The 72,089-nt window shown below is 34.8% G+C and overlaps 2 protein-coding genes, 2 non-coding genes and 1 pseudogene across 7 annotated transcripts; 1 reads left to right on the forward strand and 4 right to left on the reverse strand.

Moving 5' to 3' along the window:
• Positions 1-3,117: 3,117 nt before the first annotated feature.
• On the reverse strand, positions 3,118-5,756 carry LOC107644048 (uncharacterized). Its single transcript, XM_016347828.3, has 3 exons — positions 4,632-5,756; positions 4,143-4,465; positions 3,118-3,442 (listed from the first exon to the last, which is right to left on the reverse strand). Exons 1-2 carry the CDS (start codon positions 5,395-5,397, stop codon positions 4,239-4,241), a joined length of 993 nt encoding a protein of 330 aa, XP_016203314.1. The 5' UTR covers positions 5,398-5,756; the 3' UTR covers positions 3,118-3,442; positions 4,143-4,238.
• A 24,998-nt stretch (positions 5,757-30,754) lies between these two features.
• LOC107644049 (eukaryotic peptide chain release factor subunit 1-3) lies at positions 30,755-34,870 on the reverse strand. 4 transcript variants are annotated; one of them, XM_016347831.3, is made up of 6 exons: positions 34,602-34,870; positions 32,263-33,725; positions 32,035-32,128; positions 31,870-31,948; positions 31,425-31,500; positions 30,755-31,098 (listed from the first exon to the last, which is right to left on the reverse strand). In XM_016347831.3, exon 2 carries the CDS (start codon positions 33,698-33,700, stop codon positions 32,390-32,392), a length of 1,311 nt encoding a protein of 436 aa, XP_016203317.1. In that variant the 5' UTR covers positions 33,701-33,725; positions 34,602-34,870; the 3' UTR covers positions 30,755-31,098; positions 31,425-31,500; positions 31,870-31,948; positions 32,035-32,128; positions 32,263-32,389. The 4 variants fall into 4 exon arrangements, with proteins under 4 accessions (XP_016203317.1, XP_088344380.1, XP_016203315.1 ...); XM_088488254.1 differs by having other exon boundaries at positions 31,866-31,948; positions 34,602-34,730; XM_016347829.3 differs by lacking the exon at positions 34,602-34,870 and adding an exon at positions 33,834-34,210.
• Positions 34,871-43,663: 8,793 nt separating this feature from the next.
• LOC148565879 (small nucleolar RNA R71) lies at positions 43,664-43,771 on the forward strand. The gene has a single exon (XR_015884252.1). It is a non-coding gene; the product is annotated as a small nucleolar RNA R71 (small nucleolar RNA).
• A 10,592-nt stretch (positions 43,772-54,363) lies between these two features.
• On the reverse strand, positions 54,364-55,957 carry LOC148565880 (uncharacterized; annotated as a pseudogene).
• A 3,171-nt stretch (positions 55,958-59,128) lies between these two features.
• Positions 59,129-59,236, reverse strand: LOC148565881 (small nucleolar RNA R71). The gene has a single exon (XR_015883989.1). It is a non-coding gene; the product is annotated as a small nucleolar RNA R71 (small nucleolar RNA).
• Between the last annotated feature and the right edge of the window lie 12,853 nt (positions 59,237-72,089).

Consider the following 72,089-nt stretch of genomic DNA (forward strand, 5'->3'; position numbering starts at 1 on the left):
CATCTCCATGGCTACCCTTCTAAGTTCTGATTCTCTGAATCTGATTCTTAAATCCCCACATGAAAATCATTGAGAAAAAGATATATTTGTTGAGATAAAAAGTATGAAAAATATTGCTACTAACTAGTTTGTAGAAAATTGACTGGAATCATGACAATTATTTAAACTTTAACGTGTACATTATGCTTGAGGTTGATTTTTTTTATTTTTTATTTTTTATTTTTTATTTTTTTTGGAAGAGGCTGAATACTTTGTTAGGTACTTAGGTGGGAAAATGCTGAGGAGAATTTAAACATATATACAATCCGTGTCCACGACAACTTTTAATTTGATGATGATGTTTGGTTTGTTTTTCATAAATTTAAGGCATACAAATATTTGAGGACTCCAATTGAACGTTCCCCCAACAGTGTCGTTTTTGTATACATACGCTGACATATCTCATTACAAATATAATCGCCACCACAGATGTTGATGAGTGAGAGGGGAAAAATTGGAAAAAAAACAGAAGGCACATAAAAGGAATGAACGGCTATGATTTGAATTGATATTTGTAAGTTATGCTAGTTGTATTTTATGAACAATTATTTTCAATCCAACCAAGAAGGTTGGAGCAAAGACAAAATAAAGTTCAATAATGCTTTAATAGATGCTATAAACATCTCTAAAACTCTCTTGTTTTTCATAGACGCTCAGAAAAGGACTCGACATTATGAATTTGCATTTTGAAATGATGACCAAGGAAAAAATGGAAGGGGCGAGGGGGTGTAGACGGTGTAGTTTAACTTCAAACTGGACAGAGGAAATAAACATAATGGTTGTTTTTTCTTTCTTTCTTTCTTTCTTTTTTTTTTCTTTTGTTTTTGTTTTCAGGGAGGCTTCCTTCTCAGCTTTTTATTCATCAAAATTTTCCATACTTTAGGACATAGAATTCTTCAGGGGTATTCTGTAGTCTGCACCCTTATGACCTTATGTTGAAAAAACTGCCTAGTGCTTACTACTAGCTTAAATAGCCTCTTGTTGAAGGAAGCACTTACTGTTATGTTCCATGCACTGTCTGGTTCCCCCTAGTCAATAGCTTCAGGTCCACAGCTGCTTAATAGATAATAGTGCCACAACAACGTGTACAAGCATTTTATGGTTTGTTTAAATTAGTGGTTTTTAAGAAAAGGACTTGCCTTTTGAAAATGGCAAACATTTGGGGTCTTATGCTTTTGTTATGCTTACCACATTCTTCTTAATCGATTTTTAGACGTAATTATTATACATATAACCATCTATTGTGTAGACAACTTGATTCAATGCATACCCCCAACTTGCTCGTTGTCTTTGCATTTCCAGTCATAGTGATAAGAGAGTAAATTATATAGTTATCTTTAGACATTACACATAACACCTTTTATTTTGTTATTATTATATTGGCATCCCACATAGGAGTATTCAGCATAATAATTTTATTAGAGCGGTGTTTACATAAATATTGTGGGGACATGGTTGGCAATTAACTTCAATCTCTAGAGAGAAAAAATAAAACAAAAAAGACTATACAAATAAAACTTTAGGGAGCAAACTCTTGTGAATAATTAAACAAATTTATACAAAGGATCGGATTAATCTAACTAATACTTCAAATAAGGCATACCTGGAAAGATCTCTCATATAAAAAGCTATTTCCAGGGTAGCAGAATCCACTGATAAAAGTGGGAAGAAAAAGTAAAAAAGAGACGAATTGAATGTTAATATTCAAAATTAATAGTTTCTAATTGAAGTTAAAAAGCAGTTTGCAGAAGTTGGAGGGTCCCCGTGTGTATGGTTTATTATATACGATAAAAATAAAATAACTAGCAGGTTATATTTATATTTCAAGCTGTACAAGGTCCTACTTCTTTATGAGGCTTTGTACTCTCAAACCACTCGAGGTTTGTGACACTACAGAGAACCATATGGGGTTCCTTTGTTTCAATTTTCAGTGGCATGTGTCGGGCAGCCAACTTGCTTTCTGATCTTGGGTACCATCATAATTACTCATGAAGCCTTCAAGCAACAGCAAGAAAGTGCTATCTCAACATTAAAAATACTTGTAAACTTCTAAAACTACATTTAATCTTTTTTTATATTACTTGCAACGGCCCCATATAACAACAAATAACTAAGGTGTAAAACATAATTCCAACAAATAAACATTTTTTATGTTGATCTGTAAATAGTCATCTAAAAGAATAAATATAATTAATATATAAAAATTAAATTCAAATTTTAAATGTATTTAATCTCATGAAAACATAAATAAAACCTAATACTTTTCTTATTTCGAAATTAGAAAGGATGATTCTCAATATTATCTACATTGATCTGTTCTATACTATTCTAAAAGGTGAGATATCCATGTGCATGTGCGTGAATTCCCTTAGGTTTATTGCCTTAATCTCAATTTGGGCCCAAAACTAAATGTTTACCTTTTAAGATATTGACCACATAACCAATCTGTTTAGGCCAAGATCAACACCTTAATTAAAGGTGCCATGCAAAACCATTAATCATCACTCTTAAACTTAACGTTACTTTCAATTTATCCATATTCATGCCCTTAAAACCCATATAGTAAAAAATATAAAAATCAATAAAAGCCTAGGTTCTTTTTAACACGACAGTGTACTTAAAGTTGTCCTAGCCTTTCGGTCAACTTATGATGTTAATTAGATATTGTCAGTGTCCCCATTGCATAATGCATTATCTATGCTAAAATTGCAAATATCATATAGGCAAAGACTAGTATAGTACTCCTCTTCCTCTGAGTTCCTTATATCAATCAACACAAGCAGATACCACCTCCTAGCATGTGCATGGTTCCTTTTTCGTTATTGGAAGGGGATAGGTGATTTAGTTCAATTGGGACCTAATTCACGGTTGTTCCTACTCATATTTCCTTCATTTGTAAATATATATATTTTTTTGTTATTTTAACAAAGACATCATATAAAGATGATATTATGAATCGTTAAATAGTTCAGTGTAAAATCATCTAATTAGTCATCTATTTTTTTATTGTATTATTTAATCTAAGAATGGGGAGAGTAATTTATTTGGAGGAAAAAAAGAGGGCAACTATGCATCACATACTAAAGTAAATTAGCTTGCAAACTAGCTCTGCATGAAATTGCAGCATAAGTACAAATAATCCTCCTCTTAGTGCGTGTTGCCTAGGGTTCAAATTACATAGTTACTACAACCCTTATGTTTATATATATCATAAAATATATATAAAACACTAGACTTATTGAAAGAGAACAACATAGATTAGGGGGAAAAAACTAATAATAATATTATGCCTACTATGTCACAAGAAACTTGACAAGGGAAAAAGTCCACCATGTCCTCTGATACACATGTTTTGGCTTCTTCACACAGTCTCAGCAGCAAAAATATGTACACACATCAAGTCCTGCCAATGAGAAAGAAAAAACGGTCAACACTCAAAACTATAGTGACCGACAAATCGAATGTGAGAGATTAGATGTATAGTGTTTATATTAATAGTATTATTATTATTATTTTCTACACTTCAATCAAGTGCTAGTTAGGTGGAACAGCCTAATCAAAGCTGGATTCATTTAATTGTGTATAGTTGTGGTACCCTTTTTTTTTTTTTATTTCTATGCCAGGTGTTACAAGCCCAATGCTTCATACTTGAATATCCCATAAAAATGCAACAATGAACAAGATAGTCACACTTTTGAAGTCACATAAGTTCATATTTGTGTATAGACTATAGAATAGAGAATCATTTCTGAGGTCATAACTAGTGAAGAAAGAACAGTATTAAAAGTTCAACAAGCACTATCATTTCTGGTTATGTTCAATTTAGATACACAAAGATTCCATATTAAAATAGTGCTATACTTAACTCTGCCACTATCAATTATTCCGAATTATTATAAGTATAAAATCCTCATCTACTACCATAGACCAATCATTTTAAGCTTGTTATGTAAAGGCTGGTTTTATATCTAAACATCACATTGCTGCAGAATACAAATACACATACAACATGGGAATGCAATTAATGAATGTAAGAAAAACATAAAATAAAATAAAACAGCACAAAAGAGTTGAGAATATGAATATCTTATATTTATGTGTACCTTCAAATGGTTAATATACTTCAAGAGACTCTCATTTTGCTAAATAATTATTTTCACTGTGACTGGTGAAAAAGGAAGATGAAGAACAACATCAAGCTAAGCTCGGCCATTGACCATTTTCATGTGACGTTGGTAAGATTCAAGTCTCTGAAGCTTCATCTGATTGTTGAAATTCTTGATGAATGCTTCAGCCCTGAGATTCAACTCCTCAGGGGTCATTGACTTCTCCCTCCTCAACGAAGCTCTGTCGTTGAAAGTCTCAGACTTTCTCAGTTCCTTTTGAGCCCAAGTCACAGGATCATCATCATCACCACCACCATAGCCTATGTTGCATAAATACAAAAACAAATATTGAATATAATACCATAAAAAAGCATCCCGGTGCACAAACATCGTGCATTAACGCAGGATTCGAAGAAGGGCCACACCCGAGTAAGTGATCATTATTTGATGCAGATAGAGTAAGTGATCATCATGAAAGATCAGTACCTTGTCCATTGTTATGTCGTTGAAATGGCTCTGCCTTGGAAATCCTTGCACCACCACTCCATGTGTCACTCTTCTTCAGCTGTGGCTTCATTGTTTTCCCTTGACCCTCCATGATAGCCCTCCATGTTGCTTCTAGTGTATCATCATGATCATCATCGTGATCATGATCATCGCCTTTTTCATCGGATTCCGGCAAGAAATAGTCGTTGGTGCACTTTTCCAATGATGGGCTGGTCAGGATTTTCTCAAAAGACAAACCAAATTCTCTCAACTTATCATAGTCATAATCAGCATCAACAACTTCTACTTCTTTTTCTTTTTCTTCTTCTTCTTGTTGAATAGCCTCTTTCTCTTGTTGATTTGGTGGCTCATTGTTTTGGATTACCGGGTGAGTAGTTGGGTTGGTGGGAGTGTCTGAAACAGTGGTGGTTGCATCTGAATCTGAATCTGCATCAGTTTTCTTGGGTGAAGAAGTAGCAGAAGAGAAGGGTATGGATTGGTGGGAGAAGTTGGAGGAAGCAGCAATGGTGATGATGATGAAGTTGACAATGATGTAAACAAATGGGAGAGTCAACCAGCTTGTTGCAGAGGTCCAAAGGCGAGGGAGAGTTGAGAGAAGAAGATCGAATGTGTATGGGATTATTGCCACTTTCAACAAAAAAAGAAGGGATACAACCCCCATCATCATCAGCACAAGCTTTGCAACCCATAATCCTGCTTCCAATCTCTTTGATTTTATACAAGATGGGTTTTGAAAAAGATCCATCTTTCAAACGCAACTTTGAGAGTTTCTGAAAGGAGGGAATAGGACTAGTAGTGTTTTACAAGAATTATGACAAGATAGAAAAAAAAAAGATCTCTCTGGAAAGAAACTATTTGAATGAGCAACACATGTTTTATGTTTGAAGTTAGCGAGAAATTAAAGTTCCTTGAACATGGAGCAAAAGAGAAGAGAATGAGAAAATTGAGTAGAATGATGATTAGAGGATTCAGAAGATGTGTCGTACCAAGATTATTGAAGGGTATTTGAAAGAGAGAGTTAGAGAACTGTTTCAGGTGCTGTTGTAGTTGGTTGCAGAGGTAACAAAAATTCCATTAGTACTCTGCTGGTTGTGGTTTAGTAGTAGATGTAGAGGACCACAACCTTCAATTTAAATCAAACAAACTCTTACTATCCTTCATGGATTCCCCACCGTCAGATTCTTTTCATTTATCAATGCCAGGATTCCACAATTTCAATTTTTTTTTGTTGATAATGGATCTCTCAATTTTTTTAATAATTAAAACAGTAAATATAATTTTTAATTATTAATTTTATAAACAGAACAAAAAAAAATTAAAAAATTATAAATCATACTTTATTTTCTTAATTATAAAAAAAATAAAGGGAATTCATTTCTTTTCTACTCTTATATTTATTCTTTAAACTATTAATTATTATTATAATTTTCTCATAATACCAACTTTTTCTTCGTTTTTTAATTTTTATATGACGTCGTTGGCGGAGTAGACCACACATATGGGATGCATGTGAGTTTTACTGGGGTGTGATATTAGGCCAACTGATATCGAACGGTGCGACAGAAAGAAGGAAAAACGGACCGTCTAATTTGTAGTTTCTCACCGATTAATATTAGCCAAATTAAAAAACAAGCAACTCGGATCCTCCGAGTTCATTTTCAAAAAAAAAAAAAGTTAATCGGACCCTCCGAATGATTTTCTAACAAAAGAATCGGACAGTCCGATTTCTCTCTGCCATTGTTTATAAATTTCTGTCCCACACCTGTATCTAATACCATTGTATCCCATAACCAAACATAACTCATACACTAGTGGCATGTCGAAAAAAATGAGCCCTTTTTCTTTAACTACTAATTAGTTAATAAAATAATAGATAAACAAAGATTAACTATAGAAATAAAAAGAAATAAACTTAAATTGGTGAAATAATTAGTTAATTGATTTGAATTTTGTCTTGTATATTTAGTAATTTATTGTTCGGTAAATTTATTAAAAAATAAAACATATATTAAGTTTTCTTGTAATGGATTTTATAATCCTTCTAGGAGTAGTTAATACGATGTTTTATAGTTAATGTTTATTTTTATTTATGATATTTTTTAAGGTTCTTTTTATAAATATTTTAAGATAGAAATTAAAAAAATTCAAAGATGCAAATTTATTTGAAAGTCGAGACAAATATAAAAACAGTCCAAAAACATATTTATTTTAATATAAACTTATCTAGTTTTTTATGCGCTAAAAAATTTGAAAATAACAAATACATACATAAAAATACAACCTTTTTTTTTTTTATCTTATTTATATTCCTTACCTCGTTATCTATATATTCTTTGTCTAGAACCAGATACATTCTAATATAATATTACATGATGAGGATGATAGACCCACCAACACTTTTGCTTTTGGGGTTTAATTATTTTGGAAATTCTTTTGAAAAGCTAGCATAAACTAGAAGATAATTGAAATTTGTTTTGAAAAATGAAGCAAAGAATTGGAGGTAAATTAATTTAATTGAAAAGTAAGATCTGAATTGAAGTGGTTGTGCTGCGCGGCGGTGTCCACAATTTGCGGAGGTTGTGATAAGTCATAACGCAAACTTTTGGAAGCACTAAACCAAAGCGCCCAAACTAATTAAATCATAACAATTTCCTGCATTTATCATGTTACAAAGTAACATTAAATATATATATCCAAATTTTTCTCTAGATTCTCATTCTAGACGAAGAGAAAATCATCGTTATATTTTTTCTGATTCATTTTCGTTCTCTCTGCATACAAAAATAGAAAAAAAAATACACTACATTTTTCCGGGTAATATTAGGAAGACAAAAAAACAGCAAAAATTTGCCTTATTTAGCATTCATTAATTGCCGCAACAATTAATGAATACTAAATAAGGCAATTTATGATTGTTTTTTGCTGATTTTTTTTAATTACCAAATATTTCCATATTTTTCCTGGCATAGTTATCAAAAATCGTATAAGTTTTAGTTATGAAAATAATATTAAACACACAAAATAATAAATTTTTGTGTTATGATTTAATTCCAGAAATATAATTTTTTATTTAAATAAAAAAAAAGGCCTATATCTGGTGCCAAATTTTTCTCTAGATTCTCATTCTGGAATTTTCTTTTAGCATGCGTAACGCTATTCGGTAGTGTCATGTATTATTAAAGAACGTGTACAATTCAATATCTACGGATGAAAATAATGTTCACCTAAACTCCCACAAAATCTCATAAAAATTTGCAAGAAATTACCCATTTCAATGTTGTTCAATTCAATTATATCTACTAGCTAGCTAAGCACCATTCACCACATCATCACTGGTTTCTTTTATGATAGTCGACTTTACGTAAAGTTGATAGTTGAAAATTATTAGATAAAAATTTAGTCAAATCAGTCAAATCATTTAACAATTCTCAGTTATTAACTTCATGTGAAGTTAACTGCACCTAAAAATTTCCACCTTTTTTTATTCTATATAATTTATTGTCCTAATTAATTATTTTCTATTTACCACCATTACTGCTTTATCTTTTACTATATATTCCACTAAGGTTGCTTTTCTTCAAATTAATTCAATATAGCACTAGTTATTAGAAAGAAAACAGAGGGCTAAGTCAAGAAAGATCCAAGATGATGAGATGTGAGGCAATGAATAGTCTATTTACAAAGTGAACAGTGCTCCATAATTGGTTCGTTATATAATTGAATTTGGATATATGCACCGTAATGTGGATAAACAAGTTGATACTTGCTTTATAGCTGCTTAATTAATTAATTAAGACTATTTCTAATGACTGTTTGTATAAAGTAGATAAGAAACTTGGACATAATAATTATTAGAATTTTAAAATATTACTGGAGGGATAATAAGAAGTAGAAATGAGAGGAAGAAACATTTTTTTATAGATTTAAAAAATCAAATAGAATTTCGATTTATTTAAGTTAATAAGATCAGAGGAGAGAGTGTGGATCACTGCAACAAGTTTTTTATTATTATTATTATTATTATTATTAACCAAAGGTTGGAAATAAATAAATAAATCTCTATCTCTAAAGTAGTAAGAATCATTACACCCTTTTTTAGATAGATAGTAAAGTTGGATTGATATTTAATTTAAGAATTTATGAAAATTATGTGGTCAACAAAATTACTTATAAACAATAAAAATCTAAAATTAATTATATATGAAAGATTTTGTTACACAGATTATAAAAATACTATTCTGATCTTTAATACATTTATGAAACAAATCAAAATTTTGGTTGTAGTACGTGTTTTTATTACTGTTATATATATTATTATTATTTGAATCAAAACATTGACTAAAGGCTGAAAAATTAAAGAATAAGTAGCATTTTTTATATAATAATAATTCATATGCATTTAGTTAATAACTTAAATTTTATACTAGCTGGAACATTTATAAATGGAGAGTTGAATCCATACTTTATTTACTCTTATTCTTTTAAAGAAATATAAAATTTGTTATACAAATATCATCTAGAATTAAAACAAAAGTAGTTATATAGGAGTGGGAGGGGATGCGGAAGATATAATAAATGGTTGAAACAATAATGATAGTACAATTTTGTATGTTTTGTTTGTTTAGTAAGTAGTAGTATAGGTGGTAGATTAGGCATATATATATATATATATAAACGGAAGAATTTAAAGTGTACCAGAAATAGTATTTCAGTTATTTTAACTGTTGATATGAATTATAAAAAATATATATAATATATATTAATTAAAATCAACAGTTAAAACAATTAGAATATCAATATTCTTGATACACTTAAAATTTTTCCAATACAATAATGATATTGGAATATATAGTAGTGGAGTGGTGAAGTGAAGTGATGGCTGGGCTGGGGTCTGTTGTCTTACCCCGGGGAACCACCATCCATGACGGCATCACCCTATCCCACCGACCCACCCTACAGACAAATATTAGTCGACTAACCGAATTTATTATTTTTATTAATAATTAGTTAATAATATTTAAAAATAAAAATTAAAAATATATTATTAAATTATTAAATTAAAAAAATTTAGTTAATAATTAAAAATATTAATAAAAAAATAAATTCTGTTATTCTTCTAACATTTTTATTTGGTTCATATCCACAACACCACTTTTTTTTCTAGAGCCATACTCATGGTTCATCATCATAACCAAACAAAATCACACTGTTTTTCAAGCAGAGTTACAGTATTCACAAAAATGTTGTAAACTGATCATCAATTGCTCTTTCCAGGTCTTTGATTTGACTCCCTGTCTGCATGTTGGGCCAAGAATCAAATTTTTACTTTTGCTATTAGCAAATGCGGTAACTGGTAAGATTAATTACTTGGTAAAAATTTTAAGGTATGTTACACTGCATCTTCTTAACAAAAAGAATTAGGATTTAGGTTTATAATTATTGAGCTCTCTTTTAAGCATTCTCCTACAAAGCACATACATACATATAGTGTTATGGTATTTAAAAGATTAACATTAATATATTTACTATGACAATTAATATATTATTATGATAATTTAGGGTATGGGTGAATGTAATTGTTATGTGTTGAAGACAGGTTGGACATTATTTGAATATATAAAAGATAAGAGGAACGACTAAAAAGAAAGAGTGTCTCTAATTATTTTGGTTGTAAACTAAGTCATTCGTGGGGCTGAAATAAAATATCTCTAATGATTGGTGAAAAAGGAAAAGGATACAACTTCTCATCAAAAAGTCTTATTATGCTCCCTTCACGGGATTATGTTTTATCGTTAGGTATAATCAATTTCAGCTTTCTTCAATGATTTAACAATGCATTTGAATCTTCCATTCCATTTCCATCCGTATATGACTCCAATGAAAATAAAAAAAGTAAGATTAATTAGGTGCGTCAAAATTAAACGTGCATTGTTCGGTAAAAAATAGTGACTTTAAGAATAAGATATTTTATTTGTCTTTCATTCACGCATTAGCCGAAGTACATAAAGACATGTATATAGTAAAACATTTAGGTATTATTTAAGATATGGGGCGGCATATATCACTATCAAAATGCTAACAATAATTACTATAATATAACATAGTAGATAAGATAATAATGAAATGATGGCTATTATATACTGTAGTTTAAAAGAAAAGAAAAGAAGCTAAGGTCACATTATTTGAATTTATGGTGCTATTTGAGTGATATGAGTTATCCCTAACAGTCGTGCTAGCCTTATTATAAAATCAAGAATAAGGTGTACAAAGGATGAAGTAGCGTGAAAGCTAAACAAGAAACCTATATATCCAAGTTGGAGAATAGAATAGGGAAAATAGGGTATACAATGCTATTAGTTAGCATTATTGTGAGTGCATGCCAATATATTTGAAACATATATATTTTCACCTTCTAATTAAAGGTGGTGACTTGCTTTTATTTCCTCTGAACTCCCTTTTCATATTTACATAAATACTATGTTAAAGGAATTATTCTTACTTGGTCAACTAGACAATTAATAATCTTTATTTCTAGTGACTTGCACAATATATATGTCTATTGTATCATTTCATGACTTTTATGCATGTTTATTTCCAAGTCATCCAGTCCATTTTTAAAAATTAAAAACATTATATATTTTGTAAACGTATGAGGCCTTTTAAAAAAAAAAAACATTAATGTTCAATTTGTCTAAAGAACAAATGATTTACGTTTTTATATTATCAGTTAATTTTGCTACGTGCATGTGCTACAAAATTAGAAAAAACAAATTTATTTCATAGTTTATCTCAAAGAATAGGGATGAAAATAAATTAGGCAGTTAAAAGTTTATAATTTGATTTGTATTTAGTCTGATTTGGTTTATTCTGTTATGAAATAAGTTTAATTCTAAATTATTTAAAAGCTTAAACTTATTAATAGACAAACCTAAGTTTACAAATAAATCTTATAGGTCTGTCAGGCCTATTTGAATTTGTTAAAATATATAATAAATTTTTATAATAAAAATATTAAATATTTTTATATATTCTAAATATTTAATTTTAAATATTTAGATATTTTTGTAAACATTAAATTTGGTATATTACATATAATAAGTAAAGTTTTATTAAAAAATAGTTTTTAAAAATAATATCTTTTTAAAAAATATTTTTGTAAAAAAATTATCAAATCTGTTAATAGACTTTAAACAATGTCAAATTTAATAATAGGTCAAACTTATTACTCAAAACCAAATCTATAATAAGTTGTAAATCACACCTAAGTCAATTAATTACATTACAAGAAGAGGTAAAAGTGAGCCGCACTATTTGACGAAAATTTGTGGCTTGGCTTGTTTTAGATTTGGCTAGTCTCGACTCGTTTTATTAAACAAGCTACATTAGAATATTTTATAAAATTTATTAGTTAAAAAGATCAATTAAAAAAGTCAATCCATAGACTTTAAAAAGCCCTACAAAATTTATCAGACCAATTCATCAAAACATGTTTTTGTAAAAATAAGTTATTTTTAGTTTAGACTTTGCACTTATATTCAAAACAAAAGAAAACTAAAAAGAATCAATAGTTAATATTAATTAAGATTGTAATTCTTTTGTTTAAAAAAAATTTTATAAATTATAAGTATGATTATGATATGTGACTAAGGATTGATATATAATTTTTTTTTTAATTTTATTATTTTTTGAGTTTCAATTCATAAAACAGATTTTTAAATAGGCTCGGGGCTTGTTGTATTTTAAATAGATTGGTCTTGAACCTGAAAAAAAAAATAATATAAGAGGTAACATGCTTAAACTTGGTCCGTCTATTTATAATATAAGACAGATTCGTCAAAGTTAAAGCTCAACTTAGGCTTGGTTTGGTAAAGTTTTTCGAAGATATGTTTGTACTTTTTAATAGCTCAAGCTCCTCATTTTGTGTTTGGTAAATAAAAAAAATCATGTGCTTGTGCTTGCAGCTTTTAAAAGATAGGGATACTTTTAAAAGTACCTAAGATAGAGTTTTTTAAAGTTGACTTGTGCTTTTCAAAATTTAAAAGTTTAATATAACCTCATATGTTAACTAATTTTTAAATTTAATGTTTGCATTTATGTATATTATAGTATTTTTAAATTTTAAAAGCTATTTTACCAAACGCAATTATTATTGCTTGTGTTTATTGAAAGTTATTTTTAATTTGATTTACCAAACATAAATACTACAACTTTTAAAAAGCCATCTTTTAAAAGTTAATTTTTATAAGCTACTTTTAAAAAATAAAAGATTTACCAAACTAAACTTTAGTTTGACCTATTTTCAATCCCTAATTACAAGTCTAATTTGTTAAGGGTGAAATATAATCTAGCCTAATATATTTTTATCTTTTTTTTTTTTCAAAGATAATAGGTTATATTTCATTAATTATTAAAAAATGAAATACAAAGATGTCCAAAAGCAGGACAGCATAATAAAAGGTGGGGATTTCCCAAAAACACTACACTGAAGGTATTCATCCGACGGTGCGTGGTCGAAAAACGAAGAAAAATCTTAAAGAAGAAAAAATGATAAATCCAATTGCATGCAACTAAGAGCTTGCCTCATGGAGATGACGACCTAAACTGGGAGTTCTTTGGATTTCACAGAGCAACTTGACAGAGCTTGCTAGAATGGCAGACGGCATAGAAGTAGAACCTTCAAAAATCAACTGGTTGCGAGCTTTCCAGCAGTTCCAGCAAATGATGGCAAACAATTGAGGATTACGGTCAGCATTCTTCAACGGGTTAAGTATCTCTGTTGATGCAGTCCACCATGTCCAAAAGTCGTTAGAACTCTGAGGGGGAAGACAGTCACGAAGATAACTCTGAGACCATACGTCTTTAATTCTAGAGCAATCGATCAAACAATGAGTGACTGTTTCGGTTGCTTCATGACAGCAGGGGCATATTGGTGATATAGATGGGATGCGGTGATGAATCTGAGCAAGCATCGGAAGTCGGTCATGGAGAACTTTCCAGATAAATAGCTTAATTTTGTGAGGCAAGTTCAACTTCCATAGATCAATCCACGGCTTTTTCTGCTGCATATAATTAGAGCAAAGCTCCAAAGGCGGATGGTAAAATAAATAGCCAATTCTGTAACCTGAAGCTGTATCATATTGCTTGGATTTGTTCAAATCCCATTGCAATTTGTCCCTACCTTGCTGAATTTTAACTGACAAAATCATGTTTGCAACGTCTTGGGAAAATAATTCTTGAATGAGATTCTGATTCCAATTCCTATCTTCAGTAATTAGATCTTTAACTCTTGGAACCAATTCAGAAATAGCCTGTCTATTTGGCATGTCAGAAATCAATAAAGGATACGGAGGAGGCAGCCAAGGATCCTCAAAGGTTCGGATATTCTCACCAGTACCCACATCCCAATTAAGTCCTTTTTTAACAATCTTTCGGCCTTCCAGTATGCTCCTCCATCCCCAAGAAGGTAAGACTCCAATTTCTGCCGTTATAGCATTACCATTGCTAAAGTATTTACCTCTTAGTATTTTGGATAATAAGGAAGTAGGTTGTGTTACAAGTCGCCAAAACTGTTTGCCTAAAAGCGCCAGATTTTGGATTCTGAGATCTTTAAATCTAAGACCTCCTTCTTTTCGTGGGCGAGTCATAGTGTCCCAGCTAATCCAAGCCATCCGCCTTTCAGAACCTTTTTGTCCCCACCAGAACTGAGAAAGTAGAGAGTGAATTTCCGAAATTAAACCATCAGGCAACTTGAAGCAAGACAATGTATAAATAGGAATAGCTTCTCCCACTGCCTTAAGCAATATGTGTCTACCACCTGACGAAAGAAGATTGCGCTTCCACCCTTGGATTCTTTTCCGAATCTTTTCTTTGATCATACTAAAAGAAGCCTTTTCGATTTAGAGACTGTAGAAGGCAAACCAAGGTATTTATCCTGAGCCCCAATATGATTAATATTCATTGAGTTAGCCAGTAGTGTACGAGTGGTGGAGGGAGTGTTGTGGCTAAAGAATGCAGCAGATTTATTAAGATTTACCCTCTGGCCACTGATGCTTTCATAAGAATTCAATAAATGCAGGATATTTGAACATGCTTCAGGATTAGCCTTACAGAATAATATGGAATCATCAGCAAATAGGAGGTGGTTGACCTTGGGACATCGCCTATGTATCTGAAGACCATGAATTAGTCTGTTTTGTTCTGCCTTGTGTAGCAAGAAGGAGAGACCTTCTGCACAGAAAAGAAAAAGATAGGGGGATAGAGGATCTCCTTGTCGAATACCTCTATTTGGTTTGAAGAAACCATAAGGTTGTCCTTCCACAATAACAGAATAAGAAACAGTTGTCACTAATTCTCGAATCCACATGATCCACCGGGAGTGAAAACCAAACTTCTCTAATATAAACCAAAGAAAGTGCCATTCCACCCTATCATATGCCTTACTCATATCTAGTTTTAGCGCCATTTCATTTTCGAGACCCCTTTTTTTGTTCTTCAAGTAATGCATACACTCGTGAGCAATTAGGATATTATCAGAGATTAATCTGCCTTTAATAAAAGCACTTTGCGTAGGGCTAATTAGTCTATTCATCATACCCTGAAGCCTATGTACAAATGCTTTGGAGATAATCTTGTAAAATACTGAAGATAGGCTTATTGGTCTTACCTGAGTCATATCTTTAGCATCAGAAATCTTGGGAATAAGACAGATCTGAGTGTGGTTAAAACCCTTCAAGATTCTGCCCCCAGAAAAGAAGCTCTTAACTGCTCGAAACACATCACCACTAAGTATGTTCCAGAAGCTTTGAAAAAATTTTGCTGTCATACCATCATCTCCTGGAGCACTTTGAGGATGAATGCTAAATGTTGCGCGTTTCACTTCCTCCATAGTCACTGGTCTTTGAAGCCTACGGTTCATGTGAGCTGTAACCTTAGGTTCAAAATCAGTAAACAGAGGTTCAGGGTTCTCATGACAAGTGGAGAAAAAGATGTCCTTGAAATAAGATTCAGCCACAGAAGCAATACCAGCATTTGAAGTAGCCACTTCACCATCACTGCCAGTTAGTTGCCAAATTCTATTCCTTCGGGTTCGATTTCTAAATTTCTGATGGAAGAAAGCTGTATTCTGATCACCAAATTTGAGCCATTTGACTCTAGACTTATCTTTCCAATAAGATTCCTCATTTTGCAATGCTTTTTCAAGTTTGTCCTCTATTTTTGAAATGATGTCGCCTCCATGAATTCCTGCTAAACGAAGTTCCTCTAATTCCGACTGTAGTAAATCAATCTCCACCTTCGAATTAGATCTGTGTTCTTGCTGCCATCTGACAATCTTATGCCGACAACGCTTTATTTTTTGAGCTAGGATATACATGGCTGAACCATCAATCTGTTCATGCCAAACCTCTCTAATAATCTGCCTTATTTCATCATTGGAACACCATCTTTCTTGGAATTTGAATCGGCGTTTAGATATCTCAGTTCTCGGATTAGAGTCTAAGAGAAGAGGGGCGTGATCCGAGCCTGATTCTGACAGTCTAAGAACCGTTGCATTGGGATAGAGTTGCTGCCAATCAACTCCTACCAGGAATCGGTCCAGTCTTTCTTGTATCAACTCATCACCCCTCCGTCTATTTGACTAAGTGAATGGTCTTCCGACCATACCAATATCAATCAGGGAATTATCATCAATAAAACTATTAAAGGTTTCAATAGAAGAAGGAGATTTAGCACCCCCACCTTCTTTCTCCAATTGATTAGAAATGGCATTAAAATCCCCCATTAACACAACCTTACCATCGAACTGTTGGGTGACTGAAGTTAATTCAGCAAATTGAGCCATTCTATGTTGATCATTTGAACTGAGATAAACACCTAGAACACCATAGGGATCATTAGAACCAGCTGTCAGAACTGATGCCGCAATGAAAAATCTACCATGCTGTAAAATCTGAACAGTGCAACCATCCCTCCATGCCATTGCCAAACCCCCTATAATCCATCCGGATCCACAATAAACCATTCCTTGAAACCACAAGATCTTAGTTTTCCTTCAACTTGCCGAGATTAATTTTTTGTTTCACAGATAAAACCAACCTTGGGGGAGTAGGATTTGCAAATTCCTTTAAGATTGTGGATTGTCAGGGGTCTCCCCAAACCCCGACAATTCCACGAGAGCAGTTTCATATTTCTTTGGGTGCCACTTGAAGGCTGGCACCTTCCACCGTCATAGCAATTATATGAGGGTCCTGAGTCTCTGATTTGTTGCCCATGGTGTAGAGAAAATCAGAATTAGTATTCAATGATTCCAAAGAGAAATAAGATATATGGAATGAGTGGATAAGAAAATGGAATGAATTAAAAGAGGAATGAATTGGGAGAGAAAACGAAAATTAGGGAGCTAAGTGGAAAAGAAATTAAGAAAAGAAAGTAGAAGAAGATGGAAAAGGATTTGACAAAGAAAAGACAAAGAAAGGTGTAAGTATGGAGGCGGCGCAGTGAAACCCTAACAGAGCGTCGGGCGCTAGATGAGGAGTACGTACTCCCACTGATTTAATATATTTTTATCTTTATCTATAAAATAAGTAACAAAAAAAATTGTATTCATATTTTGCCCACATTGCCAACGAAATATAAGCAAATAAGTTACATTGAATTTTTTTTTTTTTTGTTTTTTAACAGTTTGATGACATTTTTATTTAAAGTTATTTTTAATAATTTTAAAATATAAATATTAATAAAAATATTTTTATTTGGATTAAAATAAAACATAAAGAATTGTTAAAACTAATAAGAATAAAAATAAAAATTTTGTGTCTTAATTTAAAATTAAAAAAATTGTATTTTACCAACTTATTCATTTAAAACAAAATAATTAACAATTTTTAAAATTTATAAAAATCAATCCTTGATTCATTGGAATCTTAGTTAAAAACGATTATGGATATTTTTTTAAAAAGTAAAATATATTATATAAAAGTTCAAACTTAAATTTTTGAGAGTTAAAATATAAATAATGCAATCAAAATGTTTGTTATATCATTTATTTTTAAAATTAAATAATAATTTAATTAATATAATATTTTAATTATTTTTTAAATCACATGTGATATGAATGTAGTTAGTCTTTATATGTTTTTTTATTATTATTATAAGAATCTGTAACTTCAAATTCTAGAAAATTCCAATGTTTGCTCTTATGCCACATGAAGGGTTACGTTACATTCAATTTTTCAAGATCAAAAGTTTCAGCCGATAATAATTTTTTAAAAAATGTTAATTATTCCTTTTTAAATATATTCAAAATTTGTAAAAATATAATTTTTCCAAAATTTGAATTAAATACAGATTTAAATTTCTATTATTATTAGTTTTGAATTTTTTATTTTGTTTGAAACTAGATTAAAGATATTTTTATTAACCAAATTAAGACAAAACTATAATAGTGTGGGAAAAATGGGTCAAATCAATATATCTAAAACAAGTGGAACTAAATTAAGTAATATTATTTATAGAAACTATAATATATTTGAAAAAAACAACAAAAATGAAAGAAAGGAATAGAATTAACATAAGAAAAGGGAAGTGTTCTTTTTTTTTTTTTTGGGGCATGATATTTAATTAATCTTGATAGTACTAGTAATTTATACCACACTAAACTAGTCTTACCAAGCTAGTGATATACTATTTTCAGAAAGTAAACAATGCCACCTTAATTATTAAAGATGTCATGATAGGGTTTCTAAATTACATAAATTAAAGTATATAGCAGTGTAATCTTTTAGATTCTCTTATTAACCACTACTTTATGGAAACACTACTAATCAACCCTAGATTTGTAAATTCAATTATCTTCTCAAATTTTAATGAGTCTGAGAGAATCCATGTAGACCTCAATCATTGGACCTTGCTGGAAAAAAATCATGCCGCCAATGAATGGGTTTATCTGATCTTTCTAGATGTTCACAAAAAGATAGTCTTGATACACTTCACACTAATCAGAGTGATAATAGTAATATCCTAATGTTTTTCTAATTCTCTTTAAATAACTATGATAAATAAATAATATTATTAGGATGACTTAAAGCAATAAAAAAATGAAAGGATAAATGCTTCTAAATTTGGAAATCTTATAATAACATTTTTTTCCTTTTACTTATTCACGCTAAAAGAAAAATTAATATTTTTTATGGTCATCACTAAGTTAAAAAAATGGTTACTATATTCTTGACAATGAACAATATATTGTGTTAGTAATTATTATTCAAAAATATTTTCGGCAGTCAATAATATTAAAGAAAATTGATTATATTTTTAATTATCAAATATCAACAAAAACATTGTAAAAAGTTTTCCATGATAACTATTGACCGCTCAAAAATTACCCTCAATTTTTTTTTTTTTTTTTTGGATAATTTCTAGGTAGCGATCAAACTTATTTTTAAACAACTTTTTTTCATAATTACTAGAGATCACAGAAAAATGTTAATTTTTTACTTATATTATAGTATAATGAGAGATAGAAATATATTTGAGAGAGTCTATTATTGAAGATTATAAATACTAATTTGTGATATACATGTGAGAAAGTGGAAGAAGCATATGAGAGAGGAAAAAGAAGCATTGCGGAATCGGCAAGGTAAGTTAGTGTATGAGTGTGTAGTGTGTCATGGAATGATGAAGGGAGGGCCACCAATATTTATATATCTTCATCACCAAAGTGCTTAGATTATTATTGTCACCAAAAAGGGTCTTTCATATTTCAATGGGGGCCCTTCATATACTTCACGGGAACAATTTCTTCTATCATCTTAAATACTCTCACCTGTATACATATTAAAAAATATAATTTTATTACTCTTGAATTATTTTAAATTAATTAGCATTGAACATTATCACTTTGGCATTGATGAAAAGTTCATTTGAGAGTAATTGTGTGGATTTAAGCGTGCAGAGAAGTTATTTTATTTAATTTCATATTATATAATATTTATCAAAAGTATTATTCATATATTAATAACTAATTTTAATAGTTTAATTTATTTTTAATATGTATTTATATTTTAATATATATTTTATATAGATGACTAATTTTAATAAATAATTTTAATATATATAACATAATCGAATATTTATATTTATATATTTATTATATTTATATTTATTCATTTATTTCAGTAAAAATTAAAAAACATAAAATAAAAAAATAAATATATTGAAAAAGTAAAAGAAAAGTTATGACTCTTTATGACTTTCAAATTATGAATTTCAAATAGGTTTAATTATTCTGTTGGTCTTTATAGTTTTGCAAAATTTTTAATTAGGTTTTTCTATTTTTTTTTTTTAATTGAGTCCTTGTACCAAATTATTTTTTAATTGGATTTTTATACTTTTTTTTATTTTTATTTAGGTTTCTATACCAATTCTTTTTTTTTTAGTTGGGTCCTTATAAAATTAAGCCAATTACTATTAAGAGGGACTTAATTGAAAAAAAAATTAGTGCAGGGACCTAATTAAAAAGAAAAAAAATACAGAGACCTAATTAAAAATTTCACAAAACTATAAGGACCAACAGAATAATTAAACCATTCAAATATTATTCAAATTTAGTCAGAGTTGGAGAAGACTTCTTATTATTTTTATTATTATTTTTTTCTTTTGAGAATTTTAGATGGATTAATCCTACTGTGGACACATTACTATTTACTAATTTACGTATTTGTTAATTATAACTTCAATTTAAAAATAATAAAGATGTGAATTATTAGTAGTAGATATGATGATTAAAACATAGCTAAAATAGCATGCAATGGATGGTATAAAACAGAAACCTACATAGTGCTATAAAAGTACATACAATAATTTCATATGAGTCATGAAACCATGTATCATATCAGCCCTTACCTTCATGAATATAGTCTCTGCATGCCAAAGTAATTAGGGGACCCCATATCATCTAAAATAGATTTTACTTCTTCTTTGTCCCTATTGGGCCCTCATCATATTCAAAATTCATATTCAACCCCCTCCAATCCTTACCTTGTACACTCGCATGAATAATAAGGAATTAAACAAAACAGATTAAATTTAAAATTCAACTTTATTTACCAACATATACTCAATTAGAATGGTAAATGCCCCTTTTCAGAATAAACATCACCAGAAAGTCATGTTCTTACTATTTGTTATTTATTTAAGGTTTAATTATTGTGTTGATTCCTATAGTTTCGTAAAATTTTCAATTAGGTTCTTGTACTTTTTTTTAATTGGATCTCTGCACCAAATTTTTTTTTAATTAAGTCCCTCTTAATAGTAATTGGCTTAATTTTATAGGGACCCAACTAAAAAAAAAAGAATTGGTATAGGGACCTAAATAAAAAGAAAAAAAAAAGTGTAGGAACCCAATTAAAAAAAATTGGTGCAAAGATTCAATTAAAAGAAAAAAAAGTATAAGGATCTAATTAAAAATTTTGCGAAACTATAAGACCAGCAGAATAATTAAACCTTTATTTAAAAATAAGGAATTATTTACAAAATATTTTCTACATTCAACGCGAATTTTGAACTCTTATTTTCTCTAATAAAAAATAAAATAAATATAAAAAATTAATTTTTAATTAGTCAATATTAATTTATTTTATTTTTATCGATTTTTTTAAATCTCAATTTTTAAAAAAGTTGAGAGTTTAGAATTATGATTTAGAGTTTAAAATTTAAAATAAATAATTTCAAAAAATTAGCTAATATTATTGAAAGAAGTTGGCTTCCTAATTAAACTTAAAAAATAACAATGTGATTCAATGATTTTGCGGATTTAAAATGAAAATAATTATAGAGAACTAATTTATAATTAACCAATATCCGCAAAATCTTTTATTGTAAAATTATTTTTTTTAATTTTTATTTTTTAAAAGATTTATAATTTAAAATTTAAGTTTAAAATTTAAAATAAAAAAATAATTTCAAAAATTTAGTAATAATAGCTAAAAAAATGGCTCTTTAATTGAAATGAAAAGAGAAATTAATGAATAGAAAATGAGAAATAATTAAAATTAAGAAAGGGGCAGAACGCCGCATGGTGGGTATCCACCACTTGGAAGTTGTAGGTCTCTGATGATCTGAGTCACACACAACCCTATAAGCTAATTTAATTGAATTAATTAATAGCCTCTTTTATTTAAAGAATTTGGCATCACCTTCCATTGTCTCCATCCATAGTAGCCTTCAAGATTCAATAGTAGCTCACAACACCGATCAATATAATGCTGCTATAAAGAACAAGCTAAGCTACTACTGCCACCATTTTTCCATTACACTTACAGCTCATAAGCCTCCAAAAGGCAACATTTTGGATTCTTATTGCCAAAGATCATCATCATCTCTTCTGCCTTTTTTTTTAAGAAAAAATAATTATTCTGTGTGCACCAAAAATTAATCACCAAATTAATTTTATATATATTGTGAATGTTTATGTAAATTGTTTTTATATGTTTTTAATATATAATATATATTTTATAAGAATAATAATTTTTTTTATAGGATATGTTATACATAATGATAATATCATTATTTTTTATAGGATATTTTAGAAATGTGTAAAATATTTCTATACTTAAAATAATTCAATATTATTGATCTATTATGAAGAAATACTATTGTGTATTGTTAGGTTTAATTATTTGTTGGTTTTTATAATTTTATTAAGTTTGTAATTAGGTTTTTATATTTTTTAATTGAATTTTATAGTATTTTTAATTTTTGTAATTAGGTCTTTTTTAATAGAAAAAATATTAGAGTTAATTGAATATTTTTTCGTAAATTGAAGGTATCCACAATTAAAAATCTAATTATTAGATCTTTGATCATATATTTTTTAGGAGAAATATTCTGTTAATTTAAATATTTTTATATGAAAAAGATTTAATTATAAAATTAAAATTAGTATAAAAATTTAATTATAAATTTGATAAAATTATAAAATTTAATAGAATAATAATAATAATAATAATAATTATTATTATTATTATTATTATTATTATTATTAAATTAAAGCCAATTGGACATATATTTATATATACAGTCATATTGATGATATTATTATAGTAGGATTCTTTGAGGTGTAGATATTTGAAAGTACAAATATTTTTAGTGATATATCAGTGTATAGATTCATATAAAGGTTCAAATTAACATACATTGGTATTATATGTATCAAAATTAATTTTTTACAAGAATATATTTAATTAGGATCTTGATGTGTAATTAAAGAGTAAGATACAGTAGCTAGGCCTGGTTGTCACCCCAACAAAGATACAATCATAGGAAATAGGATTAGGGTACAACAGTTACAGTTAATAGTTAATTATAACCCGTAGATCAGAACCTTATTTGGTATATAATTGTTAAAACTAGTAGTAGTCTTTTTAGTATGAGATATTTCATCTATCCGTACTTTTAATTGTAGGGTTCCCACGTGAGATGATCTATCATAGATTAATTAGATTTACATCTCATCCATGGCAAGTCATATATAAGAGATTAATTAAATTAACCACATTATGGACATCATCAATAGAAATTAAAGACAAGGACAAATGACCTATAGAGTGGGAAAAAGAGCAAGTATTTTAATTTCTTGAACTTCACACCATTTATAAATGCCAATTGCTTTTTAATTTGCATTCTCCATTTGTCCTAAAGTTTAATGGGTTTTGGCTATATGAACTTCACACTTGCGGTACATATAGTCGGTCCCAAGCCCGAATAAAGAATGAGAGTTGTGTTAGGTCTTCGACAACCAACATAAAAATATAGCCGAACCCCCATGACATGAATCAAAGACATTATTGCGCTAACGCTAGGTCGTTGCCCGGAAGTAACCCACCGTATGGCTCGAGTACGGTGTCAAAGCAAGAGCCGCTGCATCGGTGCCCGGATGTAGTGTTAAATGAGCAAGGGTTCTCGCATTTTCGTGAACGGACGAGGGTAAATAAGCTAGTTCACAAAGTAAAAGGTAAAGGTCGAAGCGACAGAATGTTGAGATTTGGGACATGGAACATAGGCACTCTAACAGGAAAGTCCATGGAGGTGGTGGACACCATGACAAGGAGGAAGATTAACATTATGTGCCTACAAGAAACGAAATGGGTTGGTGCAAAGGCTAGGGAGTTGGATACTTCTGGTTTCAAACTTTGGTATACAGGAAAGATGAAGAATAGGAATGGGGTTGGAATAATTGTGGATAAGCAGTGGAAGAAGGACGTAGTAGATGTCAAGAGGGCGGGAGATCGGATCATCTCTATCAAACTTGTGGTGGAGGAAGGTGCTTTCCATGTGATTAGCGCCTATGCACCGCAAGTGGGTTCGGACGAACAACACAAGATAAGGTTTTGGGAGGATCTAGAGAGTTTGGTTCAAGGCATATCTTTGGGAGATAAGATTTTCTTAGGAGGAGATTTAAATGGCCATGTTGGGAGAGAAGTGACTGGATATGGGAGTATTCACGGAGGCCATAGTTTCGGGGTGATCAATGCCGAGGGTAAAACTATTTTGGACTTTTCCTCAACCTTTGATCTTCTTATCGCAAATACATGTTTTAAAAAGAGAGACGAACATCTTATAACCTATAAGAGTGGCATGACAAGCTCTCAAATCGACTTCTTCTTGTTGAGGAGAGTCGACCAGAAATTTTGCATTAACTGTAAAATTATCCCGGGAGAGAGTTTGACAACACAACATAGGGTGCTCGTCATGGATTTTCGCGTTGAACAAAAGTTGAGGAAAAGACATCATACGAAGAACCCAAGGACGAGGTGGTGGCGGATGAAAGGTGAGGAACAAAGAAGCTTCCTAAGACGGGTAGGAGAAGAGGCAAAGTGGGATGGGAATGGAAGCGCGGAAGAGATGTGGAGGGAGATGGCAGAAGTTATTAGAAGAACAGCAAAAGAAAGTTTTGGTGAATCTAAAGGAATAGGACCAAGAGACAAGGAGTCCTGGTGGTAGAATGCGAGTATACAAGAAAAGATAAAGATAAAAAGGGAATGCTTTAAAGAGTGGTCTTTATGCCGCAATGCAGATAATTGGAAAAAATATAAGGCGACTAAGAAATAGACAAAAGTGGCTGTAAGTGAAGTAAGAACAAGAGCATATGAGGGTCTCTACCAGTCTTTGGGCACGAAAGAAGGAGAAAAATGTATATATAGAATCGCAAAGAGCCGGAAAAGAAGAACGAGAGATTTGGATCAGGTTAAGTGCATAAAGGATAAGGATGGAGAGGTATTGGCTCAAGAGGAGAAGATTAATGAAAGGTGGAAGAGCTACTTCTACGAGTTATTTAATGAGGGACAGAAGACTCTTCCGAGCCTTGGTCGATTATGCACAAGGAAAGAAGATCAAAACTTTGACTACTATCGAAGGATTCGAGACTTCGAGGTAAAAGAGGCTCTAAAGCAGATGAAAAATGGTAGGGCAGTAGGACCTGATAATATCCCAATTGAGGTTTGGAAGGGTCTTGGAGAAAAAGGCATCAACTGGTTAACCATGCTTTTTAATGAGATTTTAAGGTCAAAGAAGATGCCTGATAAGTGGAGAAAGAGCACCTTGGTACCTATTTACAAGAATAAGGGGGATATACAAAGTTGCGAAAACTATAGAGGGATTAAGCTTATGAGTCATACTATGAAGTTATGGGAAAGGGTGATAGAACAGAGGTTGAGAAAAGAAACATAAGTAACAGAGAACCAATTTGGATTTATGCCAGGCAGATCTACCACTGAAGCGATATACCTATTAAGAAGGATGATAGAGAGGTATCGTAGTAATAAAAAGGATCTACATATGGTGTTTATTGATTTGGAAAAAGCATATGATAGGGTACCAAGGGAGGTCTTATGGAAGGTTTTAGAAAAGAGGAGAGTAAGGATCACATATATTCGGGCAATTAAAGACATGTATGATGGGGCCACAACTAGTGTGAAGACTCAAGGTGGTGTGACAGAGGAATTTCCTATTGGTATAGGATTACACCAGGGATCATCCTTAAGTCCATACCTTTTCACATTAGTCTTGGAAGTACTCACAGAGCACATCCAAGAGCTTGTGCCATGGTGCATGCTTTTTCCCGATGATATCGTTCTTATGGGAGAGTCAAGGGAAGACCTAAATAAGAAGTTGGAGTTATGGAGAGAAGCTCTAGAAGTGTATGGTCTGCGCATAAGCCGTAGCAAGACGGAATATATGAAATGTAAGTTCAGTCTGAGAAGGGAAAACTCCAATATAGAGGTGAAGATTGGAGAAAACATCCTACGAAAAGTTAAAAGTTTTAAGTATCTTGGGTGCATCATACAGGATAATGGAGAGATTGAAGAGAATGTAAATCATAGGATCCAAGCAGGTTGGTCAAAATGGCGGAGTGCATCTGATTTTATATGCGACAAAAAAGCGCCTTTAAAACTTAAAGGTAAATTCTATCACACCGCTATAAGACCGGCTATGCTGTATGGTACAGAGTGTTGGGCGGCTAAAGGGGAGCACGAACATAAGCTGAGTGTGGCAGAAATGAAGATGTTGAGATTGATGAGTGGTCATACGCGATTGGATAAAATAAGGAATGAAGATATAAGGGAGAGAGTTGGAGTAGCATCCATTGTGGAAAAGATGGTTGAATCGCGTCTCAGGTGGTTTGGACATGTGAGAAGAAGACCGATAGAACATCTAGTCAGGAGGGTGGATGAGATGGAAGATAGACAAAGAGCGAAAGGCAAAGGAAGACCTAAGAAGACCATCCATGAGGTGGTCAAACAAGATCTACATGTAAACGGTCTCTCTGTAGACATGATACATGACAGAGCACAATGGCGTTGTTTGATTCATGTAGCCGACCCCACTTAGTGGGACAAGGCTTTGTTGTTGTTGTTTTTTTCACAATTCTGTTTGATATAGGATTTTATTCGTATTATTATTATTTAACTTTGTCAATATTATACCTATCCTAATAGTGATATCTATGAGAACTTTTAAAAATATTGAAAGTAAAAAGAAAATAAAATTGTTCTTTTTTAAAAAAAGAAAACTCCTTAAAATTAAATATGACATGACTGTATATATATCACGCACTGAATTGGATTTTGCTTATTTGTTGTGATGTTTAAAGTCTGAAGCAGGGTTTGGACATACATTATTAAAACATATTCTGATACTAAACAAGGGTAACGGAAGAAAATAAATACGTTTTACTATTGCAATTGATTAAAGATCAATCTACATTGTTACTCTTTTTTGTTTGAAAGTGCACATAGTTTAGATCCTAAAATGAATAAACTTATAAAAATGATCAAACAATGGAGTATACACTCATAATTTGATAATTTATACTGCAAATAAGTCTCACCAAACGAATCCAAAAATGATTATCCCATTACTTTATTTATATATTTTCTCAGTGTATAACCACTATATGAAAACACAAGTTATTGTCCCATTGTCACTTATTTCAACCGGTATAATATAATTATCCACTATTCTACTATCCTTACCCTTTTATATATTTTAATCCTTTCATGAGGAATTGGTAGAGAAAATGAAAGAACAATGAGTAAAATATTCCTCCCTCTGACTCTACTAGTAAATGATAATAGTAAAGATGATACACATGAAATGAGAGCAATGAGCAAATGATATATATTATATTTTTATTATTTCAGTTTCTATTTCAGAGTGTGTGTGGCACGCGCCCGTGTTAATAATAATATATATACTTTTTTCGGAGGCTAGACATTTATAATATACAAAACTTATGTTCTTATTCTTTAATTTGTTTATTATATGTTTCATTTTGGCCCTCAATTTTAAAATTAGTAAAATCATCTTTAAAAGGGTTATTATACATTAATACAAATAAAAAAAATCATATTAGTTAAGGATTGTGATACATATAAATAAGATATGCAGATTCTTTTGAAGTAAGTAGTATAAATATCAAATATCTAAAAAGAATAATGCACTTGTTATCATGTAATTTGAGGATTGAATAAAATTAATAGATAGTCACGGATACTAATATTTTTCGTGGGAAAATTTCATTGCTTATTCATTATGATCTAACTTGTCATTATATTGATTGTGAAATGTAATTGTTTCCATAGTTGGACTAATTTACAAATAATAAGCTAAAAATTCATAGAAAAATACTAATCAAGCCCTGTCGTTATAATTGGGTTAAAGCCATAAGACAAAAGCCAATTTTTTCGGAGTTTAAAAGGCAAATAAATCCACTACCACATGCCATCAATAAATAGATACTCAAAGTGGGTAGGAATATGTACATGAGTGGGCCAAAGCCAACCACTTAGTATTGTGGATTCATGCCTTAATTTCAACAATTAGGAAAACAAGTAATTTTCATTTTTCAAATATTCATTTATGTAGTTAATTAGCTATGCATCATTAGAAGGCCAAAAAATAGTTACACCTAAGTGTCTATCTTTGGTGCATGAATTTTGTTCTTAAAGCTTAAACTAGCTAGAAATGTCATTTTCCTTACCCATAACCATAAGTTTTTGGGACTTGACTTGCACATTTTCTCTTAGTATATTTCCTTAGTTTATGGAAAATTTCCCTATTTGATTCTATAAAAGAACATTGAAGAAAATAAAGGAAATACTCTTGATGGATAAATCATCAATGACCACAATAGCCTAAGGAATTGTACATTAATGATGAACTTCATCTACATGTTTGAGTTTGGTGTGTTTCTTATATCTTACCTAATTATATATGCTATATAGATTATAGTTATAACTCTCGTATTCCTAATTTCTAAGATATATCACTTTCAAAGTCCACAAAACTACTATACCATTGTGATTTCCCTCAATTCTCAAAAGAACTATTGCTTTTTCCTAAGTACACTTGTCATAACATTGATATGAAGAGAAGATAATGGCGTGTACCCATTTCATGATAAGTTGCTTAATTTAACTAGAAAAAAAAAAGTGAAAAAGTGGGTAATTGATGATCTAGGGAAGCACCTAAAAAATTGGAAAAGAATAAAATAAAAAAATAAATAGATACAAAATATAAGTTGATAGGGACAAATAAAAGAAACAAAATAAATGGAATGAAAGAAAGGTTAGATGCATCTTCTTTCTTATTATTGTAAACGGGTGGCCTCAAACATCTCCATCATAGTTTTACATGAGACAGAATAGTATGGATATATTATCGTCAAAAGCAAATTTTTCTCCAACAAATCATCTTATTTGCACATGATATTGTCGGAATTTGATGTCAATAGTTGATTTATTTTATGCTTGGTGAATGCCAAGTACTAACAACATCCTTAGCCTCTTGCATCTTTGAAAATTATTCATAATAAGGACTAAACGAATTGAATATTTCTCAATGTTTATTATATTGTCCAAAGAAATTGCTAAGAAGCTTCAACACAATTTTTTTTTCTCTTCTTATCTCCAAGGCTCCTACAACCCTATGCATTATGGGACAAGATATCTTATTCTTATTCATTTAATATTGACCAAATACATTAATCATTCCCCTATAGATGTTAAATCAGAAAACAAGCTTCAATTCAATTTATGATAAAAATGATTTTGAATTCAATTCTTGTATTATTTGTATTATAATATATTTAAATAAAACACTAAAATATTAAACTGAATTCTGTTACATGATTTGCAACAACTATAAAAATAAATTGACATCTTTAATTTGTTTTTCATAATTTAATATAGCCACTTTGCATGACACGAGTTCTAATATATTTCAAAAAAGATCCCTGCTATTTTTTTTTTTAATAAATAAAGAACTAAAGAATTCCAATTCCATGGTTATTCAAAATCAATGAAGCATTATATGAAGTTAATTATGAAGACAAGGGGCAAGGGCCCAAATCAGCAGTTGGAGTGTCAACACAATAATGATATTGATTGATATGTATGGATTATATTTGAATGCAACCATGCATGCATCGCTGTACTAACACACAAACTGGTCAAACCATCATTCAACCTGTTATAATACATCTCTGCTGCTAATATTTCAACATTATTTTGACCCATACTTAAAGGGTAGATGCTATGATACAAAGGCTTCAATACATGGAATCAAGGCATCGCACAGATTCGTCTACCATAAAATGTATTTATCAAATATATATGCATGTTTGTAACCGTATGTCGTTGTTGTCCTTCGGTTTTCCATAATTTATTTTTCATTTAAATATTCAGCTAATGGATAAGTTTGGTGGTACTAAAATATCTGAAGAAAAGGATCTAGAAACCGGTAAGCAATTTATTACCATAACTATACTTGATTGGAGCTGGTACGGGTTTATGACAAGGGAACAATATTACAATATTGTCAAATAACTTAAAAAGTGAGAATAATTAGTATGGTGATGAATAAACCTAGAATAAGATTCGCATTTAACTATTACCAAATTGTTACTACCTGCAATTTCAACCACTTTATTCGATCAAGGATGCCTTTTGAGGAATCCAACTATTGAGTCCAATACAAGCAAGTCCAATTCAACCAACGTTAAGGGAACAAATTTGTCTATCAAACTTCCCAAAGAGCAATTTGCATAAGCAAGCAACTAGGCGCTGGATAGACGTCTTTATTTTTCTATGACAACTAGGTACCAGTCAAATCCCTAAGCAGCTCAAGTCTCGGGTTCAGATCCATCTTAAGTTGAGCCTAGTGTTAAGTAGACAGTTTTTATCCTTTCCTTGCGGAATTAGTTCACTATTCACTATCAGTCTCTCGCTAATCTTTAGCCTTATCCGGAATTCATCACTCGATTAGAGCGACATTCCCATACAATCAGACTTGCCTATCTTGACCAGCCAGGACCGACAAGGACAATGAAATCCAGGAATTGAAGATTGCGGATAGAAATAGAAATGAACATAACTACAATGGCTCGACTTGGAAGCAATTCCCAAGAGCTGGCATTTAAAATGACTCGCCTTGGAAGCATAACTGCAATCAATAATGCAAAGCTGACCCTAAACAGGTAGCTCTCGAAAGGACCAAAAACTTATCAAGCTAAAGACATTCATAATTTGATTGTAAGAAACGGAGGGTAACATGAAAGCAATGTTATATATTACCATCAAATAAACTTAAGTCTCATAACATCACATCACACACCATTAAGCATTTAAGCAAAATCCCAATCGAAAATATTTGGTACCCCGTACCCTGAAAATAAACTAGCCAGAAAGTAGAAGGCTCGTCATATCATACATCACACACCATGAAGATATTGCTCGCAAGTCTTGAAGGCCCCTAATTAACATCATTAGACATCACCACACCTAAGTTCCCAAACAATCATTATATATGAGCGACATAATCATAGATTTCAGAGCACAAGCTCAAGGATCATTCATAAACCACGTTAAGAGAAAATTCTGGATCCATCCACCTACAAAACAATATAAATAGGAATCAGTAAATGTTAGTTTTGCAGCAATTTTGTCTAAATGTTCGCAAACAATAAAAGATGAAACAAACTAGGAATGAATTACTCCACAGAAGATCAGTCAATTATCAACAATTAAACAGCAGGTCACTACAGTAATCATCATCACATCACTAATGGTAGAAATCAAAGAAATAACACACTAAACAACAAATTATAATACAAAAACTACACTGGGTTGTCAAGCACAGACAAATTCAATTACACATTAGACAATAAAAATTTATATAAGTCAATCCATAATGTTGCATGTATAGAATTAAATGTACCTCATGGTAAGAAGTGGGCATGCTTTCTTACACAATCACTGCTTTGCTCAGAGACCATAGTCGGATATGATGAAGCCTGAATTCAAAAAGGCGGCAAAACAAGTAACAATCTAAGCTAGAAAGCTAATAGCAAGACTTGAGACACTTAAAAGCTAGAAATCCAATCTTCAATTGAAAGCTTATACTGACAAATAATACATTTGGATTGGAAATTGTGAAAGCAGAAGAGTTGCAAAGTAATTTTAAGAGACTACTGATATTATAATTTGTATCCTAACCAAAACATTGGGAATAATAAAGACTGAAATCAACTGGAACAACTACAAAAATATTTGGATCAGCCAATTCCGTTTCTCAGCTGTTCAAAATATGGAAGCAAAATGCAATCGGAGGTGAAGAAACTAAAAATAAATTAATATCTGCAGAAGTTCACTTTAGTACCAACCAGCATGGAGCCAAGGTTGTTTCTTTTGGAAGCACAAGTTAGAGATTGCATTGTTGCGCACATGTAGAGAGCAGATGAGCTGGAATAGGAAAACAAGAAATGTTAGATATGTACTCAGATAACGAATAAATGTGCACCAAGAGAGGATTTTGGGTAGAATTCCACCTAAGGAGGCAAGCAAGTTTGCTGGCATGGAGGAGCAGGAGATCAAATAGATGAGTAACCAGGATCAGTACATTGGACTCTTGAGGCATGGCATCTGAAAAAAGAAATATGGGTAGGGAAAAGATTCGGCAAGTTGCTTAAAAAAATTAAAACCCCAAAATATGAATCATGAGTATAAACCTCAACAGCTAGATATAATGTAGCAAAACACAGGACAATCAAGCTTACCATGCAATACCACAGGTGGAGGATGAAGAGTAGGTGCAGCAGGAGCGCACGCTACCCCCTCAATTACTGGTGCAGGTATTTTCACCTCCTTTTCCTGCACCAGCAAGAGGAAGTTGTTCATTGATTGCTATTCAGATTCATAGACAGCATCATCATCAGAGAAATCATCAAATGTCCTCATGTCCAGCTGGTAGCGCAAGATACCACCAATCCCACCAAAACCTCTACAAAACTGTGAACCTTCTTGCGACTTATTTGTGACAAACTCAAGAGTGCAACCAAACCGCCTGTATTCATTTGCAAACCACTCCAAAAGAGAGATTTTTTCCTGCACCTCATAATCAGCATTGGATACAGGATCCCGGAAGTTGCTCTGATTGGCCTCTTGTTCCTTGTTGAAGTGTTGAATGACAACCTCACCAGTAGCACTGTTTTTCAAGACAAACCTACTCATATCCAAATTTTCCCACACAATGAGTGTCTCAACAGCTCCCATCTCCAAAGCTTTCAAAGTATCCTCAACCCCAAAAACATATTTCCCAGTATCCTGGCTAATTTCCTCAAAATATTTTCCAATCAAGCGTTTCTCCTGGATAAATTTCACATTGGACAGAATCTCAGATGAAAGTTCAATAGCCTGATTAAACCCATTTTCACCACCATAGGAAACATCTACAACATTGAGAATTTTTGCTTGGAGTCGAGGATCAAACATATCAGACTGACTAAGCTCAGTTTTGAAATCAGCTGAACCAGCAAGTATTAATCCAGAAACATTTGGCTGGCTGGTAGCTGGATTGATATAAAACTGAGTTGCAAGCTCTGCAGTCTTCCTGACATAGTTATGACGTTTCTCCATGCGAAGACGGGCAAATCGAAGAGCTGATTGCCCTCCTCTTCCATGCTTCTTTGGGAGATCGACACTGAATTTATGAAGCACTTCCCTTGTGTTACCGCTCAAGGTGCCAAACAGGGTACCATTGCCATCCATGACAATGAACCCAAACTTGTCATCTGACTCCAAAAGCTCATTTAGAGCCTCAGTATGAAACTTGTTGTCACACAGATAGAGGGAAGCATTGATAGGTCTGAAAGGCTCAAAGTCAATAGTAACCTTCTTTTCCTTCCCATCTTCAGTAACAATTGTGCCAGTATACAGCACAAGCCCGTTTGGAGGAACCTTGTTATAGAGCTTGAGCCTCTGCTGGGCAGAGGTGATGGCCCCAAGCACAGACTGCCGGTTCACCCTGCTCTTGATGTTGGAAGCAGTACCAAACTCATCACCAAGCATCTTGGTAACTCGAGATATTTGATCACGTGGGGGCATGATAAGGGAAATCATACTTGTCCCATTTCCTCTAGCAGCCTCGAGAGCTTTGATCAATTTCTTGATCTTCCAAATCTCAATGTTCTTGTCAGTCTCGTGTGCATCAGCCATCTCAGAACAATTGTTGGCCAATAACCTTTTCAGTAATAAAAAGGAACAAACGAGAAAAAATCACTTACATAATCAACAAACTGACACATGGTCAAAACAATCAGGAATCAAGCACATACAAAAAATCACTTACATGAACACAATTGCTAGCCACATAAATAAATGTGAAAGACAAATCATGATAGAAAATCAGACCACCACACTAATAACAGCTGCTGTTCAAGAATTCGCAAAATATAGGAAATAAACACAGAAGATCAACTAAGAGAACAACAAAACAATGGAAACAAATAATTAGAAAAAAGACACAGGACTCCTCTTGTTCCGTTTAATTGGAAATTAGAATACACTATAAACAAAGTATTCGTATTAAGATCTGATAATGTTCATCTACACTTTCTCGGATAAAATTTTATTAGAAAAAACAAAAAAGTTCCTTTTTGCTATCCACAAAGCCTCGCATAAATCATTAAACTAATATAAACACAGCGTCCAAGGAGCATGATATTCAACACTATAAATCATAATTACTATTTTTAATTACAAAATCAATCCTTTTTACTCAGTCCTGACGTTTATCCCACTCATGGCAAGTTGCAAATAAAAAATTAAAACCAAATAAATAAGCCGCCAAAAAGACCATAATATTAAATAGAACAAACCAACAACTATTAACAGCAAAATCCACGGACATGACATAATCTGCAGCAGAACATGCCAATTTAATATATACTAATCCATATTCATATATAATATAATAACACCGTCACAAACCCCAACACGTAAAAGCAAGAATGCAAAATAAAACAAGCAATCAAAACATCGAAAAACATAATCAAATGAATCAAACACACGATCAGCTACTAGAACAGGAAAATTAGATGCAGAGATAAAGAAGTACCGTTTTAGCGACGAAACGGAACGGAGGCCGAGAGAATGAGAAAGAAGGGGAAAGAGAAAACGAGAGATTCTTTTGTGCCCTAGCTGATTAGCAGAACTGAACCTGATAGGCAAAAAGGGGGGTTTGGGCTTTTATAATGGTAATGGGAACGACGTCGTTCGTGTTGAGCTAGGCGTGGCAGTTCCTTACTTGTTACGCAGAGTTGGCCGTGAAATCAAGTAATTTACTGTTTTGTCCCCCCTCTTTCTGGAAATTTCTAGCTGTGAGGTGATTAACGTGGCATCCAAATATGTAATTTTAAATGAGATCTTTTCGCATTCGGTAACTGAAAATCAAATCAAGAATATTGATTTCAAAAGTCAAAACTCATAATATTAAAGAGTTTAATACGAATGCCAATAATAAGAATTTGAAAGTATTGTTTAAAATATATTAAAAATATAGATTAGCTATTCAAATTCTAAAAGATTAAAATGTAAATTTTGACTCAAATATAAACTCATTTAATTTAATTCACGCTAATTTGAATTGAATTAGTTTAAAAAATAAATTCAAACCAATATAGATACAATTTTTTTAATAAAATGGGATTATCTTAAAAAAAAATCAAACTAATAATATATAAATTATATCAATTTTATTATCTAAATTGATCCAAACCAATATATATTTACAGCCAATCATCCATGCTACTAGATCATGTGAGCCGTGAGGTCTCACGAATCGTTCCATGCCTTACTAATTAGCAACAAACTAGTTGTTCGATACTTCGTATGCCGGACGGGTCGGAGGTGTTCTCTAAGTGTGATGGTGGGAATCGGCCTTGATCTGGGTCTGGTGAGCGAGACCTGAGGGTAGATGACCTCCCAAGTTGTCGCGATATGAAGGGGGAGCCACCTGCAATGACACTCCGACGCCCAAGTCAAAGTTTTTCACAGATGGCGGTGAGAGTGTGAGATAGTGACATACCGTGAGGGAGGGGTAGGGCCCTCTCCATATATACCTGTCAGTAGGGCGGGTCCCACAGGAGACGTCTCTTTCCATAAAGCTTCCTCTCCTAGCTGTCTTGCAGCTGGCTGTCAGGGAGCAGGCGTTCGGGTAGCAATCCGGGCATACGTGGCCCACTTGGTCGGCCGCTCGGGCCGGGTCGGACACTGCACTGGCCGGGTCGGGTCGGAACACTAGTGATTTAACTCAATTTAAATCATCATAATAAATGATCTTTGAGCATGCAACAATTTACATAGAGTTAATAGTCAATTTCGTCCCTGAAAGTGTCCTCGATCTCCATTTTCGTCCCCGAAAGTCAAAATTAATAAAAAACGTCCTCGAAAGATACCTCAATTGTTCACGTTTGTCCTTCCGTCATCTTCATAGCTAAGATGGCAAAGGCCGCTTACGTGGCCCGTTAAGTGCGAAGCTGGCAAACGCCAAGTTGTAGCATGTTGTTGCTGACAAGATAAGTTATGTTTAAGACGTCAAATTAGTCATTCGAGTGTATAAACCCTAATCCCAATTTGAACGATAAATACATCGCCGTGATCACTTTCGGTGGCAGTAGAGGTAAGTAGGAGTCGTAATCCCTGGCTGGCTGAGTGGATGGAGATAGGAAATGGTGGTTGTGGTGGTGGTTTGTCACATGCATCGCACGACAGTCATGGATCTAGTGTTTCGATGCGAAGGAGGAGGGTGAATTCTCATGATGGATCATGTTTCTGTGGGCTGAAGACTGTGATTAAGAAATTTGGGACAACAGAGAATCCAAATAGATTGTTCCATGCATGTCTAAGGTATCGGGTGAGTGATTGTAAAAGAAGTTAAAGCTTTTTCATGTTGTTATATGCTGTTGGGTGTTGTCTAATTTTTTTGTTTGCTCCCATCTGAAATTGCAGAAGGGTAGTCACTGCAATTATTTTAAGTGGGTTGATGATGATGAATTCGAAGCAGTGGGTATATGTGGTACAAAGAAAAATGCAGGAGCTGATATGGAGGTTGAAGGTGAGTATGATGAATGGAGGGTGAAGGTGGCATGGAAGTTGGGCACTTTGGAAGTTGAAGTTAGAGCATTGAAACCGCTAATAATTTTGCCGTTTGTAGTAGTTGTGATACTTTTTTGTTTGTTATGTACTTCTAAATAAACCCAGTTATCCTCTATAAACATGTAATGGTGTATTGAATTTGTTGACTTGAATGGGAGTAGTTATTTGAAGTTGGAAGTAATTCCCTGTCAAATATGGTTAATTTTATAAAATTTGGCAATTAATTCTGTGTCTCTATTTGTATGAATTATGTTGAGGCATAAACAAAATGAAGATAGTAAGTAATCTTAGTAGTAACATGTCATTGAAGGCTAATTGTCACATTGTCTAAATAGAGAAATACCACAACAAAGTCTGATAAACCATTATTTTATTATTTATATTGTGTTTAATTGAGTGGTTTTATCAAGTCTTTACCTACTTATTCATATGGATTGCATGAATTTTATAATTCATTCCTAGTATTGTTTATGGTTGAAAACTTTCTTCCTAGAGACCTTTAATTTGTACATTTTTTATTCTCCTTTATACCATTCGATGCCGTGATCCGTATGTTAAGTGTTTTAGGCTTCATAGGGTAGGAATGGCTTCGAGAATGGAGAGGAAGCTTGCAAAAAAGGGAGGAACACAAGAAACTAAGGAGATGACCAGCGAACACTGTCGCGAGCGCATGGCTCACACGAGCGCGCGAAATGAAGAAATCGCAGCAACGCAAACGCGTGCCTGAGGTAAACATGTGGAGTGGAGTCTGCACGAATGAAGCGAACGCGTGGACGACGCGAACGCGTGACAAGGAAAATCGCTGAATGACGCGATCGCGTGGACGATGCGTACGCGTGACCTGCGCGATCTGCAGAAATTGTAGAATACGCTATAGACAATTTCGGGCCGCGTTTTAACCCAGTTTTTGGCCCAGAAATACAGACAAAAGCTAGGGAACATGCAGAGACTCAAACACGCATCCATACATATTCAAATACATTGATATTAGGATTACTTTTAATTTTAGATCAGAATCTAGATTAGCTTTACATTGATAGTTTATGCTTTCGCTTTGGATTTTGGATGCTGAAGAGTCATTACCTCCGTGAAGACATCACTTTAGTTTGTTTCCTGAAGGTTGTGGTAGGCTTAGAGAAGGGGGGTTGAATCTATGCCTTCCTTTTAAGTTGCTGTTATGACCCTTTTTAAACAAACTTTCAATTCTGATTCTGTTTATACTCAGCAGTGGAAATTTATGAAACAATTTGTTTTTGTCTCATGAATATCAGAAAACAGAACACAGCAGATAAGAGAAAAGCTAACACCAGCATGTATCCTGGTTCGGTTGCCTTGTGCTATGCAACCTACGTCCAGTCTCCTCCACAACTATGGAAGAATTTTCACTATAGTTAACTGTATTACATACACCAATTTCATAGGATTGACCCAATCCTTTCTCACTCAAGTTCTAACCTAACTTGACATTGGCTATGTGGTGCACGAAATTGTGATGTCCAGGCTCAAACAATCCCCGGCAACGTGAGCAACTTGGTGCTCTGATCTCAATACATAATTGTCACAACTTCGATACAACTAACCAGCAAGTGCACTGGGTCGTCCAAGTAATACCTTACGTGAGTAAGGGTCGAATCCCACGGAGATTGTTGGTATGAAGCAAGCTATGGTCACCTTGTAAATCTCAGTCAGGAAGATATAAAGTGATAATGGTGTTTTCGAATAATAAATAATAGAATAGGGATAGAGATACTTATGTAAATCATTGGTAGGAATTTCAGATAAGCGAATGGAGATGCTTTTCGTTCCTCTGAACCTCTGCTTTCCTGCTATCTTCATCCAGTCAGTCTTACTCCTTTCCATGGCTGGCTTTATGCAAGGGCATCACCGTTGTCAGTGGCTACATCCCCTCCTCTCAGTGAATCATATGCTCACGCACCCTGTCACGGCACGGCTATTCATCTGTCGGTTCCCGATCATGCTGGAATAGGATTCACCCTCCTTTTGCGTCTGTCACTAACGCCCAGCACTCGCGAGTTTGAAGCTCGTCACAGTCATTCAATCATTGAATCCTACTCAGAATACCACAGACAAGGTTTAGACCTTCCGGATTCTCTTGAATGCCGCCATCATTCTAGCTTACGCCACGAAGATTCTGGTTAGGAGATCTAAGAGATACTCATTCTAGCTTAATTCATGTAGAACAGAAGTGTTTGTCAGGCACGCGTTCATAGGGGAGAATGGTGATGAGCGTCACACATAATCATCACCTTCATCACGTTCTTGGGTGCGAATGGATATCTTAGAAGCGAAATAAGAAGAATTGAATAGAAAACAGTAGTACTTTGCATTAATCTTTGAGGAACAGCAGAGCTCCACACCTTAATCTATGGAGTGCAGAAACTCTACCGTTGAAAATACATAAGTGAAAGGTCCAGGCATGGCCGAGATGGCCAGCCCCCTAAACGAGATCACATGATCAAAATACAATCCAGGATGCCTAATACAATAGTAAGAGGTCCTATTTATAATAAACTAGCTACTAGGGTTTACATGAGTAAGTATTTGATGTATAAATCTACTTCCGGGGCCCACTTGGTGTGTGTTTGGGCTGAGCTTAAGTGTTGCACGTGCAGAGGCCATTTGTGGAGTTGAACGCCAGTTTTTATGCCAGTTTGGGCGTTCAACTCTGGTTTTGGATCCTTTTCTGGCGCTGGACGCCAGATTTGGGTAGAAAGCTGGCGTTGAATGCCAGTTTACGTCGTTAATTCTTGGCCAAAGTATGGACTATTATATATTGCTGGAAAGCCCTGGATGTCTACTTTCCAACGCAATTGGAAGCGCGCCATTTCGAGTTCTGTAGCTCCCGAAAATCCACTTTGAGTATAGGGAGGTCAGAATCCAACAGCATCAGCAGTCCTTTTTCAACCTCTGAATCTGATTTTTGCTCAAGTCCCTCAATTTCAGCCAGAAAATACCTGAAATCACAGAAAAACACACAAACTCATAGTAAAGTCCAGAAATGTGAATTTAACACAAAATCTATTAAAAACATCCCTAAAAGTAACTAGATCCTACTAAAAACATACTAAAAACAATGTCAAAAAGCGTATAAATTATCCGCTCATCACAACACCAAACTTAAATTGTTGCTTGTCCCCAAGCAACTGAAAATCAAAATAGGATAAAAAGAATAGAATATACTATAAATTCCAAACTATCAATGAAACAGAGCTTCAATCATATGAGCGGGACTTATAGCTTTTTGCCTCTTGAATAGTTTTGGCATCTCACTTTATCCATTGAGGTTCAGAATGATTGGCATCTATAGGAACTTCAGATTTCGAATAGTGTTATTGACTCTCTTAGTTCAGTATGATGATTCTTGAACACAGCTTCTTTATGAGTCTTGGCCGTGGCCCTAAGCATTTTGTTTTCCAGTATTACTACCGGATACATAAATGCCACAGACACATAATTGGGTGAACCTTTTCAGATTGTGACTCAGCTTTGCTAAAGTCCCCAATTAGAGGTGTCCAGGGTTCTTAAGCACACTCTTTTTTTTTGCTTTGGACCTTGACTTTAACCGCTCAGTCTCAAGTTTTCACTTGACACCTACACGCCACAAGCACATGGTTAGGGACAGCTTGGTTTAGCCGCTTAGACCAGGATTTTATTCCTTTAGGCCCTCCTATCCACTGATGCTCAAAGCCTTGGGACCCTTTTTATTTGCCCTTGCCTTTTGGTTTTAAGGGTTATTGGCTTTTTGCTCTTGCCTCTTGGTTTTAAGAGCTTTTGGCTTTTTCTGCTTGCTTTTTCTTTTTCTTTCTATATTTTTTTTTTCGCCTATTTTTTTTTATTATTTTTTTTTCTGCAAGCTTTGTTCTTTGCTGCTTTTTCTTGCTTCAAGAATCATTTTTATGATTTTTTAGATTATCAAATAACATGTCTCCTAGTCATCATTCTTTCAAGAGCCAACATATTTAACATTCTTAAACAACAACTTCAAAAGACATATGCACTGTTCAAGCATACATTCAGAAAACAAGAAGCATTATCACCACATCAATATAATTAAACTAAGTTCAAGGATAAATTCAAAACTCATGTACTTCTTGTTCTTTTGAATTAAAACAGTTTTTATTTTAAGAGAGGTGATGGATTCATAGGACATTCATAACTTTAAGACAGAGTTACTAACTACTAATGATCATGTAATGAAGACACAAACATAGATAAGCACATAACATAGAAAACGAAAAACAGAGAAAGTAAGAACAAGGAATGAGTCCACCTTAGTGATGTCCTTGAGCTCTTCTATGTCTCTTCCTTGCCTTGGCTGCTCCTCCTTCATTGCTTTTAGATCTTCTCTGATTTCATGAAGGATGATGGAGTGCTCTTGATGTTCCACCCTTAGTTGCTTCCAATAATTGTGTGGAGGAAAATGTATCCCCTGAGGTATCTCAGGGATCTCTTGATTTGCAGTCAAATGTTCTACCACTGAGCTTTAGACCCTTGATGGAAGCTTTTGTCTTCCCTTTCCTCTTTCTAGAGGCTTCTCTGGCCTTAGGTGCCATCAATGGTTATGGAAAAAACAAAAAAGCTATGCTTTTTACCACACCAAACTTAGAATGTTGCTCGCCCTCGAGCAAAAGAAGAAAGAATAGAAGAATAAGAAGAAGATATGGAGGAGATGGATGGGAGTGTGTATTCGGCCATATGGGTGGGATTGGGTGGGAGAGAGATGTTGAATTTTTGAAGGTAGTGGGTGTATGGATGTGAGTGGTAAATGGAAAAAAAACAAGGGATGATCATGAATGGAAAGAGAGATGATGAGGTAGGTGGGGATCCTGTGGGGTCCACAGATCCTGAGATGATCCTGTGGGGTCCACAGATCCTGAGGTGTCAAGGCATTTACATCCCTGTACCAATTTAGGCATGTAAAATGCCCTTGCACACAACTCTGGGCGTTCAGCGCCAGGTTGGTGCCCATTTTGGGCGTTCAACGCCCCTTTGCTGCCATTTCTGGCGTTGAACGCCAGAACCATGCTTGTTCTGGGCGTTCAGCGCCAGGATGCTCCCATTCTGGGCGTTCAGCGCCAGAACTATGCTCTGTTCTGGCGTTTGAACGCCAGACAGATGCTCCTCCAGGGTGTGATTTTTCTTCTGCTGTTTTTGATTCCGTTTTTAATTTTTATATTTATTTTGTGACTCCTCATGATCATGAACCTATAAAGACACATAACTAAGAAAAATATAGTTAGATAAATAAACATTGGGTTGTCTCCCAACAAGCGCTTCTTTAATGTCAATAGCTTGACAGTGGGCTCTCATGGAGCCTCACAGATGTGCAGAGCTTTGTTGAGACTCTCCAACACCAAACTTAGAGTTTGGATATGGGAGTTCAACACCAAACTTAGAGTTTGGTTGTGGCCTCCCAACACCAAACTTGGAGTTTGACTGTGGGGGCTCTGGTTGACTCTGCTTGGAGAGAAGCTTTTTCTGCTTCCTCTCCATGGTTGCAGAGGGAGATCCTTGAGTTTTAAACACAAGGGAGTTCTCATTCCATTGAAGGAATATTTCACCTCTGTCAACATCAATCATAGCTCTTGCTGTGGCCAGGAAAGGTCTTCCTAGGATGATGGATTCATCCTCTTCCTTTCCAGTATCCAGGACTATGAAATCAGTAGGTATGTAAAGGCCCTCAACCTTTACTAATACATCTTTTACTTGTCCATAAGCCTGTTTTCTTGAGCTGTCTGCCATCTCTAGTGAGATTTTAGCAGCTTGCACCCCATAGATTCCCAGTTTCTCTATTACAGAAAGGGGCATGAGGTTTATTCCTGAACCAAGGTCACACAGAGCCTTAAAGATCATGGTGCCTATGGTACAAGGTATTATGAACTTTCCAGGATCCTGTCTCTTCTGAGGCAAAGTCAGTTGATCCAGATCACTTAGTTCATTGATGAACAAGGGAGGTTCAACTTCCCAAGCATCAATGCCAAATAATTTGGCATTCAGCTTCATGATTGCACCAAGAAACTTGGCAGTTTGCTCTTCAGTAACATCCTCATTCTCTTCAGAAGAGGAATACTCATCAGAGCTCATGAAGGGCATAAGGAGGTTCAATGGGATCTCTATGGTCTCTAGATAGGCCTCAGAGTCCTTTGGTTCCTCAGAGGGAAGCTCCTTATTAATCATTGGACGTCCCAGGAGGTCTTCCTCCTTGGGATTCACGTCCTCTCCTCTCCTCACAGGTTCGGCCATGGCGCTTATGTCAATGGCCTTGCACTCTCCTTTTGGATTCTCTTCTGTATTGCTTGGGAGAGTACTAGGAGGGATTTCAGTGATCCTTTTACTCAGCTGGCCCACTTGTGCTTCCAGATTTCTAATGGAAGACCTTGTTTCATTCATGAAACTTACAGTGGCCTTAGATAGATCAGAAACTAGATTTGCTAAATTAGAAGCATTTTGTTCAGAGTTCTCTGTCTGTTGCTGAGTTGATGATGGAAAAGGCTTGCTATTGCTAAACCTGTTTCTTCCACCATTATTAAATCCTTGTTGGGGCTTTTGATCCTTCCATGAGAAATTTGGATGATTTCTCCATGTTGAGTTATAGGTGTTTCCATAAGGTTCACCTAAGTAATTTACCTCTGCTATTGCAGGGTTCTCAGGATCATAGGCTTCTTCTTCAGAAGATGCCTCTTGAGTACTGTTGGATGCAGCTTGCATTCCATGCAGACTCTGAGAGATCATATTGACTTGCTGAGTCAATATTTTATTCTGAGCCAATATGGCATTCAGAGTATCAACCTCAAGAACTCCCTTCTTCATAGGCGTCCCATTACTCACAGGATTCCTTTAAGAAGTGTACATGAACTGGTTATTAGCAACCATGTCAATGAGTTCTTGAGCTTCTGCAGGCGTTTTCTTTAGGTGAATGGATCCACCTGCAGAAGTGTCCAGTGACATCTTTGATAGCTCAGATAAACCATCATAGAATATATCCAGGATGGTCCATTCTGAAAGCATGTCAGAAGGACACTTTTTGGTCAACTGTTTGTATCTTTCCCAAGCTTCATAGAGGGATTCACCTTCTTTCTGTCTGAAGGTTTGAACATCAGCTCTAAGCTTGCTCAGCTTTTGAGGAGGAAAGTACTTGGCTAAGAAAGCCGTGACCAGCTTATCCCAAGAGTTCAGGCTGTCTTTGGGTTGAGAATCCAACCATAATCTAGCTCTGTCTCTTACAGCAAAAGGGAAAAGCATGAGCCTGTAGACTTCAGGATCTACTCCATTAGTCTTAACAGTATCACATATCTGCAAGAATTCAGTTAAGAACTGAAAAGGATCTTCAGATGGAAGTCCATGAAACTTGCAGTTCTGCTGCATCAGAGAAACTAATTGAGGTTTCAGCTCAAAATTGTTTGCTCCAATGGCAGGAATGGAGATGCTTCTTCCATGTAAATTGGAATTAGGTGCAGTGAAGTCACCAAGCATCTTCCTTATATTATTATTATTTTCGGCTGCCATCTCCTTTTCCTGTTCGAAATATTTCTGAAAGGTTATCTCTGGATTGTTGTATTTTAGCTTCTCTTAATTTTTTCTTCAGAGTCCTTTCAGGTTCTGGATCTGCTTTAACAAGAATGTTCTTGTCCTTGCTCCTGCTCATATGACAAAGAAGATGGCACAGAAAAAATAGTAATAATAATATGGATCCTTTATACCACAGTATAGGGATCCTTGTGTTAGTAGAAGAAAAGAAGGGAAGAAAATCTGAACTCAGAGAGAGAGGGGGTTCGGATTTTTGGAGAGTTGAAGGAAAGATGTTAGTATATCAATAAACAAATAGAAGAAGATGAGAGGGGGAAGTGAATTTTCGAAAACAATTTTTGAAAAAGAGTTAGTGATTTTTGAAAATAATTTTTGAAAAAGAGGGAAGATATTTTCGAAAATTAGAGAGAGAGAGTTAGTTAGGTAGTTTTGAAAAAGTTAAGAAACAAACAAAAAGTTAGTTAGTTAGTTGAAACAAATTTGAAAAGATAAGAAGTTGGGAAGTTAGAGAAGATATTTTGAAATCAAATTTTGAAAAAGATAAGATAAGAAGATATTTTTTTTTTTGAAAAGATATGATAGAAATTAGTTTTTGAAAAAGATTTGATTTTTTAAAATCACAATTAATGACTTGATTCATAAGAAATCACAAGATATGATTCTAGAACTTAAAGTTTGAATCTTTCTTAACAAGCAAGTAACAAACTTCAAATTTTTGAATCAAAACTTTAATTGATTATGTTATTTTCAAAAATTATGATATAAAATAAGAAAAAGGTTTTTGAAAATTATTTTTTTGGAATTTTCGAAAATAATCATGAATTTTGAAAAAGATTTGATTTTTGAAAAAGATTTTGAAAAAGATAAGATTTTCAAATTGAAAATTTGATTTGACTCATGAGAAACAACTTGATTTTTAAAAATTTTTGAAAAAGTCAACCCAAATTTTCGAATTTGATGAGAGAAAAAGGGAAAGATATTTTTTTTTTATTTTTGAATTTTTATGATGCAAGAGAGAAAAACACTAAAAAGATGCAATGCATGAAATTTTTAGATCAAAACATGTGATGCATGCAAGAATGCTATGAATGTCAAGATGAACACCAAGAACACTTTGAATGTCAAGATGAACATCAAGAACATATTTTTGAAAAATTTTTAATGCAAAGAAAACATGCAAGACACCAAACTTAGAATTCTTTAATGCTTAGACACTAAGAATTCAAGAATGCATATGATAAACATGAAAAGACACAAAACAAAAAATCATCAAGATCAAACAAGAAGACTTACCAAGAACATCTTGAAGATCATGAAGAACACTATGAATGCATGAAATTTTCGAAAAATGCAAGATGCATATGCAATTGACACCAAACTTATGATATGACTTAAGACTCAAACAAGAAACATGAAATATTTTTGATTTTTATGATTTTCTAATTTTTTTTTGTATTTTCTTTAAATTTTTTTTTTCGAAAATTATTGTGAAAATTAAAAAATAAGGATTCCAAAATTTTTAATATGAATTCTAGGAATCTTGCCATGTTAGTCTTAAAGCTCCAATCAAAGGGTCAGGCATGGCTTAATAGCCAGCCAAGCTTCAACATATAATTACATGGACTGGAGTGATTAGTTGAATACCAATCCCAAAGCAGTTTGGGTATGGCTTTACAGCCAGATAGGATTCAACATGTTTCATGAAACACTAGAATTCATTCTTAAAAATCCTGAGGAAAAATATATTTTTTTGAAAACATTTTTTTTTTTCGAAAACAAAGGAGAAAATTTTGAAATATTTTTGAAAAATTTTTGAAAACAAAACAAAAAGAAAATTACCTAATCTGAGCAACAAGATGAACCGTCAGTTGTCCAAACTCGAACAATCCCCGGCAACGGCGCCAAAAACTTGGTGCACGAAATTGTGATGTCCAGGCTCAAACAATCCCCGGCAACGTGAGCAACTTGGTGCTCTGATCTCAATACATAATTGTCACAACTTCGATACAACTAACCAGCAAGTGCACTGGGTCATCCAAGTAATACCTTACGTGAGTAAGGGTCGAATCCCACGGAGATTGTTGGTATGAAGCAAGCTATGGTCACCTTGTAAATCTCAGTCAGGCAGATATAAAGTGATAATGGTGTTTTCGAATAATAAATAATAGAATAGGGATAGAGATACTTATGTAAATCATTGGTAGGAATTTCAGATAAGTGAATGGAGAGGCTTTTCGTTCCTCTGAACCTCTGCTTTCCTGCTATCTTCATCCAGTCAGTCTTACTCCTTTCCATGGCTGGCTTTATGCAAGGGCATCACCGTTGTCAGTGGCTACATCCCCTCCTCTCAGTGAATCATATGCTCACGCACCCTGTCACGGCACGGCTATTCATCTGTCGGTTCCCGATCATGCTGGAATAGGATTCACCCTCCTTTTGCGTCTGTCACTAACGCCCAGCACTCGCGAGTTTGAAGCTCGTCACAGTCATTCAATCATTGAATCCTACTCAGAATACCACAGACAAGGTTTAGACCTTCCGGATTCTCTTGAATGCCGCCATCATTCTAGCTTACGCCACGAAGATTCTGGTTAGGAGATCTAAGAGATACTCATTCTAGCTTAATTCATGTAGAACAGAAGTGTTTGTCAGGCACGCGTTCATAGGGGAGAATGGTGATGAGCGTCACACATAATCATCACCTTCATCACGTTCTTGGGTGCGAATGGATATCTTAGAAGCGAAATAAGAAGAATTGAATAGAAAACAGTAGTACTTTGCATTAATCTTTGAGGAACAGCAGAGCACCACACCTTAATCTATGGAGTGCAGAAACTCTACCGTTGAAAATACATAAGTGAAAGGTCCAGGCATGGCCGAGATGGCCATCCCCCTGAACGAGATCACAGGATCAAAATACAATCCAGGATGCCTAATACAATAGTAAGAGGTCCTATTTATAATAAACTAGCTACTAGGGTTTACATGAGTAAGTATTTGATGTATAAATCCACTTCCGGTGCCCACTTGGTGTGTGTTTGGGCCGAGCTTAAGTGTTGCACGTGCAGAGGCCATTTGTGGAGTTGAACGCCAGTTTTTATGCCAGTTTGGGCGTTCAACTCTGGTTTTGGATCCTTTTCTGGCGCTGGACGCCAGATTTGGGTAGAAAGCTGGCATTGAACGCCAGTTTACGTCGTCAATTCTTGGCCAAAGTATGGACTATTATATATTTCTGGAAAGCCCTGGATGTCTACTTTCCAACGCAATTGAAAGCGCGCCATTTCGAGTTCTGTAGCTCCAGAAAATCCACTTTGAGTGTAGGGAGGTCAGAATCCAACAGCATCAGCAGTCCTTTTTCAACCTCTGAATCTGATTTTTGCTCAAGTCCCTCAATTTCAGCCAGAAAATACCTGAAATCACAGAAAAACACACAAACTCACAGTAAAGTCCAGAAATGTGAATTTAACACAAAATCTATTAAAAACATCCCTAAAAGTAACTAGATCCTACTAAAAACATACTAAAAACAATGTCAAAAAGCGTATAAATTATCCGCTCATCACTATGCTAATACCTAACTATTCACTCTTAGTGCTAACCCAACTAAGAAAGGGATACTTCACAGGTACAAGATACAAGACATAGACATACCTAAAGAAATCAGAAAATAACTCTAGACTTTTCTCTCAAGTGTATCACTCAGCCTTTTTCCACTCATGGCTTTTACTTTAGCTTTCTCACAATGCATTTTCTCACAAGAAATTACAGAAAGATAAACATAGAAAAGTACATTACAATCTATAAAACATGAAGGAGATTGACTTCATTAACAGCCTCTTTGCTATGTGCAAAACCAGATTTGCAAACCTCACATGCAGTTCTTCAGTATTGGCCGAATGTTTCTTTGAAAGAAAGCATTATCCAAGTAGAGGAACTTCTTTCCAGAACACTACTCTCACAACTCTGGTTTTCTCTCCTTGGTTCTGAATGAGCACAAAGTCTTCTTTTATCTCCTTACATGTTGCTGGGTTCTTCTTCCAAGGTCAACACCTTGAGCCTTGAGCTTCACCAACCCACAGATTTACTTTTTCTCATTAAACCTTAGAGTAGAAACTTTGTTTCTGACTTCTTCATCTTGACCGAAAGCCATAAAGCAGCAACCACAAAAATCTTCCAATGGTTAACTTAATCTGAGCCCTTGAAAACTAACTTGGTCCCCAAGACATGTTTGAGACCGTGGATTTACAGCAGAGAGGAACATAAATCTTCTTTTCCATATAATCCAAAATGGAGATACAGAGAGTTGAAGATGAAGAGAAGAAAGTGTGTTGCATGTATGAGGAAATTGGTTACCTTTAACTTAAGCTTGCTATGGTTTGAATTTGCTGATTAGACTTCTGTGTTTCAAGCTTGGACTTTCTCTTTCATGCTTCTTTGATGATCACCTTAGGGAAGAAGCTTTCTCTTTCTCTTTCTCACTTTTCTGAGTTTGTGATTTGACTAAGACAGAGGAGAGAAGAACATTGCTCTGGTGACAGCAAGTGAGAGGGAGAGTGAAGACTTCAATCTTGTATGAAAAGCTTTGTGGGATCAACTTGGATTTATGGACAAGGGCTTGGATTGGGTTTGATTTGCTTGGCCCGTTGGTTCCTTTCTTTGTTTTCTTTTGGGCTTCGTTTGAGTTGCCAACCCATCAGCCTTGTTCCATTTTTCATTTCATTTGGGCTGCAGTATTGCAACAATAAATAATTAGCTTCATATAATTATAAACAATCAACATTTAATTATTTATTTTGCCCAATTAAATAATGTTTGTCATCACTAATTAATTTAGTTAATTTCTTAACTCAACAATCTCCCCCTTGATGACAAACATAATTAAAACATTTATCAAAAGGAATTGAATTTGAATAGAGTTAAGAAACTTCCCTTTGAATGATGTCACTTGCTTTTGTGTTGCTCCCCCTTTCTCTTTCAAGAGTTGCTCCCCCTAGATTTATGCTCTTCTCTTCTTTCCTATTTGCATATACTTATTGGGAACACAATAAAATACTATATACTGTCCATGGATGCAGCAAACAGTAATAGTTTCAAACAGTTATAACATCTCATGAAACAGAGCTAAGGAATTTTACAAAAAATAGCCAAAAGTTCAGCCTAAAACTGAATCAAAATATCTCAGCAATAATAACAATTATCCAGCTCAAGCTTTAACCAAAACAGAGCATCAAGACAAACAAAGGCAAAACAGCAACAGATCATACGAAGCAAGTTCAAATTCTCATGCCAAAAAATCACAGCAGTAGCAAAATTAGCAAATTATATGCTACTAAATTCAATTCAATTTATATAGCTACTAAATTCAATTCAATTCATATTCAATTCAATTCATACAGCTACTCCCCCTTTTGTGATCAAGGGTGCAATAGTTAATGAACTAAAATCCTGCAACAAGAGGTTCAGAGACTTTCCTTTGATGATACCAGATTAACTTGATGTGCTCCCCCTTTCTTTCATATGAGATGCTCCCCCTTAATGTATGCTTATCGCTTAACCTGAGGACACAGACAATAATGTCAACACAACAATCCAATGTATATACATGCTTATCTGGAATTCTATGGTTGCACAAAAGTCTAATAATCCATAAAAGCACATATTGCAAATGACGGCAGCATGTAAGCAACAATTCACCAGTACAACATAAAGTTCAAATGACTTAAAGTCATCCAAGTTCAGTTCACAAACAAGTAAAATAGATTTCAATTCATAAACACAAGTCAATTAACAAACACAAGACTAAACAAAACTAATATCCAATAATCTCAGTAAGTCTTATGTCTTATCAAGCCTCATATATGCATTTTTCTCCCCCTTTTGTCATCAAGGTGGGAAAAATAAAACAAAACAAAACTTGCAAAAAAGTGTGTTAGAGGCATGTTAAAGCTAAATATTGCGTTTTGAAATACTAAGAAAAATTCGGAAGAGAAATAAAGATCATATTTCAATCTGCAACACCATTTTATATAACAAAACTCACAAATGTGCAAAGACCAATTTTTGGTAAAAATTCATTAGAACTAAAAAGAGAGTTTTATATCACTTGAAGGTTTCAAAAAACAAAAAGAGACCACATGTGTAATAAGATTCAAGCATGGTCTATGTCCATTTTTACACAACAAAAACTAGATCTCTCATTTCTTATTCAACAAATGTCTCTTTGACATGCAAAATAGAATTCTCAAACAAGACATTAGCACAATTAAAACAGAAGTTGCAGTTTTTCAAAAATTGAAATGATGATAATGAGAAATGTAAAAAAGACATGCACAATACATGAATAGGTTTGTAATTGCAGCAAGTTAAGAGTGTTCTTGAAAAAAGAAAGTTCAGAACCCTATTCCAAGAAAGTTCAGAGCCCAGAAGATAAAATTCAGAGTGATGGTTCTTCTTCTACCCATAATTGTCTCATCCGAACCTATGATACAAAAACTTCAACAAACACATCAGCAATTTTCAAACAATGAATCATGACTTAAAATTCCTAGACTGGTCCTAAGCATGCAAAATCTGTCCTTAGCTAATGGTTTTGTGAAAATATCTGCTAATTGCTCTTCTGATTTAACAAATTGAATGCTAATATCCCCCTTTTGGACATGTTCTCTTATTGAGTGAAATTTCACTTCAATATGCTTAGTCCTAGAGTGCAAAACTGGATTTTTAGAAATATTAATGGCACTCATATTATCACATATTAAGGGAATATTTTCAGCATTTAATTTGTAATCGGTAAGCTGTGTTTTTAACCATAAAAGCTGAGAACAACAAGAAGAAGCAGCAATATACTCAGCCTCTGCAGTGGATAAGGCCACTGTTGGTTGCTTTTTACTTGACCAAACATTCAATGACTTTCCAAGGAAGCAACATAGGCCTGAAGTACTCCTTCTATCAACTCTATCACCAGCAAAATCTGCATCACAATAACTGACTGCAGAAAAATTATCAATCTTAGGATACCAAAGATCAAAATTGGATGTGCCATGAACATATCTAATGATTCTCTTAACTGCAGAAAGATGTGACTCTTTTAGTTTGGATTGGAACCTAGAACACAATCCAACACTTTGCACAATATCGGGTCTAGAGGAATTTAAGTACATAAGAGAACCAATCATTCATCTATACCTAGTTTCATCAACATCTTTCTCAGTTTCTCCTTTATCTAATTTTGAACTAGGATGCATGGGGGTTCCCATAGGTTTGGCATTTTCCATACCAAATTTCTTAACTAATTCCTTGGCATACTTCACTTGATGAATGAAAATACCTTTTTCAGTTTGTTTAATTTGCAGCCCAAGGAAAAAATTAAGTTCACCCATCATACTCATGTCAAATTCACTTGTCATGAGTTTTCCAAAATCAGAACAGAGGGATTCATTGGCTGATCCAAAAATAATGTCATCAACATATATTTGGACTAGAATAAAAGAATCATTAGAGTTCTTGATAAATAGAGTTGTGTCAGTGGTGCCTCTTTAAAAATCATTTTTTAAAAGAAAAGAGCTAAGTCTCTCATACCAAGCTCTAGGAGCTTGTCTTAAACAATAGAGAGCTTTAGATAATTTGAAAACATGATTAGAAGGCTCTTTATTTTCAAAACCAGGAGGCTGCTCCACATACACTTCTCTATCTATCACACCATTCAAAAATGCACATTTCACATCCATTTGATATAATTTAAAACCACAAATGCAGCATAGGCTAAGAGAAGTCTTATGGCTTTCATTCGGGCAACATGGGCAAATGATTCATCAAAGTCTATTCCTTCTTCTTGGTCATATCCTTGTGCCACTAGCCTTGCCTTGTTTCTTGCAATGCTACCATCTTCTCCCAACTTGTTCCGGAATATCCACTTGGTGCCGGTCACTTTCTTTCCACTTGGCCTTGGAACCAAAGTCCAAACTTGGTTCTTCTCAAACTCTTGGAGCTCATCTTCCATTGCCTTTACTCATGAAGGGTCATTAAGGGCTTCCTTAACATTTTGAGGCTCCATTTGAGAGAGAAGGCAATGTTTGTTCCTTCATTCTCTTTTCTTGTTGAAGACCGAGTTCTAACCCCATGAGAGACGTTCCTAATGACAAATTTCTTAGGATAATTCTTTAAGAATCTCCATTCATGAGGTCTGGTGGATTTGGAGGCAGATTCAGATACCAAGGGATTCTGGGTGTTGCTGGCTTCAGGATTTCCTTCAGATTTATGAGACAAAATAGAATTGTCTCTTGAATTTTCAGCAGTTGCAGTTTCTGGTTCAGTTTGACCAGACTTTTCCTTTTCATGATTTTGAGTGGTTTCATTTTCCTTTTGAGCTTGATTTTTTGCATCACAATCTTCCAAAATGCTTTGCACCAGGTTAGTATCACAAAATATAACATGTATGGACTCCTCAATAATCCTAGCATCTTGATGATAAATCCTATATGCTTTACTAGTTGTGGAATATCCTACAAACAAACACTCATACGCCTTTAGATCAAAATTACCCAAATTATCCTTGTTATTTAAAACAAAACATTTGCATCCAAATATGTGCAAGTAGTCTAAGTTTGGTGGGTAACCTTTCCAAAGTTCATAAGGGGTTTTCTTCAAAATTTTTCTTATGATTGTTCTATTCAAAATATGGCAAGCCGTGTTAACTGCTTCAGCCCAAAGGAATTTTGGAACATTACTCTCATAAAGCATAGCTCTTGTCATCTCTTGTATGCTTCTATTTCTTCTTTCCACAACACCATTTTGTTGTGGTGTTCTTGGATAAGAGAAGTTGTGAGATATTCCAAATTTCTCACAAAAGGATTCAAATAAATTATTTTCAAATTCAGTTCCATGATCACTTCTTATAGAAGATATTTTTAAATCCTTTTCATTTTGAATTTTCTTGCAAAAAGGTTCAAAGGCCGAAAATGCTTCATTTTTGTGTGCAAGAAATAAAACCCAACCAAACCTAGTATAGTCATCCACAATTACTAAACCATAATGTTTACCACCTAGGCTTTGAGTTCTTGTTGGACCAAATAAATCAATGTGTAGCAATTCAAGTGGTCTTTTAGTAGAGATGTCTTCCTTTGGTTTAAAAGAACTTTTTGTTTGTTTTTCCATTTGGCAAGCATCACAAGTGATGTCTTTCTCAAACTTTATCAAAGGAAGACCTCTTACTAATTCTTTCTTTACAAGTTTGTTTATTTGAAACATACTTGCATGGCCCAATATTTTGTGCCATAACCACTTTTCAGATTCTTTAGAGTGAAGACAAGCTACATTTTGATCCTTTAGTTCATCAAGAGTAAGTCCATACATATTATTAAAACGCTTGGCAACAAAAATCACTTCATTTGTCTTCTCATTAACAACACATCATTCAAGTCTTTTGAAAGTCACTAAATATCCTAAATCACACAGCTGACTTATACTCAAAAGATTGTGCTTCAAACTGCATACTAAAAGTACATCATCAATGAAAGTAGATTGTTCATTACCTACTTTTCCAACAGCAATGATTTTACCTTTACCATCATCTCCAAAGGTCACAAAACCTCCATCATACTTATTTAGTTTGATGAAGTAGGTTGACCTTCCAGTCATGTGCCTTGAACATCCACTATCCATGTACCACATGTCCTTTTTGTTCTTGGATGCTAGCAAATCTGCATGAAGAGTTTCAAGTAGCCTTAGGTATCCAAATTAATTTGGATCCTTTGAAGTTAATCCATCTTGGTTGCCCAAGTGCATTGAAATCACAAACAACATTGTAAACTTTGTTTCCCACAACTCTCTTTTCAATGAAACATTGTGCATATGAGTGACAAAATTTTTTGGAATTTACACAATGATTTTCTGATGTGTGTCGCTGAAATTGAGGTGAGTTGCATTGCTTGAAGTGATTGAAGGGTTGAAATTTTCTGGTTTTTGGAGGAGATGCATTTTTTTTGACAAACTGATTTTTGTTATAATTATTCCTCTTTGCAAAAATATTTTTACCAGAATTTTTGAAAACCTTTGGATTTTTCAAAAATGAGGTTTTGTTGTAAAAAAGTGGTTTCTTGAAAGCTCCCTCATTTTTCGAAATGTATCCCAAGCCTGGCCTGTTTGAACTCGGTTCGGTTCTTGGTGAAGTCTCATTTTCACTTGTCTACTTCATCAAATTTTTCTTCAAATGTTGGAGCATATCCAATACCAGATTTGATTGGTGTGGATTTAGTATTTGATGAAGAAGCCACAAATTTTATGGAGGAATCATTGAAAACTGCATCTTCCTTGGCTATATAGCCTAAATCGAATTTTTCAAATAATGGTCTTTGACTTGCAAGTAATCTGTCCAAGTTACTAGAACTTTTGAGCAAATTTTGCTAAGTCACCATTCAGTCTTTTAATCATATCATTTAATCTTTTATTTTCAGCAATTAACTCATGAGAAGGATCCACAATGTGCTTTCCTTTTAATTTTTCAAGTTCAGATTTTAGAAATCTGTTTTCTTCAATGATGTCTAAAGCACATTCAGTTTCCTTCACTTTTTCTTTTAAAAAATTATTTTCAGCTCTTAACACATCTCTTTCAGATCTACACTCATTGTATTTGTCAAGAAGTTTTGAGGTGTTTAAGGTGAGATCATCAATAATAGCATGTAGATCATCCATAGACAAATCAAAGTAATTTACCTCATCAAAATTTTTGTTTCCAGCCATGAAACAGTCTTTGTTTTCACCTTCAGACTCTTCTTCCTCATTGGAGTCGTTCTCGAGATCCTCCCAAGCTGCCATGAGCATTCTCTTCCTTTCCTTCTTTCCTTTGTCCTCCTTTTTGAGCTTTGGACAATTTAGCTTGAAATGTCCAGCCTCCTTGTAATGATGACACGTCACCTTGCTCAAGTCGATCTTGTGTTCCTTTGAACTTGAACCCTTGTATTTTTCTTTGTTCTTCATCATCCTTCTAAATCTCCTAGCAAAAAACAAAAGCTCATTATCTGAAATACCATCACTAGACTCACTCTCTTTTGGTTCTATTTGTGACTTGAGGGCTATTCCCTTTTTCTTTGAGTCTGTGTTTGTGTGTATGGTTTCATAGGCAAGGAGTTTTCCTCTCAGCTCATCATAGGTTATGGGACTTAGGTTGTTGCTCTCGATTAGGACAATGGCAGTGGTTTCCCATTCTTTTGTGAGGCTTCTAAGGAGTTTTCTCACCAAGATTTATTCTGCATAGTTTGTACCCATAGCATCAAGGTTGTTGATTATGATTGAGAATCTCTCAAACGCTTCATCAATGCTTTCTCCATCCTTCATGCTAAACATCTCGTACTCTTTTCGCAGCATATCAATCCTTGTTTCTTTGACTTGTTTAGTGCCTTCGTGTGTAACCTGGAGTTTTTCCCAGATTTCTTTGGCTGTCTTGCATCTAGACACCTTCTGGTACTCTTCAAAGCTGATAGCACAGTGAAGAAGGTTGATTGCTTTAGCATTTAGCTCTATCTTCTTCTTATCATCTTCATTCCATTCAGCTTCTTCTTTTGGAGTAACCACTCCATCAGCACTTGTTTTTGTTGGGATCTTGGGACCGCTCACTACAATCTTCCATATGTTGTAGTCGATAGATTGGATGAAGATTCTTATCCATTCTTTCCAGTAAGAATAGTTCTTCCCGTTGAAGAAAGGTGGCCGGTTGTTTGACTGGCCTTCAGTAATGGTGTAGGCAACTGTGGTTGTGCCCAAGTTGTTCGCCATTGAATCTTTGCTCCAAGCGGTTAAGCTTGATTCTTGAGACATTAGCTCTGATAACAATTGAAGGTTGTGGTAGGCTTAGAGAAGGGGGGTTGAATCTATGCCTTCCTTTTAAGTTGCTATTATGACCCCTTTTAAACAAACTTTCAATTCTGATTCTGTTTGTACTCAGCAGCAGAAATTTATACGATAATTTGTTTTTGTCTCATGAATATCAGAAAACAGAACACAGCAGAGAAGAGAAAAGCTAACACCAACATGTATCCTGGTTCAGTTGCCTTGTGCTATGCAACCTACGTCCAGTCTCCTCCACAACTATGGAAGAATTTTTACTATAGTTAACAGTATTACATACACCAATTTCATAGGATTGACCCACTCCTTTCTCACTCCAGTTCTAACCTAACTTGACATTGGCTATGCTAATACCTAACTATTCACTCTTAGTGCTAACCCAACTAAGAAAGGGATACCTCACAGGTACAAGATACAAGACATAGACATACCTAAAGAAATTAGAAAATAACTCTAGACTTTTCTCTCAAGTGTATCACTCAGCCTTTTTCCACTCATGGCTTTTACTTGAGCTTTCTCACAATGCCTTTTCTCACAAGAAATTACAAAAAGATAAACATAGAAAAGTACATTACAATCTGTAAAAATGAAGGAGATTGACTTCATCAACAGCCTCTTTGCTATGTGCAAAACCAGATTTGCAAACCTCAGATGCAGTTCTTCAGTATGGGCCGAATGCTTCTTTGAAAGAAAGCATTATCCAAGTAGAGGAACTTCTTTCCAGAATACTACTCTCACAACTCTGGTTTTCTCTCCTTGGTTCTGAATGAGCACAAAGTCTTCTTTTATCTCCTTGCATGTTGCTGGGTTCTTCTTCCAAGGTCAACACCTTGAGCCTTGAGCTTCACCAATCCACAAATTTACTTTTTCTCATTAAACCTTAGAGTAGAAATTTTGTTTCTGACTTCTTCATCTTAACCGAAAGCCATAAAGCAGCAACCACAAAAATCTTCTAATGGTCAACTTAATCTGAGCCCTTGAAAACCAACTTGGTCCCCAAGACATGTTTGAGACTGTGGATTTACAGCAGAGAGGAACATAAATCTTCTTTTCCATATAACCCAAAATGGAGATACAGAGAGTTGAAAATGAAGAGAAGAAAGTGTGTTGCATGTATGAGGAAATGGGTTACCTTTAACCTAAGCTTGATATGGTTTGAATTTGCTGATTAGACTTCTGTGTTTCAAGCTTGGACTTTCTCTTTCTTGCTTCTTTGATGATCACTTTAGGGAAGAAGCTTTCTCTTTCTCTTTCTCACTTTTCTGAGTTTGTAATTTGACTAAGACAGAGGAGAGAAGAACGTTGCTTTGGTGACAGCAAGTAAGAGGGAGAGTGAAGACTTCAATCTTGTATGAGAAGCTTTGTGGGATCAACTTGGATTTATGGACACGGGCTTGGATTTGGTTTGATTTGCTTGGCCCATTGGTTCCTTTCTTTGTTTTCTTTTGGGCTTCGTTTGAGTTGCCAACCCATCAGCCTTGTTCCATTTTCCATTTCATTTGGGCTGCAGTATTGCAACAATAAATAATTAGCTTCATATAATTATAAACAATCAACATTTAATTATTTATTTTGCCCAATTAAATAATATTTATCATCACTAATTAATTTAGTTAATTTCTTAACTCAACATTTCCATATTCCTTTACTCTTATTAGTTGCTCATTGACCCTATTCAAATAAGTATGTTGCATTTTGGATTTATTAATATATAGAGTTACTTTTATTTTTAATTAATTCTCTATTTTATTTCATTTAATTATGTCTTCTGTTCTTATATTTTTATGAGTATTAATTCCATGTTAATGGAGTAGATTTTCTACTTGACATGGGGATTGATTAAGAGGAGACACTTGAGTTGGAATGCTCAAGTGCTTAGTTAAATTGGACGTTGTTGGCTAATTCTGTACCTACTAACGCTAGACCTTCCCAAGGGAGAGGATTAGGATTTACGGGTAAGAGTTAGCTCAATCATTTGACTTTTCTTTATTTAGTAAGGGTTAACTAAGTGAAAACAACAACCTCTTTACTCTACACTTGAGAAGATTCCAACAAGAATAGAACTTCCAATTAATCATTCCCCCAGTCAAGGCCTTTTAATATTAATAATAATTCTTAGTTTTATTGCTTTAATTTACAATTATTTTAATTACTCATTATCCAACTCAAACCTTCTGGAAAATTTTTGATTAATAAATTAGCACGCTTTCTTGCAACTCGTTGGGAGACGACCTGGGACTCATACTCTCAGTATTTTTAATTCTAAAATTTGTGACAACTTTTCTAAATTGACGATGCAGATCTTAGCTGGTTAAGAACTATACTCACAACGTATTCCATGTTTTGATTTCTTAATTAGCCGACTTCTGCCTGCCGTTCAATTTTTGGCGCCGTTGCCGGGGAGTTGCAATAGCGTGCTAGATTATTAATTAGTGTACATATTTTTATTTTTATTTGCATATTTTATTTTTATTTCTGTTACCATGAGCTATATGTCTTTCTCATTGAATGACGCGTTCACTGCCTGATCCGTGCTTAGCCGCTTTTGATCCTGAAATTGAAAGAACTCTTTCACGTATTAGGCGAGCTCGACGTCGGTTAGCCTTTGAGGGTGGTGAAGTGATTGTTATCGATTCACCAGTCTCATCTGAGGGCAAATCTGAACCGCCATCTGAGAGCGAGACAAGCTCCTTTACTACTGATCCAGTTGATTCACGTGCAGGTAACATGGCAGAACCTAGGAGAATTACTCTCCAGGAAGCTGGAGCCCCAGATTTTACACTGCAACCTTATCAAGTGCATCATCCAAATCTGGCTGCAGATTTTGAGCTAAAAATTGCACTAATCAACTTGATGCCCAAGTTTCATGGCTTACCTGCTCAAGAGCCTATTAAGCACCTTAGGAATTTCCAGACAGCCTGTTCTACTGTTAAGCGTAATGGTGCAGATGAAACTTCTATTCTGTTAACTGCCTTCCCATTTTCTCTTGAGGGAAAGGCAAGGGAGTGGTACTACTCCCAACCTGAAGTGACTGTTACCAACTGGGATACACTCAGGAAAGAATTTTTGGAAAAATACTTTTCAGTTGAAGTCACAGATAGACTGAGGAAAGAGATCTCCTGCATTGTTCAAGGAGACTCGGAGACTCTCTATGAATACTGGGAGCGTTTTAAGAACCTTCTAGACTCATGCCCCCATCACATGATTGACAGACTAGTGTTGATCAGCTACTTCACTCAAGGCATGAACCCCCAGGATAAGACCACATTGGATGGTGCTAGTAATGGTTCCCTGAAAAAGTACAGAATCACAGATGAAGCATGGCAACTGATCAGCGACTTAGCTGAGTCCACTAGGAATCACAGGCAGAGGCGCAGCCACTCAAAAACTGTTACAAAGGTTTCCTCTAGCATTGAGACTACTGCTCTTACACAGAGTATATGTGAAATGACCAACCTACTGAAGCAAATGCAGTTAAATCAACAACAAGCACAACAAGCTCAGCCTCACCCACCACAACAGAGCCAACAGTTAGTTCCCCAAAGAGTATGCAGAATCTGTGCAGATTATAGTCATTATACTGATGAATGTCCGCAACTCCAACAGGACGACAACACTGTGGCAGCTACTCAACTTCTATGACCGTCCGAATCAAGGATTGATAAACCACTATTTTATGGTTTATCTTGTGCTCAATTGAGTGGATTTTAGCAACTCTTTACCCACTTATTCATACTATTTGCATGGTTTTACATTTGCCTTCCTAATTATGTGCTTTGATTGAAAACATGCTTCTTTGGTCTTAAGTTCCCTATGCTTAATCCTCTCTTATTACCATTAGATGCCTTGATATGTGTGTTAAGTGATCTCAGAGATTACAGGGCAGGAATGGCTCAGAGGATGGAAAGAAAGCATGCAAAAGTGAAAGGAATACAAGAAGTTGGAGAAATTGCTAAGCTGTCCAGCCTGACCTCTTCGCACTCAAACGGCTATAACTTTAGCTATAGAGGTCCAAACGACGCGATTCTAGTTGCGTTGGAAAGCTAACGTTCGGAGCTTCGATTTGATATATAATATGTCATAGTTTCCCTGATGCTAGGCGACGCGACCGCGTGCTCCATGCGGCTGCGTCGCAGTGACAGAAATCAGCGTGTTTGAATTCTTCTCCAGCGATTTTCGGGCTATTTTCGACCCAGTTCGCGGCCCAGAAAACACAGATTAGAGGCTATAAAGTGGAGGAATGCATCCATTCATCAACAAGCTTTCAAATTCACAATTTTAGGAGTAGATGTAGTCTTTAGAGAGAGAGGTTCTCTCCTCTCTCTTAGGATTAGGATTTAGGACTTCTCTTAGTTTTAGGAGTGACTCTCAATCCCAGGTTCAATATTCTTTTATTTCTTTTCTCAATTTTGTTTATGACTCTCTATGTTTAGATTGATTTTCTATTTAATATATTTTGAGGTATTTCAGACTTATGATTGCTTTCTTTTATTTATATAAATAATTTGGATTTTTCCCTTTTGGCTTTGGTTGAGTCATTGGAGACTCTTGAGTTATCAAACTCATTGTTAATTGAAAATTAGAATTCTTCAAGAATTAATTCGAGTTCCACTAACTCTGACTTTTTCCAAGGAAAGACTAGGACTTGAGGAATCAAAATTAATTCATCCACTTAACTTACCTTCATAGTTAGAGGTTAACAAAGTGGGAGATAAATCCAATTCTCATTACAATTGATAAGGATAACCAGGATAGGCTTCCAGTTCTTCATACCTTGCCAAGAGATTTTATTATTGTTAATTTATTTTACTTGTCATTTAAATATACCTGTGCCCATTGCCCAAACTCAACATTCCCCAGAAAACTCATAACCAATAATAAATACACCTCCCTGCAATTCCTTGAGAAGACGACCCGAGGTTTAAATACTCGGTTATCAATTTTAAAGGGGTTTGTTACTTGTGACAACCAAAACGTTTGTACGAAGGGATTTCTGTCGGTTTAGAGACTATATCTACAACGTGACTGTTTTTATGAAATTCTTTACTGGCAAAAATCCTAACGTCAAAATGGCGCCGTTGCCGGGGAATTGCAAACGTGTGCCTTATTATTGGTTATTGTAAATATTTTTTTGCTTTTTGTTTGTTTATTTGTTTTTATTTTTTGCTTTTTCATAAATTAAGAGGTTATTGGTTTTTATTTAGTTATTAAAAAAAAATTTCAAAAATTTGTTCTTAGTGTTCATCTTGATCTTCAAGTTGTTCTTCGCGTTCATCTTGACCTTCAAGCTGTTCTTAGTTGTTTTCTTCGTTTTGATCTAAAAATTTTAAATTTGGTGTCATTTTATTGTTTTTCTCTTTCCTCGTTAAATTTAAAAATATTTTTAATTAATTTTTTTCGAAAAAAAAAATTTCAGATTTTTATTTTTAAAATTTTTATCTTATCTTATCTTATTTCAAAAATCAAATTTCAAAATTCAAATTTAAAAAGTTTCAAATTTTAAATTTAAAAATTTTCAAATTTTAAATTTCAAATTTCAAATATTCAAATTTCAAAAATTTAAAATTTAAATAACCTTTTAATTTAAATTTATTTTTTTATTTTTATTTTTAATTTTTATTTGCTATTATGAACTCTCACCCCTTTGGCTATGAGTCTGGTTACAATAATGTTGCAGGAAGAAGAAATTACAATGAGAACAGGTATCAAGGTTGGAACAATCAAAGATGGGAGGAGCCACAAGGATTTGATCAACCCTCATGGCAACAACCACCTCCAATGGACTATCAACAACCACCACCATATGCCTATAAACCCTCTCCTCAACTTGACTTTGGACCACCATACTCACAAGCCCCTTTCCGCCATTCACCTCCATATGACCCTAACCCTCAACCACCATACCAACCACCTTATGAGCCATATGAACCATATATAGAACCACCCCAATTCCAACCCAATTACTCACAAGAACCACCACTTCAATATTCACCATCTCCATATCCATCAATCCAAGAGCACTATGATCCTATTTATGAAAGCCGAGTGTATCAAGAGACAAAGGATCGTTTCAAGGAAACAGTGGATCGATTTCAGGCAACCATTTGTCAACTGGAGCAAGCAGTAATCCAATGGGTTTCTAGACGCTCAAATATGCAAGGACCAACCACAGCCCCATGTGGACAATTTCATGAAGGGCGTAGCATGAAGGAGATACTAGAGGCTCCAGTGGACAAGACAGAGCATGAATTCATACTAGAACAAGTAGAAGAAGCTGTCATCGTTCAAGAAGAAGAGTTGGTTGCAAACTTGGGAGATGCAGAACCTCCATGGGAAAGTCCAGTCATAGAACCCCCTTCCAAGACGTTTGAAATTGATGCTAAGGAGGGTGTACAACCTCCAAGGCATATCATAGTTGAAGACTTGGAAGAGGTTGGTCAAGAGATGGAGATTCAAGAAGAAGAAGCACAACCTCCCTTGCCCTTGGTAAGTAATGAAGAAGAGATTAAATTGGAAGAAAGCTACCAAGAAGAAGAGGTTGAAATTAAAGAAGCTTGCAAAGAGGTGGTAATTATCAGAGAAGAGCACAAGGGAGTGGAGCTTGCAATTTCATTAAAAATACCTCCCCCTAAGTTACTATCATCCTTCACAACATTCAAGTGGGTAAAATTCATATCCCTTAGCTTTCTAATCCCACTTGAATATGGGCTACTAGAGACGGATGGTCAACTTAGAGCTCTTTGTGGCATTAAGAGAAAGAGGAAGATGGTCAATGGTAAGAATTGTCCTGCAAGGTTCATCATGGTTGGAAGCTTTAAGTTTAAATGCAAAGGTTGGTGTAAAGCTCAACTGAATGGGTCTAGGAAGTTATTTGGCCGCTTACGTGAGAATTCAGACTGCTTGCCACCCGGATGGAACAATATTGCTCAACCAAAAGACGGGTGCAAAGGCAAGGTCTGGGACCCCGGAATCCAGTCTAGAAATCAACACTCTTGGGGCCTTGTCACTTGCTTTAACTTACTCGAAGGCTTTCTGCGCCTAGTTTGGGATCCCGGAGGCCATTGGAATTACAAACATTTGTGGAGATTCCTAGATGAATTCAAACACAAGCCACCATAACAGGAAGCTCACCAAATGTCCAACTTAAGGACTCTAACTAAAAGTGCTAGGTGGGAGACAACCCACCATGGTATGATTGTTCCTCTTTCAATTTTATTTAGTTTTGTTTGTTTTTGAGTTTTATTTTATTTTATTGTATTGAACCTGGAGTTTTGCATAACATTCATATTAGCATTGCATTCTGCATTTTTCATGCATAAAAAAAAAATCACGCGACGCGACCGCCTCGTTGACGCATCCGCGTCGCAAGGAGATGGGAGACAATAATAATATAGACAGAGAGTTACGCAGGACCAGGGCTGGAGGCGTGCCAATGGCACAAATCGTCCCACGCGACCGCGTCATATGGGAATAATGGCCTCCCACGCGACCGCGTGCCCCACGCGGCCGCGTGACCAGGATTTTGACGTAATAATGGTGTACAGCCGAAAGTTGTGCTAGAGTGGTGATGGACTGGCGCTGGACGCGCAGTCCATCTCACGCGACCGCGTGCCCCATGCGGCCGCGTCACATCCTACTAAGTGGCCACTCACGCGATCGCATGCCCCACGCGATCGCGTCACCCAATATTTGGCAACTAATGATTTTGAACAGAGAGTTGTGCGAGTGCGAGGCTGCCCTCGCGCCGGTAGCATAAAATGTGTCACGCGACCGCGTGATCGACGCGACCGCGTCGATTAACTTAAAGCGCAAGTCACGCGACCGCGTGCCCCACGCGACTGCGTCGCTTGCGCCGCACAGCTTATCCTAATTTGCCAAATATTTTATCTTTTCTCCCCCAATCCTAATTTTTTCCTCCCTCCTTTCTTATCCCTTCTCATTCTTCTTATTTTTTATTTTATTTTATTTTATTTATTTGCATACTTTCATTCATTGCATATTTTTATTTTTTATTTTTCTAAATTTATTATTTTACCATTGGTGTTCAAATGTTCTTATTCAACTGTTACATCTTTTCTGGTATTTTCTTGGTGCTTAATGACTTGTTTAATTCTGATTGAGTAATATTATTTAAATCAATGCCAATCTTTTATATCTGTATTACTTTTGCATTGACATGAATTTATATTATCTCTCCTTCTCCACTCTCTTCCCCATTGTTGTACATTTTGTACCACTGGCATGCCATGACCTCTATTGTTTTCCCATTTACATGTTGAAGGTTCCATGTAAATGAGACCCTTATCATTTGGCATTAACCCACCCATACTTCTTTTATTTTCTTATCTCTATTTCTGGGTTACTCTTCTTCCTTTTTTCTTTCAGGATGGCCACCCGGAAGGGAAGCGGAAGACGTTTTACATGGGGAGACAGACAAGTCCATCTGCACAATCCTTAGAGAAAAGCAACAGTTGAAACAACCCGTCCACCTGCAAATCTCAGCATGCACTGAGGACGGTGCAATCTTTAAGTGTGGGGAGGTCGATACCGATCTCCATGGGTTAGTACCTTTCTGTTTCAACACCAATGTTTAAATTTTCTTTGTTAAATTAGTTGTTGCATTTGCATGTTTATTTGATTTTATGCATTTAGTTACTACTTGGTTAAAGTAATAAATTTCTTTTGAGGCCCTATTTTTTTTTTGAAAAATTTCACTAATTTAATTTGAAAATTTTTTGTTAAATTTGTTTGAAGTTGTATTTGAAACATGGTTTTTGAGCTAAAGAACACACAACCTGTGAGATCTTGAGCTTATTTATATGGTTACATTATTTAACCATAAATATTTTATTCCTGTGTGTTTCCTTCTCTATGATTGTAATCTATTTTTTGTTCCATTCTATATGTCCGTTATTTAGTATATTTACATGCTTGCATATGATTGAGGCCATTGTTTGATTTTAGCTCACTTATCCCAAAATTAGGCTACCTTTTACATCACCCTTGTTAGCCCCCTTAAGCTTTTAAATCCCTTCTGTTTTATAACCACATTACTAGCCTTAAGTAGAAAAACAAAATAAGAATCCCAAGTTGAATCCTTAGTTAGCTTAAGATAGATATTGTGTAAAATTTAAGTGTGGGAAATTTTATGGGAACATGGGATGATATGAAAAAGTAGGGAATTAAATTGAATAAGTTATTTGAAAATTTGGGAAGCATGTTCATGTGAAATCAAAATAATTAAATTATCATGTGCATTGAAGAAAAATATATTAAGTAATTAAATAAGGGGATAAAAAAAAGAAGAGAAGAAAAGAAAAATGAAAAAAATATATTACCCCAAATGTAAAGTAAAAAGAATCAATGCACATGGGACAAAATTCAAAAATAAGTTTGATACATGAGCATGTAATACAAAAGTGGAAAAATTTTGGGTAGTTAGGTAAAGTATTTTAAAATTGTATAAAGTATGTATATGTTAGGTGAGATCTTAGACTAATCAAGGATTCACTTTACTAGCTCACTTAGCCTTATATATATACCCTTACCTTTACCTCAGCCCCATTACAACCCTGAAAAGACCTCATGATGTTTGCATTGGTATGCTAAATATTTGTTGATTGGTTAGATGAAGAACAAGGTTTAGAAAGCATGATTAGAGAAGAGTAGAGTGATTGACCCTAGACACTTGAGAGATTAGAATGATATATACTACCAGTGAGGGTTCAATGCTTGATTCTATGTTCCCTGCTTTCATGAGCTATCTTCTTACAAGTTTACTTGTCTTTATTTTATATGATTTGAATTAGTGGAATTTGAATTATTTTTGTCTTGGAGAACTTGTTTACTTTTAACCAAGTAGGTAGAAACATTTTGCATTCATATATATAGGTTGCATTTCATACATCCTACCATTCCTTTTCATCTTTATAGTTTCTCTTGAGCTTAGCATGAGGACATGCTAGTGTTTAAGTGTGGGGAGGTTGATAAACCACTATTTTATGGTTTATCTTGTGCTCAATTGAGTGGATTTTATCAACTCTTTACCCACTTATTCATACTATTTGCATGGTTTTACATTTGCCTTCCTAATTATGTGCTTTGATTGAAAACATGCTTCTTTGGTCTTAAGTTCCCTATGTTTAATCCTCTCTTATTACCATTAGATGCCTTGATATGTGTGTTAAGTGATCTCAAAGATTACAGGGCAGGAATGACTCAGAGGATAGAAAGGAAGCATGCAAAAGTGGAAGGAATACAAGAAGTTGGAGAAATTGCTAAGCTGTCCAGCCTGACCTCTTCGCACTCAAACGGCTATAACTTTAGCTACAAAGGTCCAAACGACGCGGTTCCAGTTGCGTTGAAAAGCTAACGTCTGGGGCTTCGATTGATATATAATATGCCATAGTTTCCCTGATGCTAGGCGACGCGACCGCGTGCTCCATGCGGCTGCGTCGCAGTGACGGAAATCAGCGTGTTTGAATTCTTCTCCAGCGATTTCCGGGCTGTTTCCGACCCAGTTCGCGGCCCAGAAAACACAGATTAGAGGCTATAAAGTGGAGGAATGCATCCATTCATCAACAAGCTTTCAAATTCACAATTTTAGGAGTAGATGTAGTCTTTAGAGAGAGAGAGGTTCTCTCCTTTCTCTTAGGATTAGGATTTAGGACTTCTCTTAGTTTTAGGAGTGACTCTCAATCCCAGGTTCAATGTTCTTTTATTTCTTTTCTCAATTTTGTTTATGACTCTCTATGTTTAGATTGATTTTCTATTTAATATATTTTGAGGTATTTCAGACTTATGATTGCTTTCTTTTATTTATATAAATAATTTGGATTTTTCCCTTTTGGCTTTGGTTGAGTCATTGGAGACTCTTGAGTTATCAAACTCATTGTTAATTGAAAATTGGAATTCTTCAAGAATTAATTCGAGTTCTACTAACTCTGACTTTTCCCAAGGAAAGACTAAGACTTGAGGAATCAAAATTAATTCATCCACTTAACTTACCTTCATAGTTAGAGGTTAACAAAGTCGGAGATAAATACAATTCTCATTACAATTGATAAGGATAACCAGGATAGGACTTCCAGTTCTTCATACCTTGCCAAGAGATTTTATTATTGTTAATTTATTTTACTTGTCATTTAAATATACCTGTGCCCATTGTCCAAACTCAACATTCCCCAGAAAACTCATAACCAATAATAAATACACCTCCCTGCAATTCCTTGAGAAGACGACCCGAGGTTTAAATACTCGGTTATCAATTTTAAAGGGGTTTGTTACTTGTGACAACCAAAACGTTTGTACAAAGGGATTTCTGTCGGTTTAGAGACTATATCTACAACGCGACTGTTTTTATGAAATTCTTTATTGGCAAAAATCCTAACGTCAAGGATACAATCAACAAGGCGGCAATTACAACCAACCCATAACCAAGGATGGCAGGATAACTCCAACCAAGGTTGGAGAGATAATTCTAACCATAGTTGGAGGGACAACTATAACAGAGGAGGCAGAGATAACAATGGAAACCAGAGGTGGAATAACAACAACAGACAGCAGAATTAGAACTAGCCTTAAAGAGCACCTTACCTAAGACAATCTCAAGGATTCCAGCACAACTAACAACAGGTTCCTCAGATCACTTATTCCAATTCCTCATCAAATGATGAGATGCTCCGTTCTCTTGCACAAGGACAATAAGACATGCAGACACAACTGAACTCTATTTTAAATGGTCTGACTGCTACTTTACAAGCTCTCGTCTCCCGGTTAGATTCATCACCTAATTCCACCAATCAACCTTCAAGCTCCAGTGGAATTCCTTCTCAACCCTTACCTAATCCCAAAGGTGGCATCAATGCCATCACTTTGAGGTCCGAAACCACACTGCAAGAGAGGAACCAGGAAGAGCCAAGCTCACCAGAACACGTTCTAGCTGAGGATGTAGTGGAAATGGAAGATGTTGAAGAGGAAAAGGACGTACAAAACATAGTTGAAGAAGAATCAGCTCAACCATAGAATGAAACACCAAAGGATGCAGAAGCTGCAAGTAACGCCCTTCCTATCCCATTCTCACAACTTGCAAGGAAGCCCAGAAAGCAGATAGAACTTGACCCCAAAATGGTAGAAATATTCAAAAAGGTTGAGGTAACTGTTCCCCTTTTTGATGTTATTCAGCAGGTACCTAAATATGCAAAGTTTCTAAAAGATTTGTGCATACATAAAGATAAAATTAATGAGTTAGAAACTATTCCTTTAGGTAGCTCTATATCTGCTTTGATGGGAGGTATACCTGAAAAATGTAGTGATCCAGGTCCATGTATGGTTAACTGTACCATTAGAGGTGTAATTTTTTCTGACTGCATGTGTGATTTAGGAGCATGTGTTAGTATAATGCCATTGTCTATATATGATACTTTGAGGCTCCCTCCCTTAAAAAGGTCGGCAGCTCGTTTTGTGTTAGCAGATAAAAGCATTATTACAGTAGTTGGAATTGCTGAAGACGTATTAGTGAGCATTAAAGGGCTCACATTTCCCATTGACTTCTATATCCTGGAAATACCCCCTAATGACTCAGGAAGACCATCATCAATCCTACTTGGAAGACCATTCCTGAAGACTTCAAAGTTCAAGCTGGATGCATTCTTAGGAACTTACTCCTTTGAGATAGATGGCAGAGCAGTGAGTTTCAGTTTAAATGAAGCTATGAAGCATCCTCCAGAAGATCATTCTATCTTCCAATGCGACATCATTGATGAAACTGTAGCTGAGGTTCACCAAGAAGAAATGGAAGAGAAGTACATGGAGCAAGGTCCAAGCATGGGGACACTTTCTGAAAATAATGAGAACCCTTTGCCATTATCACCAGCCCCGGATGATCCAGAGCCTAGCTATGAGCAGAAATTAGAATTAAAGCCCCTCCCTCCACACCTTAAGTATGCTTACCTTGAGGATAAGCAGAAGTTCCCAGTTGTCATTGCACGGGAACTCACCTCTCAACAAGAAGAGCAACTGCTCAGTGTGTTGAGAAAACATAAGAAAGCAATTGGATGGAGCTTGGCGGATATAGTAGGCATCAACCCTCAAGTTTGTGAGCACAAAATATTCTTAGAAGATGGAGCAAAGCTTGTCCGTCAGCCTCAAAGAAGATTGAATCCCACCATCTTAGAAGTTGTCATGAAAGAAGTAACCAGACTACTTGAAGCAGATATCATTTACCCCATCTCAGACAGTGAATGGGTCAGTCCAGTACAAGTGGTGCCCAAGAAGTCTGGAGTCACAACCGTAAGAAATGAGCATGGAGAACTCCTGACAACTAGAGTGCAGAACTCATGGAGAGTTTGCATTGATTATAGGCGTCTCAACCAAGCCACTCGCAATGATCACTACCCCTTGCCATTCATTGATTAAATGCTTGATCGCCTGTCAGGTAAATCCTATTACTGCTTTTTAGATGGTTATACAGGCTACTTCCAAATTCATATAGCTCTTGAAGATCAGAAAAAGACTACTTTTACATGTCCTTTTGGAATGTATGCTTATAAGAGAATGCCCTTTGGCTTATGCAATGCACCAGCTACTTTCCAAAGGTGCATGATGAGTCTTTTCTCTGATCTCATTGAGAACTGTATGGAGGTTTTTATGGATGATTTTAGCGTATATGGTGATTCATTTAGCCTTTGCTTGGATTGTTTGTCTAGAGTATTAGACAGGTGTGTTAGTACCAACCTTGTATTAAATTTTGAGAAATATCACTTTATGGTAAAACAGGGAATTGTACTAGGACATGTTGTGTCTAATACTGGCATTTCTGTAGATCCAGCAAAGGTGGATGTTATTTCTAGTTTACCTTACCCCTCCTTCGTGAGGGAAGTCCATTCGTTTCTTGGCCATGCAGGTTTTTACAGGATATTCATTAAGGACTTCAGTAAGGTAGCATTGCCTTTATCCAGATTGCTGCAGAAAGATATAGAGTTCGAGTTCAGTGAGGATTGCATGCAAGCGTTTAACAAGCTGAAGATCGCCCTGACTCAAGCTCCAATTGTGAGAGGACCAGACTGGAGCCAGCCATTTGAAATTATGTGTGATGCTTCCAACCATGCAGTAGGAGCGATGCTGGCTCAGCACAAAGGTAAGGACCCTTTTGTAATTGCTTATGCATCTAAGACCTTAGATGCTACTCAATCTAACTATACTACCACTGAAAAAGAGCTTCTAGCTATTGTTTTTGCTCTGGATAAATTCTGAGCCTATTTACTTGGTACTAAGGTAGTAGTGTACTCAGACCATGCAGCTCTAAAATATTTATTAGCTAAAAAAGAGTCCAAACCAAGGCTAATATATTGGATACTGCTGCTGCAAGAATTTGATTAGAAATTAAGGATAGGAGTGGTAACCAGAATTTAGTGGCAGACCACTTGAGTCGCCTTGAGCACATTAAGGATGACTCCACTCCTATAAATGATAATTTACCATTTGATAGCTTACATGCAGTATCTGAAGTAGTTCCTTGGTATGCACCTGTAGCTAATTATCTAGTTAGCCACACTTTTCCTCCAAATTTTACTAAGCATTAAAGAGACAAGCTAAAAAGCGAGTCCAAATATTATATATGGAATGATCCATATTTATAGAGGTGTGGTGCTGACCAGGTAATTAGACGGTGTGTGCCTCAATCAGAATTCCAGTCCATTTTAGAGGCCTGCCACTCATCTGAGAGTGGAGGACATTTTGGCCCTCAAAGAACAGCTAGAAAAATTCTAGACTGTGGATTCTGGTGGCCTACTCTTTTTAAAGACGCTACTGAATTTTGTAAATCTTGTTCCCCTTGCCAAAGGTTTGGTAATACATCCAAGAGGGATGAGATGCCTTAACAGATTATGCTTTTCTGTGAAATTTTTGATGTTTGGGGCATTGACTTCATGGGTCCATTTCCAAATTCTAATGGTTACTTTTATATACTGTTAGCTGTAGATTATGTTTCTAAATAGGTGGAAGCAATTCCTACCCGTACTGATGATGCTAACACTATTGTTTCCTTTGTTAGAAACCATATTATTTGTCGCTTTGGATCACCACGAGCAATCGTGAGCAATCAAGGCAACCACTTTTGTAACAGGAGACTGACAAGATTACTGAAGAAGCATAGGATAGTTCATAAAGTAGCAACAGCTTACCATCCCCAGACCAATGGGCAAATAGAAGTCTCTAACAGAGAGATTAAACGCATTTTGGAGAAGATAGTAAAACCTCACAGGAAAGACTGGAGTGCCAGGCTACAAGATGCACTCTGGGCATATAGAACAGCGTACAAGACATCCATTGGGATGAGCCCCTTCCGCTTAGTATACGGAAAGGCTTGCCACCTTCCAGTGGAGGTGGAACACAAGGCTTTCTGGGCTGTGAGGGAGTGCAACATGAATTTTGAGGAAGCTGGTGCCAAAAGAAAGCTGCAACTAGCAGAATTGGAGAATCTTCGCCTAGAAGCATATGACAACTTCAGGAGATACAAAGAAAAGATGAAGGTTGTCCATGACAAGCATATAAAAATGAGAGAATTCAGACTAGGGGAATTAGTTCTCCTTTATAACTCCAGACTGAGGCTTATGCCAGGTAAACTGAGATCAAGATGGGAAGGTCCCTACAGAGTAGAAAAGGCAGAGCCATACGGAGTTTTTTACCTGCGTCATCCTTCTAGCTCCAAATTTCTAAAGGTCAATGGACATCGTCTAAAGCTTTATCATGGTGAGAAGACGAAGGATCACAAGGAACTAGAGGTCTTCCTCTTGGAAGACCCACCAACAGAAGCAGAATGAGTCTGAAGAGCGTCCAACTTAAGGACGTAAAAGCAAAGTGCTAGGTGGGAGACAACCCACCATGGTATGATCGTTCCGTTTCAGTCTTAGTTTTAATTTACTTTATTCTATTTTTATTTTTGTTAATGACTCTTCTCATAATTTCTGCATATAGCCTGCATTTACATTTGCATTTGTATTCTACATAAAAAAAAAAAACACACGCGGCGCGTCCGCGTTATAGTTGCGTTAGGAAGAAA

The sequence above is a fragment of the Arachis ipaensis genome, chromosome B5 (genome assembly GCF_059453495.1).
Source record: "Arachis ipaensis isolate K30076 ecotype BB chromosome B5, ASM5945349v1, whole genome shotgun sequence".
Classification (NCBI taxonomy): Eukaryota; Viridiplantae; Streptophyta; class Magnoliopsida; order Fabales; family Fabaceae; genus Arachis; species Arachis ipaensis.

Bases quoted from the DNA above. Each gene is read 5' to 3' on its own strand.
- LOC107644048 (XM_016347828.3), bottom strand. From the start codon at position 5,397: ATGGATCTTTTTCAAAACCCATCTTGTATAAAATCAAAGAGATTGGAA. The intron at 4,466-4,631 runs GTACTGATCTTT...TATGCAACATAG, and splicing joins ACGACATAACAATGGACAAG to GCTATGGTGGTGGTGATGAT.
- LOC107644049 (XM_016347829.3), bottom strand. From the start codon at position 33,880: ATGATTTGTCTTTCACATTTATTTATGTGGCTAGCAATTGTGTTCAT. The intron at 33,726-33,833 runs GTAAGTGATTTT...ATTACTGAAAAG, and splicing joins TGGCTAGCAATTGTGTTCAT to GTTATTGGCCAACAATTGTT.